This window comes from Saccopteryx bilineata, chromosome 1, assembly GCF_036850765.1.
Source record: "Saccopteryx bilineata isolate mSacBil1 chromosome 1, mSacBil1_pri_phased_curated, whole genome shotgun sequence".
Classification (NCBI taxonomy): domain Eukaryota; kingdom Metazoa; phylum Chordata; class Mammalia; order Chiroptera; family Emballonuridae; genus Saccopteryx; species Saccopteryx bilineata.
In genome coordinates, this window is record NC_089490.1 from 156915268 (window position 1) to 156982416 (window position 67149).

At 53.4% G+C, this 67149-nt stretch overlaps 6 protein-coding genes across 15 annotated transcripts in view; 3 read left to right on the forward strand and 3 right to left on the reverse strand.

The window, feature by feature from the left end:
- Positions 1-1802: 1802 nt before the first annotated feature.
- PLK5 (polo like kinase 5 (inactive)) lies at positions 1803-26955 on the reverse strand. 4 transcript variants are annotated; one of them, XM_066277286.1, is made up of 16 exons: positions 26918-26955; positions 26556-26687; positions 11025-11132; positions 10790-10906; positions 10248-10377; positions 10067-10154; positions 9868-9963; positions 9029-9227; positions 8739-8865; positions 8471-8547; positions 7330-7414; positions 6544-6621; positions 5274-5430; positions 4066-4195; positions 3857-3994; positions 1803-2189 (listed from the first exon to the last, which is right to left on the reverse strand). In XM_066277286.1, the coding sequence occupies exons 3-16, from the start codon at positions 11097-11099 to the stop codon at positions 2004-2006; spliced, it is 1683 nt and encodes a 560-aa protein (XP_066133383.1). In that variant the 5' UTR covers positions 11100-11132; positions 26556-26687; positions 26918-26955; the 3' UTR covers positions 1803-2003. The 4 variants fall into 4 exon arrangements, with proteins under 4 accessions (XP_066133383.1, XP_066133391.1, XP_066133374.1 ...); XM_066277294.1 differs by lacking the exons at positions 26556-26687; positions 26918-26955 and adding an exon at positions 20471-20565; XM_066277277.1 differs by lacking the exons at positions 26556-26687; positions 26918-26955 and adding an exon at positions 11804-12179 and having other exon boundaries at positions 3857-3967.
- ADAMTSL5 (ADAMTS like 5) lies at positions 26600-35729 on the forward strand. 2 transcript variants are annotated; one of them, XM_066277314.1, is made up of 12 exons: positions 28107-28177; positions 28563-28635; positions 28743-28834; positions 29091-29142; positions 29294-29402; positions 30445-30572; positions 31409-31520; positions 31851-31937; positions 32080-32243; positions 32516-32714; positions 32786-32857; positions 33199-35729. In XM_066277314.1, the coding sequence occupies exons 1-12, from the start codon at positions 28122-28124 to the stop codon at positions 33498-33500; spliced, it is 1446 nt and encodes a 481-aa protein (XP_066133411.1). In that variant the 5' UTR covers positions 28107-28121; the 3' UTR covers positions 33501-35729. The 2 variants fall into 2 exon arrangements, with proteins under 2 accessions (XP_066133402.1, XP_066133411.1); XM_066277305.1 differs by lacking the exon at positions 28107-28177 and adding an exon at positions 26600-26619 and having other exon boundaries at positions 28740-28834; positions 32516-32857.
- A 226-nt stretch (positions 35730-35955) lies between these two features.
- REEP6 (receptor accessory protein 6) lies at positions 35956-42468 on the reverse strand. Of its 2 annotated transcripts, XM_066277324.1 has the most exons (6): positions 42233-42468; positions 39298-39391; positions 39083-39221; positions 38609-38777; positions 38315-38397; positions 35956-38035 (listed from the first exon to the last, which is right to left on the reverse strand). In XM_066277324.1, exons 1-6 carry the CDS (start codon positions 42345-42347, stop codon positions 38027-38029), a joined length of 609 nt encoding a protein of 202 aa, XP_066133421.1. In that variant the 5' UTR covers positions 42348-42468; the 3' UTR covers positions 35956-38026. The 2 variants fall into 2 exon arrangements, with proteins under 2 accessions (XP_066133421.1, XP_066133430.1); XM_066277333.1 differs by lacking the exon at positions 38315-38397 and having other exon boundaries at positions 42233-42463.
- Positions 42469-43204: 736 nt separating this feature from the next.
- Positions 43205-49681, forward strand: PCSK4 (proprotein convertase subtilisin/kexin type 4). Its single transcript, XM_066253397.1, has 16 exons — positions 43205-43399; positions 43665-43769; positions 45389-45481; positions 45556-45684; positions 45770-45846; positions 45942-46030; positions 46315-46487; positions 46581-46793; positions 47340-47440; positions 47518-47621; positions 47690-47807; positions 48047-48226; positions 48449-48573; positions 48835-48993; positions 49077-49184; positions 49465-49681. Exons 1-16 carry the CDS (start codon positions 43205-43207, stop codon positions 49623-49625), a joined length of 2130 nt encoding a protein of 709 aa, XP_066109494.1. The 3' UTR covers positions 49626-49681.
- Positions 49682-52224: 2543 nt separating this feature from the next.
- Positions 52225-57220, forward strand: C1H19orf25 (chromosome 1 C19orf25 homolog). 2 transcript variants are annotated; one of them, XM_066277384.1, is made up of 3 exons: positions 52225-52314; positions 52458-52646; positions 55615-57220. In XM_066277384.1, exons 2-3 carry the CDS (start codon positions 52460-52462, stop codon positions 55839-55841), a joined length of 414 nt encoding a protein of 137 aa, XP_066133481.1. In that variant the 5' UTR covers positions 52225-52314; positions 52458-52459; the 3' UTR covers positions 55842-57220. The 2 variants fall into 2 exon arrangements, with proteins under 2 accessions (XP_066133481.1, XP_066133492.1); XM_066277395.1 differs by having other exon boundaries at positions 52458-52589.
- APC2 (APC regulator of WNT signaling pathway 2) overlaps positions 57181-67149 on the reverse strand; it is a 25891-nt gene continuing 15922 nt past the window's right edge. For all 4 annotated transcript variants that reach the window (XM_066277357.1, XM_066277347.1, XM_066277367.1 and 1 more), the window contains one exon: positions 57181-64854. In XM_066277357.1, the coding sequence (XP_066133454.1) occupies positions 59847-64854 (5008 nt within the window). In that variant the 3' untranslated portion in view covers positions 57181-59846. The remainder of the gene's footprint in view (positions 64855-67149) is intronic.

Below are 67149 nucleotides of genomic sequence, written 5' to 3' on the forward strand. Positions count from 1 at the left end.
TGTGTTGGATTTCTCTGCCTTCTCATTTTCTCTGAGTAAAGGAAGGTTTTGGCCACTGGAGTCCACTGGGTCTGGCCTCTGTTCCCTAGGTATGGTCTGTCTGCAGGTCCGCCACCCCCTCTACTGTTGCTGCCTAGGGCATTTGGGTATGGGCATTGCCGGTGCCTGCCCACTGGGGCTGTTGCTGTGGTTTCTGCCTCTCCTTCACAGGAGTGGCTGTGATCACGTGCTCGGGTGTACAAGCCTTGGTGGCCTTGGCCTTTGCCCCGCCCCCGTGGGTGGCGTTATGCTCAGCCCTGGGGGCAGTGGCGAGCACCTTTGCTCAGCTGTGGGTTTCCGCCTGTTTTTGGCCTTTCGCCCTGCCCTTGCAGGAGGAGCCCTCTTGTGGGACGGCTGCAAGTCTTGGCTCCACCTACCACCTCTTTTAAGAAGAACAATTTCTTCTCCCAAATCTGGCCACACCAAGGCATTTGACTTCCTCTGACTGATCCTACCAGCTACCTCCATTTCCTCCCCAGTCCTTACATTTCAGATTTTATTCATCCCCTCATTCCTTAAAAGAAACAATATGGGGCCCTGGCCAGTTGGCTCAGTGGTAGAGTGCCAGCCCAGTGTGTGGAAGTCCTGGGGTTTGATTCCCAGCCAGGGCACACAGGAGAAGCGCCCATCTACTTCTCCACCCTTCTCCCTCTCCTTTCTATTTCTCTCTTCTCCTGTAGCTCAGGTTCCATTGGAGTAAAGTTGGCCTGGGCACTGAGGACAGCTCCATGGCTTCTGCCTCAGGCGCTAGAATGGCTCCAGCCACAACGGAGCAATGCCCCAGATGGGCAGAGCATCACCCCCTGATGGGCATGCCAAGTGGATCCCAGTTGGTGCATGTGGGAGTCTGTCTGACTGCCTCCCCGATTCTAACTTTGGAAAAATACAAAAAAAAAAAAAAAAAAGAAAGAAATAAGATGGCTCTCTACACACAAATGTAGAAAAATACATCCAGACACATGGTTGAGGGGAAAAGATAGAATGTACTGATGGTTTAATTCTTTTTTTTTTTTTTTGTATTTTTCTGAAGTTGGAAACGGGGAGGCAGTCAGACAGACTCCCGCATGCGCCCAACTGGGATCCACCCGGAATGCCTACCAGGGAACGATGCTCTGCCCATCTGGGGCATTGCTCTGTTGCAACCAGAGCCATTCTAGCACCTGAGGCAGAGGCCACAGAGCCATCCTCAGTGCCCGAGCCAATTTTGCTCCAATGGAGCCTTGGCTGCGGAAGGGGAAGAGAGAGACAGAGAGAAAGGAGAGGGGGAGGGGTGGAGAAGCAGATGGGCACTTCTCCTGTGTGCCCTGGCTGGGAATCGAACCCAGGACTCCTGCACGCCAGGCCGATGCTCTACCACTGAGCCAACTGGCCAGGGCGGTTTAATTCTTTTCTACGGGAACATAAGTGTATGTCAATGGATAGAAAATAAGAGGACCCTCTCTAGGAAGCATATTCCCCCCAACCTCAAGTTATCACAGGTGACAGTTGTGCCGATCATTTTGCCCCTGCATAACACAGGTCACCATCTTTCCAGTCCCCAACATCCATTTCCTCACTGCCCATCTATTAAGCAAATTCCTATATTTTAGATTTTTGGTCATTCCAGAACACCACTGTGGTAACTTCTGTGTTGGTGAAAATCTGACCTGCCTGTCTCTGCCACAAGGAACAGTGGGCTCATATCATGCTACATTTGAGTACTGCCTTGCTGAAGCCCCTCAAACTCCCCCAAAGAGAGTCAGACAGCAAGCTACATGGTCAAGTTTTCTTTAATGCAAAAAGAACAAAGCTGAACAAAAGTCTGGATTAAATAGTCATCCCATGAAGCAAGGACCCCTACCTCCCATGCATCTGCAAGTCCCCCAGCTGCCCTCTAGGACATGCCCTCTGGAGGAACAGGTACAGAAGTGGAGCTTGGGTCCCTGGCATCAACATGCAGAGGCCCATTCTGACCCTTGGAGGCTCTAGATGCTCTGCAGCATGCAGAGAGCGTGATGCAGGTGTTGGCGAGCAGCTGGGGGACAGCCATGGCTCCGCAGGGTCTCCAGCGTGTAGGAGACACCAGCCTGGCCCCGTTCGCAGACTGTGAGCAGCAACTCTTCACCACCCCCACTCAGCACTAGTTGAACCTGGCCTCTACTACAGCTGACCTGCCAATGGTTAAGGAGCTGAGGTTAAGGAGAGAATACTTCCCCAGATTTGGCCCTCCAGAGAAAAGGACAAGGGGACAGGGCACTGAAAAGCCCCTGATCAGGGTCTCAGTGGCTGCTCCACTCCTAGGAACTCAGAGTCAGGAACCCAGAGTTCTACAGAATCAGAAACAGGTTCAGACAGGACTCACCTGCCCACAGTCATCTAGTAAGACCCCCATTCTTAATCCTGTGACTTGGGGAATTCCAGTCCCTTACCAAGTACCAGTTTCCCCTAGTGTCCTTCAGAGCTGTGAAGACAGTGTTCTCTGAGACCCAGTGCAACTCAGAGCCTAACCCACACGCTAGTCTGAATAGTTAGTTGTTTTTCCTACAGTAAAAATTTAAAAGCAATTAAAAGTGTTTAAAATAATAATGAGCCTGACCAGGCGGTGGCACAGTGGATAGAATGTTGGACTGGGATTCAGGGGTCCCAGGTTCGAGACCTCAAGGTCTCCAGCTTGAGCACGGGCTTATCTGGTTTGAGCAAAGCTCACCAGCTTGGACCCAAGGTCGCTGGCTCGAGCAAGGGGTTACTCGGTCTGCTGAAGGCCCACAGTCAAGGTACATGAGAAAGCAATCAATGAACAATTAAGGTGTTGCAACGTGCCACGAAAAACTAATGATTGATGCTTCTCATCTATCTGTCCCTGTCTATCCTTCTGACTCTCTCTCTGTCTCTGTAAAAAAATAAAATAAAATAAAATAAAACTTGTTTTTTTAAAAAAGTGTTTAAAATAATAATGAAGTATTATATGCTACTGCTTTTGAAATGTTTTAGGACTGGCTGTGATTTCTCAGAAATTGCCAGGACTGCTCAGGAAAACAACTTAAAAATGATTTTCCACCTGACCAGGTGGTGGCGCAGTGGATAAAGCATCAAACTGGAACACAGAGGATCCAGGTTTGAAATCTTGAGGTTGCCGGCTTGAGCGCAGGCTCATCCAGTTTGAGCACAGCCTCACCAGCTTGAGCACGGGGCCACTGGCTTGAGCATGGGATCATAGACATGACCCCATGGTCACTGTCTTGAAGCTCAAGGTCACTGGCTTGAGCCCAAGGTTGCTGGCTTGAGCAAGGGGTCACTCACTCTGCTATAGCCCCCCCTCAGGTCAAGGCACATATGAGAAGGCAATCAATGAACTACTAAGGTGACACAATGAATAATTGATGCTTCTCATCTCTCTCCCTGTCTGTCTGTCCCTATCTGTCCCTCTCTTTGTCTTTCTCTCTGTCGCACACACACAAATGATTTTCCAAGGAAATGACATTTTGGCAGCTGCTAAAAGTAACCATCCGTGAAGATGACCCCAACTTTGTTTTGCCATTACTTACACACATTTTCTTTTCAATTTTGCAGTTTTGGTACTTAGGAGTAAATACTTTGCCTCCCTCGGGGTAGGGGTGAGGGTGTTATATGAGTGGGACACTTGAATCTATGTTAACACAATAAATTAAAATTAATAAAAAATTAAAAAAAATACTTTGCCTTTCTTCTGGGAGCCAGCTATTTCCTGGAGCACCCCTCAGCAGTGCACTGGAACAGCTGACATGGTCTGGGGGACAGGTATGCCCCCAACCTGCTGACTCCCTGTCAGGGGCTCCTGAGAATGAGAGCCCATGCTTACTTGCATCATCCCATCACTGAAGAACAGCAGCAGGGCCTCCTGGGACACAAGGAAGCGCAGAAGGCAGAAGCTGGGGCTGGCAGACTGGATGGGCACAGGCAGGCCCCCCTCCTGTGGACAGACCCAGCCATGAGGGTCCTAGGGCAAGGGCTTCTCCACCTGCCAGTCTCACTGGCCCCACCAGCCCCACTGGCTCTGCCGGCCCTCACCTTCCGCAGCCGTTGCTGCATGTAGCCAGCAAAGAGTCGCAGGACAGCCAGCTTGGCGCTCAGCGGGCTGGGTATGTCCCTCAGAGCAAATGTTTCCAGTTTCCCTCGGTATGGCATATAGCTGACTTGCCTGAAGGCAAGGACACAGGGCAGTGCCACCTGTCATAGTCTCTGGCCCAGGCACCTCAGGCCAGGATACCTTCCCACCCAGCCGCACCCTGTTGGACAGTGGCTTTGAAGACCAGCTCCACACTGACCATCCCTCTTTGTGGGTCCAGCCCCAGCCCCTCTCTTGAACTCCAGACCCGTGGAACCATGGTCTCAGCCTATCCACTGAGATCCTGATTGGCCCCTATACCCAGCCTCCTGCCATTTCCCATCTGGCCCAGAGGCTGCTCCATCCTTCCCACCTGCAAACTCAGTTGAGATTATAGCTTCCTTGCATCTCTATTCTACCACCACCCCAGCCCAAGTCACTGCCATTGCCCAGATGACTAGTCCAACTACATCACTCCTGCAAGAGAGAGCTTGTTAAAAGTGTGAATCATTCCTGGCATAGTAGCTCAGTTGGTTAGAGCATCATCCTGATACACCATGGTTGTGGGTTCAATCCCTAGTCAGGGCATATATAAGAATCAACCAGTGATTGTATAAATAAGTGGAATTACAAATTGATGTTTTTCTTTCTTTCTCTCTTTCCCTTCCTTTCTCTCTAAAAATTAATAAATTATAAAAAAGTGAATCAGATCCCTCCTTCCTACCCCAACCGCAACAGTGGCCTTCAAGGCCACTGACTTCAAATCCTCCTTGTCTCCCCCTCACTCACTTTGGAGTCCCCACTGTTCCTCAAACCCACCATGCTCAGTCCTATCTTGGGGGCTTTGCACACGCTATCTCCTGTGCCTCAAATGCTGTTCCCAACAAACTCCATTTCACCATTCATGTCTTGCCTGAATGTCACTTCTTCAGAAAGCCCCTTTACAACCATGCTGTCATAAGCCACCTCTACCCCAATCTGTCACCTCACCAGGTCACTTCCTTCAGAAAAGTGCTACCTGAAATCAACTTATTTGTTTATCATTGTTCTTCCCCACCAGACAGTGAGTGCCTATAGGTGTGTACACTAGGTACTTAAATACTTAAGGAATGGATGAAGAAAGGCAGGGGGAGAGCCTGGCCCACAAGGGAACAGGAGCCCCATGACTTACCCCCCTGGAGGGCGCAGGGCCATGTGGGTACCATCTCGAAACAAGACACCACTGCCCCTATCTGACAGCTGGTAGCCAAAGCCATACTTGCTGGAATAATCCACCCACTTGGGGGCCCAGAGGATGGACCGCTGCTCTCTTGGGAGGTCCTGCATGGCTGGGCACAAAGACGAGTGAACTGAGTGGGGGCCCTGGGAGGGCCTGGTAGAGGGACAGCAGTTGCACTGGAGATGTTGAAAAAAGTCATAAAAGGAGGAAACTAACTCTTGCTTTGCACAGGGTGGACTGGGACGTGGAGATCACTCACTGCCTCTGGAAATGAGTGATTCTGAAACACCTATAATGTTCAAAATACCATTAAGGCTTTGTTTTATATGATTAAAAAAGTATTTGTGTTAAAAATAAAAATCGTTCAGTACCATGTGGGATCCTGTATCTGACCCTGGGAGAGAAAAAAAGGCATTCATGGAAAAATGGGATACCCAGTGGCCGGGGACAGATGGAACTTCATGCTGTCTTGAGAGCTTCTCTGAAAACTTGTCTCGTTCTCCTTTACTGTTTATTTAAAACATTGAAATAAAAGTTGGCTCCAGTTGATTAAAGACAAGCTTAGAGTTTGGAGTTCTTGTGCTACACAATCAGAGGAGGCTGAACAAAGAAGCAAAATGGATCCTGTGAAGGAAAGAAGGCTCGGGGCTCCCTCTCCACGCAAGGCAGGACCAGTGGGTTGGTGAATGTTAAGGAAAGGGAGAGAAAGAGGGCTTGGGGATCTGGGACTCTGGGACATGGGAGAGGATCCCGTCTCAGGGTATGTCTGGCACATGGGTTAGGGGGTTGTTGACGGTCTGATGTCTCATTTCCTCCCTCCGTTTTCCTCAGTCTCCTTTCTAATTCTCAAGCAGGACTGGATTACAAATTATAGAGATTTAGACCATGAAAAGATGAGGCTGCCCCCCAGAGCTCTCCCCAACATGTCGCTCGAAATAAAGTCATTGTAAAGTATACATACAGAGGTCTCAGAAAGTTCCAGACTTCTCACACAAGGATAGCCTGCATCATACTATCATCAGCCTTCTCGGACAGGTAAGGAAACGGAGGCACAAAGAGTTAAGTGACATGCCTGAAGTCACTGTGTCCTGAAGCCTCCCTTAAACCTGCCTTCCCATAGAGCCCCAGAAATATACCCTGTGGGAGCCTGAATGGAGACAGGGTATTTTTCCTCAGAGATTAAGAGGCAGGGCAGCTCCTGCAGCCTGGGCTGTGCTCCTACCTGGAGGTCCAGGATCCAGACAGAGCTGTAGCTTTCTAATGGCCTCCTCCACCTCCTGCCTTGGGCTCCCCTCAGGCCCTGGGGAGACAGATCTATGTGAGGTCAGGAAGAGAAGGAAAGAACAAACAGACAGGCCTGGGCCCCCACTAAAAGGGGCTTCTCTAACCAGCCCCACCCCAAGCTCCTGCATCTGAGAAAAATCTTTTTTCTTTCTTTTTTTTTTTTTTTTTTTGCATTTTTCTGAAGCTGGAAACAGGGAGAGACAGTCAGACAGACTCCCGCATGCACCCGACAGGGATCCACCCGGCACGCCCACCAGGGGCGACGCTCTGCCCACCAGGGGGCGATGCTCTGCCCATCCTGGGCGTCGCCATGTTGCGACCAGAGCCACTCTAGCGCCTGAGGCAGAGGCCACAGAGCCATCCCCAGCGCCCGGGCCATTTTTGTTCCAATGGAGCCTTGGCTGCGGGAGGGGAAGAGAGAGACAGAGAAGAAGGTGCGGCGGAGGGGTGGAGAAGCAAATGGGCGCTTCTCCTGTGTGCCTTGGCCGGGAATCAAACCCGGGTCCTCCGCACGCTAGGCCGACGCTCTACCGCTGAGCCAACCGGCCAGGGCTAAGAAAAATCTTATTTTAAACCCAGAAGGATTCCAGACATCACTCCCATTTTACAGGTGAGAAAGTTGAGGCCAAGAGAGCCACAACCCTGGCAAAACACTGTCTTTGTCCCCTGCCTCTAGACCCTCACACTCTATCCACAGTCCCCACCTAGAAGAGAGTCTACTCACCAGCCGGGTCACTCTGGAGGGTTCCTTGGCTGAGCAGATGGACAGGGACCTTGAGTCGGGGAGCCCCTCTATCCAACAGGGAAGCCTAGGAGGGAGTAGCAAGGATGAGGGAGGGGTGCCCCATCCCATAGGGGGAAGCCTGAGTTGAGTGAAGGGATCCAACCTCCTCACTCTGAAGACCCCCTACTTCTCCCCTTGCTCAGTGGTTGTTTTTTTGTTTGTTTGTTTTTGTTTTTGCTTTGTTTTTCTACAGAGACAGAGAGAGTCAGAGAGAGGGATAGACAGGGACAGACAGACAGGAACGGAGAGATGAGAAGCATCAATCATCAGTTTTTCGTTGTGAGACCTTAGTTGTTCATTGATTGCTTTCTCATATGTGCTTTGACCGTGGGCCTTCAGCAGACGGAGTAACCCCTTGCTTGAGCCAGCGACCTTGGGTCCAAGCTGGTGAGCTTTGCTCAAACCAGATGAGCCCGCACTCAAGCTGGTGACCTCGGGGTCTCAAACCTGGGTCCTCTGCATCCCAGTCCAACGCTCTATCTACTGCGCCACCGCCTGGTCAGGCAGTGGTGTTTTTTTTTGTTGTTGTTGTTTTGCTTTTTTTTTAATGCTAGCCTTTAATTATAAATGAACTCTCCAGCAACAAGGAGTATAGAGTCAAGCAAACATTTACTAAGAGATTCTGCTGCTATCAGTAGTTTCCTCCCCCTCTTCTTTTATTGATTGATTTTAGAGAGAGGAAGGAGGGGAAAGAGATCAATTTGTTGTTCCCTTTATTTATGGATTCGCTGGTTGATTCTTTTTTTTTTTTTTAATTCATTTTAGAGAGGAGAGAGACAGAGAGGAGAGAGAGACAGGGGGGAGGAGCTGGAAGCATCAACTCCCATATGTGCCTTGACCAGGCAAGTCCAGGGTTTCGAACCGGCGACCTCAGCATTTCCAGGTCGACGCTTTTATCCACTGCACCACCACAGGTCAGGCCACTGGTTGATTCTTGTATGTGCCCTGACCAAGGATCAAACCCGCAAACTTGGTGTATCAGGGCGATGCTCTAACCAACTGAGCTACCCGGCCAGGGCCTCCCTCTGCTCCATCTTGCTGTGAGGGTTCTCTCCTTGTGTCCCATACCCTGAGCCCTCACCTCACTGCCCCACTCCATGGCATCAGGATTGGGACCATCTTCTCCTGGACATGAGGCCACATCAAGAGTGCAGGGGCCTGAGGGAGGCACAGGATTTTGAGGGATGAAGAGCCTGGCCCCATGCAGGTGGAGGCACTTGCCATCCATATCCACCTCTGTCATGAATGTGAGTTACAGAGCAGGTGGAAAGCATGACAGGTACATGAGGTACAGCACAGGTATTGGGCAGGTAGGAGCAAGTGAGGAGTAGGCAAGGGGTGATACTCACAGGGTAGCTGGCACTGGCTCAGCAGCAGCTGGCCCACTTTCCGGAAAAGCCTGCCCAGAGGCTGGGAAATCGTGAAGATGGGTGGGCTGTAGCAGGCGTGGGGTGGCAGCCGGTCTGGAGTGAAACCCTTCAGAATAGGGCGTTGGTGATCAGCACCCCAATCAGGGTGGCTCCTGAGTACCTGGGCCACCTGGGGGTCCTGACCTTCCTGAGTCCTTGGCTGAGATGCCCCAGTGAAGCACCCAAACATCCAGCTCCACGTGTGGCACCACCTGATGATCACCACACACCTGTGTGAAGAAGTTGTCCTGCAGTAAGTGGTCCAGGCTGGGACGCTTGGCCGGGTTGGGTGCCAGCAGGCGGGCGATGAGGCGACAGGCATTGGGTGATAGGTGGGAAGGCTCTGGGTAACAGCCATCTCGAATATTTTGATACATCTCTGACAGAGGAGCCACCACAAAGGGAGGGGCGCCAGTCAGCACCATGTACCTGGGTAGGAGGGGAGGGAGCAGGAACCTGGGTGTCTACTTGCATCTGTCTTGGGCTGGTTCAGAGTCAACTCACACCTACCTGTGCCACCTGGCCACACTTACCCACACTTCCTTACTCTGTACATGCTTCCCAGACATCCACATTCCCATACCTGCCCTACATCCCCTCCCACTAGGCCATGCCTGTCTGCTCAGTAGACACCAGCATCTTTAGATGCCAGCTTGTACCTGTACATACCTGAATGCACCTGTCCAATTTTCTTTTATGCATGCTCACACCTGCTCCATTCCTGCATGTACTTCATACCTTTATATATTCCCTGATTTGCCTGTGCACCTAGTACCTGCACATACCTGTCCACATTCAAAGATGATCTTTTACATACATACATCCTCCCATATCCCTTATGCATACCTGCTTGCTTAAATGATGGTTGGTGTGTGCTCCTCCTACCTGTCCCATATCTGTTCACATCAATCATGTATATGCTCACACCTGTCTGTCCCCCACTCAACCTCCCCTGTACCTACTTATACCCATCCTTACCTCCTTACATGCTTTCTCCTGCCCATACCTGCCACCACCTGGGCATTCTGGCCCCTCTTCCCCAGGCCCAGGCTCCCAGGACCCCACTCACATGATGCAGCCCAAAGCCCAGATGTCTGACTTGCAGGAATGCCCATTCCTGGAGACAACCTCTGGGGCCAGGAAGTTTGGGGTCCCACAAAGCACTCTGGGAAGGGATAATTGGGGGGCTCAGGAAGGCTGGGACCCCCATGCCAGATCAGGTTCACTTGTGCCCACCCCCAGAGACTACTCTGAACCTCCACCCTCACCTATGGCATCGGCCCCCTGGCCCCACCCTGGCAGCCAGCCCCAGATCTCCAATCTTCACCTCCATGTTCTCATTCAGGAAAAAGTTACCTGGTGGGAGGGAAGGCGTGGGTATAAGAGGGGGAGCCAAGTCCCAGCTCCCATGGTCCCCACAGCCCCCACAGCTCCCCTCCCCAAACTCACTGAGCTTTAAGTCTCGGTGCACAATAAGCTGCTGGTGCAGGTAGTGCAGGCCGCTGACCAGGCCCCGCAGGTAGTAGCGCACTTCAGGCTCCGTCAGTGTCTTCCGTACCTCCAACACGTGGGCCAGTGACTGCAGGTGACCCACAGGCCACAGCACCAGCACAAGGGAGACACAGATGAGCTCAAGTGTACTTAAGTGGGAAAAATGATGGCAAGGGGTCTATGAAAGCACCACTAAGTTCAGCTGGGGGCATGGGCACGGCTAATTGCAGGAAGGACTCAGATGAGCGTGGGTATGCTCAGGTAGGCCCAGGTACCACAGATGAGTATGAGATGAGCCTGGTGACTACAGAATAAAGTGGGCACAAACATATACAGGTGAGCGTAGGTAAGTCAAGAGAGCCTAGGATGAGCATAGATGAGCATGGTGGGGGCACAGGTAGAAACAGGTTAAGTGCAGACAGAATACAGGGGTGGATGCAGATGAGCACAGCAGATGCGGGGGGTGTGCAGGCTCCCTCTCTGCTCCACCCCTGGGGCACCTGGCGGCTGCAGTACTCCAACACCATGTACACGTGGTCACAGTCAGCAAAGTGTCCGTGGAAGGCCACGATGTTGCGGTGTCGCAGGCGGCTGTGCAGGGCAATTTCTCTATCCACCTGCAAGCACAGCCCTATGTGTACACACCCTGCACGCAGTATTCATACCAATGGGCATCTTCAAGGGCAGGGACCTCTCTGGCAACGGGAACCCTGGGCACTTAGGTGGGGGCCATACCTTCCCACTGGAACGCAGACCTCCAGCCCCACCACGCGGCACCACCTTGAGAGCAAACACGGTGCTGGTGGACATGTCAGTCAGCTTATAGCAGCGGCTGAAGGCGCCCTTCAGGAGGGATTCACAAATTCAGTGGACAGTCGTGTACAGGTGTATGGGCAGGCGTCTAGGCATCTTCACACACACACACACACACACACACATACACACACTTGAGACACACAAACACACTGCTCCCACCCTCATACCTGGACACACAATGCAACATATAGGAAAAAACATAGGGACATATTCACTCAGACAGACAAATCTATACCAGGCACAGAAAGCAAAGATGGGTAACGCATTTAGACACACACACACACACACACACACACACACACACACACACACACCTGGAGACAACACGAGAGCGTTTAGAGAAAGATGCGGAGACCCTTTACAACACTCGGTGATAGCACACCCATACCCCTGGACACACAACTCACGGACACCGCATAGCCCGCCAAATACCCGTTCCCGTCACACAATGCACGCCCTACAGCGGGCCCACCACAGACCAGGCGCCCAGTTCAACGCCAGACCCCAAACTCATGCGGACACAACAAATATAGATACAAAGCCGGGGGCACAACTGGCAAACAAGCTGGATGTACACCGTTCCGCTGCACTCAGAACCGCGGGTGCACAGTCCGCCCCGTCCCGCCCTACCCCACCAGGACCCCCGCCCTGCCCAGCCTGGCCCCCTCGCCGCGAAGCGGGGGTGCCCGGGTTCCCACCTTGCCAATCAGCTTTCCGCGCTTGTAGACGCGCCCCGAACCCGGGTCGCGCAGGAAAACCGAGACCAGAGGGCGGCAACTGCGCCGCCGCCGCCGCCGCCGCCAGCGCGGCCCGGGCTCCATCCCGCGCGGGGCCCTGCCGGGAGCACGGTGCTGGCGCCGGCGCAGCCTCCCACCTGGACCACCACACCAAGCGGGCCTCGCTGTCGGGGGGCGCGTCTTACTGGCTTAACAGAGAAAGGAGAGGGCGGAGTCCCGACGCTCCCGGGCGGACCGCGGCGGGAGGGGGCGGTGCGTGGAAGGCGCGTGGACGTGCGGATACTGACCGGTGGCGGGAGTTATAGTGACAAGAGCAGCGCTCGCGCCCGAGCGCCAACCCGGTGCAATCAGACTGGCTCTTTTCAATCCTGCACCTCCCGCCAATCTGCGAATTGTCAGAGATTTCACTGAACCGGAAACTGAGTCCCAGAGGGATTGTCTCATTCTTTCAGAGGCCCCGCAAGGAAAGGTGGGTGGGATTGGGACTTGGTGGGCTCTCCCCAAAGTGCACTTGAGAAGTGAGTCTAGTCATTCATTCTGAATACCTGTGACTAGGTCTTTTCTGCTGGGTGAGTCCCTGGCACGCACATGACATTGTGGGGCTTGATTAGCTGGGCTCTGAGGGACGCAGCAGGATTCAGAGGCTGAGAAGGAAGCCCAATATCTCTGGAGCTAAGGCTGGTGGGGAGGAGAATGAGGCCTGGGCAGGGACCCAGAAGGGAGAGTGGGACCCAACCTCTGGGTTGGGAGGTGTCATATACAAAGGACACTTGACAGTGAAAAGGGACATGATTTAGGAACCCATGGGTGGACACTGAGGTTTATGATTCCTGGCAGGGGCTGCCAAAGAGAGGCAGTCAGATGGGAGAACAAGTGGGCAGACTGGACATCCTGAGGGCATCTCTGAGCTGTGACCTAACTTCATTTCTAGGGGCTTTCCTTGCCTCTTCCATTTCACTGTTACACCAATCCTGGAGCACTGGCCCATGCCCATTTTATAAGTGAGCACACTGAGGCCCAGGAAGGTTAGGTGCTTATCCAGCCAGGAAAGGATAGTGCTGCTGCCTCTGCTGCCTCAGTATTAATCCACAAATGTTACATAACACAATGAATGGGGAGGGATTAGTAGGGCTCTTTGTGGCTGGAATCAGACCTAGGAATTTTCCAGAGACCAGATTTCGGAATCTGGCCAGGCATGCCACCAGGGATAGGAAACACTTTCTGAGTTGAGTTGTCACATGGTCACCTGGCACATCATATAGAGGCCCCAGTGCCTTTGAAGACTCATAGTGGGGGCGGCTTCAGTGCCAGGGCCAAGAGTTTCAGGCCAGTGAAGGGGATCAGCTGGCTGTGGCCAGGGAACTGAATCCCCTGCTATTGAGAACCAGGTACAGCAGGACAGAAGGTGGTCAGCTGGTGGGGGGGCACCCATGGGTCTGAACAGTTATGTCACTGTCGCTCTGGAATCCATGAGGACAGACAGCTGATTCCTTCTCAATAGCACACCTCCATCCGTGTGCTAATTCACATATTTATGAAATATTGTGGGGGAATCTATGCTGGGCTCTGCATGCCCAAAACAGACTCACTTGGCCCTTGGAAAACACTGCCAGGAAATCATCCAGACTTAAATTAGCCCGGGGGCTGGGAGGTTTCCAGAGGTGAATGTAAGCCAGGCCCCTCTGGGCACTGGTTTGTCCTGGAGGTATGTGTTATTCTTAGCTTCATGTTAGAGAAGAGGAAACTGAGGCTCAGGAAGGCATTTGTGGACCTGACCTGTGGTGGCACAGTGGATAAAAGCTTCAACCTGGAACGCTGAGGTTGCTGGTTTGAAACCCTGGGCTTACCTGGTCAAGGCACATATAAGACTAGATGTTTATTGCTCCTCCCTCCCCTCTCTCTCTTTCTCCTCTCTAAAAAACTGAATAAAAATATTTTTAAAAAGAAAGAAAAAGGAAGGCACTTGCAAGCCCACTGGGCTGTGGCCAAGCCCTGCCAGATGTGTAGGTTAGTAGATCCAGAGCCTCTGTCCCCCTAAACTATTCCCCCAGGCTTCCTGGGAAGGAAGGCAAAGCCCACACAGTGGATTGGGTGACTAAGACCATTAACCCCCAGAAGTTCTCTAGGAAGGGAGAAGATTCTGAATTTCCTAGCTGGTGGCCACACAGCTGTCCTGTCAGCTGGCCCCTCTGCACAAATACTAGTCTTCCCTACCTCTTGGCTGCCCAATAGGTTTTTCTGGCTTGGCCTCCACCACAGGGTTGGCAAGACCTCCCCTTCCCAGCCTGCACCACACTGAGCAGGTACCTCCCTCCCCAGAACTCTAGAATGAAAAACCTAGACTAAAACAAAAAACATGGCTGGTCACAGCAGCACAATTCACAACAACCAAAAGGAGGAAACAACCTAAATGTCCAGTGATGGATAAATGGATAAAAGTGGTTCATCTGACACTGGAATTTTATTCAGCCTTAGAAAGGTAGAAAACTCTGCCCTGGCCCAGTAGCTCAGTTGTTTAAAGTGTCATACCAACATGTCAAGTTTGCAGGTTACATCCCTGGTCAGGGCACATACAAGTATCAACCAATGAATGCACAAATAAGTGGAACAACAAATTGATTTTCTTTCTATCTCTCTCTCTCCTTTCCTTTCTAGCTAAAAATTAATTTTTATAAAAAGGAAGGAAACTCTGCAATAAGCCATACACAGGAGGATGAATACTGTGTGATTCCACTCATGAGGTCCGTGGAGGAGTCAAATTCAAAGAGATAGAAGATAGATGGTGGGTGATGGGCTAGGGGAGGGGAAGGAGAGGAGGTTAGTGTTTAATAGGGACAGCATGTCAGTTTGGGAAGTTAAGAAAGTTCTGGAGATAGATGGTGGTCATGGTTGTACAACAATGTGAGTATACTTAATGCCCCTGAGCTGTGCACTTAAAAATGGTTAAGATAGGGCCCTGGCTGGTTGGCTCAGCGGTAGAGCGTCGGCCTGGTGTGCGGGGGACCCGGGTTCGATTCCTGGCCAAGGCACATAGGAGAAGCACCCATTTGCTTCTCCACCCCCCCTCCTTCCTCTCTGTCTCTCTCTTCCCCTCCTGCAGCCAAGGCTCCATTGGAGCAAAGATGGCCCAGGTGCTGGGGATGGCTCCTTGGCCTCTGCCCCAGGCGCTAGAGTGGCTCTGATCACGGCAGAGCGACCCCTCGGAGGGGCAAAGCATCGCCCCCTGGTGGGCAGAGCGTTGCCCCTGGTGGGTGTGCCCGGTGGATCCCGGTCGGGCACATGAGGGAGTATGTCTGACTGTCTCTCCCTGTTTCCAGCTTCAGGAAAATACAAAAAACAAACAAACAAAAAAAAAAACATGGTTAAGATAGGCCTGACTGGTGGTGGTGCAGTGGATAGAGCATCAACTGGGATGCTGAAGTCTCAGGTTTGAAACCCCAAGGTCACCGGCTTGAGCGTGGAATCATTGACATGATCCTATGGTTGGTAGCTTGAGCACAAAGGTCGCTGGCTTAAGCAAGAGGTCAATGGCTGAACTGGGGCCCCCGGTCAAGGCACATATGAGAAGCAATCAATGAACAACTAAAGTGTCGGAACTACGAGTTGATGATTCTCATCTCTCTCCCCTCCTCTCATTCTCTCTAAAAAAAATGGTTAAGATGGTAAAGTTTATGTTATACTGTATATATTTTGCCAAAAGAAAAAAACATATTGGATTCCCCACTCTACCCCCCAAAAAGCAGAACTTACTAAAACCCCCATTTTACTTTTATTTAAAAAAAAAATATATATATATATATATATATTAAATATATATATATTTTATGTGACAGGCAGGGAGATAGTGAGACAGACTCCTGTATATGCCCTGACCTGGATCCACCCAGCAACCCCGTCTCAGACAGATGCTTGCAACTGAGCTATTTTTAGCACCTGAGGCTGACACACTCAGACCAAAGGAGCTGTCTTCAGCGCTGGGGCCAAACCCAAACCAATCAAGCCACTGGCTGTGGGCAGGGAAGAGGGAGAGAAGGGGGAGAAGTAGGTGGAGCGAAGCAGATGGTTGCTTCTCCTGTATGCCCTGACCAGGAATTGAACACAGGATGTCTACATGCTGGGCCAACGTTCTATCCACTGAGCCACCAGCCAAGACCTATTTAAAAATATATATGTGTGTGTGTGTGTGTGTGTGTATATATATATATATATATATATACACATATATATTTTTTTTTCCTGAAGCTGGAAATGGGGAGAGACAGTCAGACAGACTCCCGCATACGCCCAACTGGGATCCACCCGGCACGCCCACCAGGGGGCGATACTCTGCCCACCAGAGGGGCGATGCTCTGCCCCTCCGGGGCATCACTCTGCCGCGACCAGAGCCACTCTAGCGCCTGGGGCAGAGGCCAAGGAGCCATCCCCAGCGCCTGGGCCATCTTTGCTCCAATGGAGCCTTGGCTGCGGGAGGGGAAGAGAGAGACAGAGAGGAAGGGGGGGGTGGAGAAGCAAATGGGCGCTTCTCCTATGTGCCCTGCCCGGGAATCGAACCCGGGTCCCCCGCACGCCAGGTCGACGCTCTACCGCTGAGCCAACCGGCCAGGGCCTAAAATATATTTTTAAAATGTTTTAATTCAGGGGTCAGGAACCTATGGCTCACTAGCCAGATGTGGCTCTTCTGATGGCTGCATCTGGCTCGCAGACAAATCTTTAATAAAAATAAAAATAATGTTAAAAATATAAAAATTCTCATGTATTACAGTCCATTCATTTTCTACCGTTCATGTTCATGGTTGCAGGTGGCTGGAACCAATCACAGCTGTCCTCCAGGAAAACACCAAATTTTTATTGGATAATGCCTAACGTACACGGGTCATTGTGAGGTCAGGAAGTAAACTTTCCTCCTTTTAATCAAGTAGTCAGCTAGCTAATTCCAGAAACCCTTTTGACAAAGAAGATGGCTAAAAGAAAAAAAGATGAGGAGTATTGTACTTTTCAGCAGGAATGGACAGAGGAATTCCGCCTTTGTGGAGAGAGCAGGTTCTACAGTGTGTCTAATATGCAATGATAAAATTGCATCGATGAAACGGTCAAATATAAAGCGGCACTTCAACACACGCCATACTACATTTGCATCGAAATATCCAGCAGGGGACAGCAGGAAGAAAGCATGTCAAGAGCTACTGTGCAGAGTGCAAGCTAGTCAGCAGCAACTCCATGTTTGGACCCAACAAGGTGACTGGAATTCAGCTAGCTTTGCTGGTGCTTTAGCAATTGTGAGAAACGGAAAGCCATTCACAGACGAGGAGTATGCCAAAACATTCATGCTTGATGTTGCCAATGAACTTTTTGACAACTTTTCAGATAAAGACAAGATAATCAAACAAATAAATGACATGCCTCTGTCAGCAAGAACTGTTCACAATCGTACCATCATGATGGCAAATCAAATTTAGGCAACACAAGTAAAGCACATAAATGTAGCACCATTCTTTTCTCTTGCTTTGGATGAGTCAACAGACATAAGCCATTTTATCCCAGTTCAGCGTGATTGCAAGGTGTGCTGTCGGTGACACACTACGTGAGGAAAGTCTTGCTGTTTTGCCTATGAAAGAGACAACAAGAGGGGAGGATTTATTCAAGTCTTTCACTGAGTTCACTAAAGAAAAAAATCTGCTTGACCAGGCGGTGGCGCAGTGGATAGAGCATCGGACTGAGATGCGGAGGACCCAAGTTCGAGACCCTGAGGCCGCCAGCTTGAGCAGGGGCTCATCTGGCTTGAGCAAAAGGCTCACCAGTTTGGACCCAAGGTCGCTGGCTTGAGCAAGGGGTTACTTGGTCTGCTGAAGGCCCACAGTCAAGGCATATATGAGAAAGCAATCAATGAACAACTAAGGTGTCACAACAAAAAACTGATGATTGATGCTTCTCACCTCTCTTCCTTCCTGTCTGTCTGTCCCTATCTATCCCTCTCTCTGACTCTCTCTCTGTCCCTGTAAAAAAAAAATCTACTGATGGATAAACTTATTTCGGTGTGTACTGATGCTGTTCCGTGCATGGTGGGGAAAATCAGAGGATTCGTAGCACTTCTTGGTGAACATGAAAAGAGACCCATCCTAAGTTTTCACTGCATTCTACATCAGGAGGCGCTTTGTGCTCAGATGTGTGGCGAGCAGCTTGGTGAGGTGATGTCACTGGTCATTCAGGTGGTCAACTTTATTGTTGCCCGAGCTTTAAATGATCGCCAGTTTAAAACACTGCTGGGCCCTGGCCGGTTGGCTCAGTGGTAGAGTGTTGGCCTGGCGTGCGGGGGACCCGGGTTCGATTCCCGGACAGGGCACATAGGAGAAGCACCCATGTGCTTCTCCACCCCCCCCCCTCCTTCATCTCTGTCTCTCTCTTCCCCTCCCGCAGCCAAGGCTCCATTGGAGCAAAGATGGCCCGGGCGCTGGGGATGGCTCCTTGGCCTCTGCCCCAGGTGCTAGAGTGGCTCTGGTCGCGGCAGAGCGACCCCCCAGAGGGGCAGAGCATCGCCCCCTGGTGGGCAGAGCTTCGTGCCGGGTGGATCCCGGTCGGGCGCATGCGGGAATCTGTCTGACTGTCTCTCCCTGTTTCCAGCTTCAGAAAAATACAAAAAAAAAGAAAAAATAAAGAAAATATAAAACACTGCTGGATGAAGTTGGGAATAATTATTCTGGTCTGCTTCTGCACAGCAATGTGCGTTGGTTGACAAGAGGGAAGGTGCTCAGCCATTTCGTGGCTTGTCTGAGCAAAATCCGGACTTTTTCTGAAATGAAAAATGTCAAGCATCCTGAGTTAGCTAACACTGAGTGGCTCCTGAAGTTCTACTATCTCGTAGACATGACTGAACATCTGAACCAGCTCAATGTGAAAATGCAAAGCGTTGGAAATAGTCTTATCCCGCCTGACCAGGTGGTGGCGCAGTGGATAGAGCGTCGGACTGGGATGCGGAGGACCCAGGTTCGAGACCCCGAGTCACCAGCTTGAGCGTGGGCTCATCTGGTTTGAGCAAAAGCTCACCAGCTTAGACCCAAGGTCGCTGGCTCAAGCAAGGGGTTACTCGGTCTGCTGAAGGCCCGCAGTCAAGGCACATATGAGAAGGCAATCAATGAACAACTAAGGTGTCGCAATGAGCAACGAAAAACTAATGATTGATGCTTCTCATCTCTCCGTTCCTGTCTGTCTGTCCCTGTCTATCCCTCACTCTGACTCTGTAAAAATAAAATAAAATAAAATAAGTAAGAAATCTTCTTTAAAAAAAAAAAAAAATAGTCTTATCCCTTCAACAAGCAGAGTTTGCATTTGAAAAAAAACTGAAACTCTTCATCGCCGACATTAAACAGGTCATTTACTACACTTTGAAAAACTGGGAGTTTTAAGATGCATGCACAGCAAGTGACCCTGCTCAACATCTTGATCTCCAGCAGCTAGCGGGCTTCACATCTAATCTCCTGCAGTCATTCAAAGTACTCTTTGGAGAATTTCATGAGAGCACTAGTCTTTTTAAGTTCATCACCCATCCACAGGCATGTGCAGTGAATAGCGCCGACCTGAGTTACATCCCCAGTGTCTCCGTAGAAGATTTTGAGCTACAAGCTGCTGACCTGAAGGCCTCAGACATGTGGGTGAATAAGTTCAAGTCACTGAATGAAGATTTGGAAAGACTTGCATGACAGCAAGCAGAGTTGGCGAACAAACACAAGTGGGGAGAAATGAAAAAACTTCAACTTGCGGACCAGCTGATTGTCAAAACTTGGAACACGCTTCCTATCACATACCATACCATGCAGCATGTGAGTATTGCTGTACTGACAATGTTTGGATCTACGTATGCATGTGAGCAGTCTTTCTCACATCTAAAGAACGTTAAGACCAACGTACGATCACGTTTAATGGATGGAAGTCTCAAAGCCTCCATGAAGCTTAACCTCACCATGTATCAACCAGACTACAAAGCCATCAACAAAACCATGCAGCACCAGAAGTCGCATTAATGGTAAGAAGTACATTATTCATTACTGGTTAGCAATAGCATAACAACGTCATTAAAAAGAATTCAGAGACTTATTGTACTTTAAAAGTGTTAGTCTTACATAAAATGCACACGATTACTTGTATTTAGTGTTAAACATATTATATGGCTCTCACGGAATTACATTTTAAAATATGTGGTGTTCATGGCTCTCTCAGCCAAAGGTTCCTGACCCCTGTTTTAATTGACTGATTTTAGAGAGAGAGGAAGGGGGACAATGACATTGATTTGTAGTTCCATTTCTTTATGCATTTATTGGTTGACTCTTGTATGCGCCCTGACCTGTGAATCAAAGCCACAACCCTGGCATATCAGGACCACACTCTAACCAACTGAGCCACCTGGCCAGGGCTAAAACCTCCACTTAAAGAGGAGCAAACTGAAGTACAGTTTGGGTGATGATCACAGGATCACAGCTTTGCAAACAGGGCTGCCTGGCCTCCCATGCTGACCCTGCACAGGTTCCCCAAAGCTAGGTAGTCATGGGCTGGAAACCCAGCATGGCCACCTGTCCCCTGAATCCCTACGCTCCAGGCCACAGCTTCACTTCCTCTCCATTCTGTCTTCGCACTGACCTGAGATAACTCCCCAGACTCAGCAGATTTCCCTGGAGCTTTGCTTAAAATACCTGCTGCAGGTGAGGGTGCAGCTGCAGCTGCTGAGACAGCATTGGGTAGCCAGATTCCCAGAGGTCTCCCTTGGGAGGCTCAAGGGGCTGGGCATGGGATCAGCCTGGACACAGCCCTCTTCTCACAGAAGGTGCCAGTATGGGAGCACGTGGGTGCATGTGACTCACCCTGGCTCTAGGTTCCTCTCTGGCCTCCTGGCCTTTGAACTACAGCGAACTTCCTCATGTCTGTACTCGTGAGCTTGGCCTCTGGGGACAGGGCCTCGTGAGCAGAGCCAGCAGGAGGGGACCCTGCCTCTGTGCTTCAGAAATCCCATGACTGCGGCAGAGTACTGCCTTGAGACTGGCCCAAAGTTGGGGGCAGGGAAATTTGGCTTCCACTGGTTCAGGATCAGACTTTGTCCTTGCCTCTCCCAGCTTCCAAGCATCCATTGTTGTCAGCTCCTTCCGGAAGCACCATCCTCTCTGGTCCTTTAGGGTCATCCCCATCTCAGGCTCTAACTTAATCCACCTGCAAAGTCCCCTGTGCCACATAAGGTAACATATCCACAGGTCTCTTTGGGGAAGGGATATTATATTATTGATGACAAAGGGTAGACAGAAACTTGGTAATGTCTTTGCAACTTTCTGTAGATCTAAAATTATACCAAAATTAAAACATTGTTTAAATAAAAACAAGAATTAGGAGATCATTATAAAAAAATTCAAGCAAAACATATAAAGTAGTAACTCAAAGTCAACCATAACCGCCGCCCCAAGATCACTGTGGCCAACACTAGGGGTTTATCCTTCAATTTCCTGTCTGAGTTTATAGGAACATGCATACTTCTTTGTGTGTGTGTGTGACAGAGACAGAGAGAGGGGCAGACAGGGATAGACAGGAAGGGAGAGAGATGAGAAGCATCAATTCTTTGTTGCAGCTCCTTAGTTGTTCATTGATTGCTTTTCATTTGTGTCTTTATAGGGGTGGGGGATGAGGGTGGAGCGCTACAGCAGTGAGTGACCCTTGCTCAAGCCAGTGACCTTGGGCTTCAAACTAGCGACCTAGGGGCTCAAGCAATCAAGCCAGCAACCACGAGCTCAAGCTGGTGAGCCCGCCACTCAAGCCAGATGAGCCTGCGCTCAAGCCAGCGACCTCGAGGTTTTGAACCTGGGTCCTCTGTGTCCCAGTCCAATGCTCTATCCACTGCACCATCACCTGGGCATGCTGCATACTTTATTTTATTTTATTTATTCATTTTTAGAGATGACAGAGAGAGGGAGAGAGAGAGACAGAGAGGGAGAGAAAGGAGAGAGAGACAGAGAGAGAAGGGGGGAGGAGCTGGAAGCATCAACTCCCATATGTGCCTTGACCAGGCAAGCCCAAGGTTTCAAACCGGCGACCTCAGCATTTCCAGGTCGAATGCTGCATACTTTAAAAAAAAATTTTTTTTTCATTGATGTGAAAGAGCGACAGAAAGGAGAGAGAAAGAAGCATCAACTTGTTGTTCCACTTAGCTGGTCCATTTAGTTGTACACTTCATTGATTGCTTCTCGTATGTGCCCTAACCCCTGACTAGGGGGGAATCAAACCTGCAACCTCCATGTGCCGGGATGGTGCTTAATCTACTGAGCCATGTGGCCAGGGCCTGCATTACTTCTTTTAAAAAATGTAATCACATTGTGCATGATTTTTCTAATTTTTTCACCTAATGGCATATGGTAGACCAGTGATTTTCAACTGCCAGCCCATGGATCAGTCTGTCAGAAATTTTGTGCCAATTTGTCCACCCTGATGTATAAAGATCATAGACCCAATTATCTTAGTCAAATTTTCTTATGCTCAAGGTGATTTCTGCCTTAGTGGTTCCCAAAATAATTCTCCTATTTTCACTGGTCCCCAAGTATAAAAGGTCACCACTACCCTAGGTGACTTGCCACGTCTGAGTCCCTGTTCCATGCTCCCCAGCTCCCAAGCCATGTGAGCTCTCTGCTTCCCTCTGGCCTCGAAGTCAACTCCCTTGCTCACTGTGCTCCAGCCACACATGCCTGCCCTGGGCCTGGGTTTCGCCCTGCTCCATGGCCACCTGGCCTTTGCACATGCTTTTCCTCGCTGAGAACACCCTCTCTCTTACATCCTCTTCCCTCCAGTTCCCCCTCATCTTCCTGGTCCTGACTGGAGCATTCCCACTTCAATCAAGTCCCTCCACACCCCCACCCCAAGAGGAACTGAGGGTACCCCACCTGTTCAGGTGTGGGTGTGAAGTCGTTGTTCCAGGACCTCTGAGTCTCACTGAATATGATTTTACATCTCTGTACCTCAGTATCCTGACCCATAAATTAGGGGTGAGTAGTGTCACATCAGATATAAGAGCCCCCAAAACAGTGGCGACTCACAGTAGGCAAAGTGCTCCGACACTGGGTGGGTCAGTGGCATAAGTAGTAAAGAGGATGATGGAATGGACACTCCTCCCCATTAGTGAAGACTTCTTGACTAGAAGTCACAGAAACACTAAATTGCAAAAGTGAGTAATACTGGGTTCATGGCTTCAGGTATGCCTTGATCCAGGGACACAACCATCTCAGAAACCTGTTTCTGTTTCTTGCCTCTTGTGTTCCTAGGGTGGCTCTTTTCCAGGCAGTAATCCCAACTGACATAGGTAACTCCAGCTGGGGTGGGTCCTGGTTCCTGCTCCACCCATGGTCATGCCCAAGGACATCTGGACAGCTCCAGAGACCTTAGGTTCTGTGGCAGAACCCCTTTCATCCAGTCATTTTAGGGGGCTGAAGTGTCCTGGAACCAGATAGCCAGGTCCCAAGAATCATGAGTGGCACAGTGGAGGAGGGGGCATAAAGAGACCATCAAATCTCTCATAGACATTTCCTAAGCACCAAGACCATAAGACCACAGACCAAGAGGGAGCTAGAGTCCAGCTGCCTCACCTCTGCTATGACCCGTACCCACTTGTCAGATCCCACCCAGGTCTTGCCTCTGGGAGAAAGTCTAGGCTGGGGCTTGGGATAGGAGTAATCCAGCTGGCCCTGGGCTAGGGTCCAGGCCTGAAACACACTAGACCTGGAGCCTCTGAATCTTACAACCATACCCTCTGCCTGCACCAGGTATTTTGTGCCAAGCTCCAGGCCTCATCCTCTGGGAATCTGCTGAATCCAGCTGAGTTATATTCAAAGAACAGAGGTGGAGGCCAGAGACACAGGGAAGACAAAGACTGGGGGGTGGGCCAGCACTCCACACCTTTATTCCACCCCCACCTGGTGATTCCACTAGACTAGGGCCACCATAAAAGGTGCAGTGCCTGCTGTATGCACTTTCTGCAGGCCTCAGTGCCTGCTGCATACACTCACTGTAGATAGAGTACAATGCCTGCTGTAAACGTTCCTGTAGAAAGTACCTTCTGTAAATCCTCCTTGCATGATGCAGTGATTTCTGTACATTCTGTACAGAATACAGTGACTGTTGTAGGTACTCCTTGGAAGGTTCAATGTCTACTCTATGAACTACTTGTAGGGTGCAGTACCTACTGTATATACTCTCTGCAGGGCAAAGTATCTGTTGTATAATTTCTATAGGATGCATTGCCTACTGCATACATTCCCTACAAAGCATAATGCCTGTTGTATATGCTCCATGCAGGATATAGTGCCTGCTGTATGCACTTTTTACGGGGCACAATGCCTATTGTATGCACACCCTGCATAGTAACAGTTGCTGGGGCTTCAGGAACAAGGCACTTCTGAGGAGAATGCAATTTTACACTTTGTGGAGTCCTTGGGCCAAGCCTGATTTACTTCTGATGACCCCCCCCCAAGTTCCAGTCCATGGCTTGGTACATAATCAGTACTCAGAAAAGAGTGCCTGCTTTTGCTGCCCGCCCACCACCACCACCACCACCATCCTCTTTCCAGCGATGTCCAACCTGGTTCAATCTTGTCAAGGCCATGACTGCCTCCATCGATGCTAATCCATTGTTCCACTGGTCCACATCTTCATCTTGCCCACAAAGGCTCTACCTACCTCCTCCCAGGAGCCTTGTGCAGCCTCTGGGACCCCACAACCACCTTTCTCCTCCCCCTGCCCCTTTCTGTCCACACTCACACCCTATGACCTCATCCATGACACTAAACACCCCCCGTGTGCCAAGGACACCCATGTGTCCACCTTCTCCCAGACATGACCCCTGGACTCCCAGCCTCTTCTTGGTGACCCACAGAGGTCTCACTCTAGAGCAGTTCAGAAATGACTGCTGGATTCACCCTCCCCCCCACTCACCAGCTGCCTCCCTCAGTAAATGGGGCACCTCCCTTTACCAGCCACTCAGGCCAAGCTCCTGCCTCATATCTTCCCAACACTTCCCCCATGGGATCCATCAGCAACTCCTGCAGACTTCACTCCCAAACAACTGGGAGCCACCCACTGCTCTCACCTCCATCCACATCACAGGCTCAGCCTCTACCGAGAACGCCCACTTCTGCCTCTCACCATTTTTCTGGCCCCCTCAGCAACCAGGAGTGGTTTTTCAAAGCTAGAGCACACTCTTCCACCTCCCATGGCTTCTTCCTGCGTCTGACCTCATCCCCTCCTCCACTCAGGCAACTTGCTTCAACCCACTCCACCTCTTGACTTCTTATTCTCTTAGTCCAGCCTCAGGGCCTTTGCACTTGTTGTGCCCTCTGTCTGGACTGTCCTTCTCCCCACTTCCTGTGGCGATTGCCTTCCTGCTGATGTCCCCTCAATCTGCAGTGGACCTGGGCTATTTCCTCTAAGCACCTGATCATAAAGTGAGATAATACCCACCCACGGGCTGCCTCCTTTACTAATATGACTGGCTAGGTAGTTCACCACTGTATTGGCACATAGTAGGTTTGCAATAAATGTTGAAGAAATAAATGGCATTGGGTGGCTCTGTTCCGAGCTTCTCCAGACTGGAGGGCAGACAGATCTGGACCCCAACCCTCTTTCTCCCTGTAATCAGGTCTGGGAGACCCATGGTGGGCTTCCAGAAGGAGACACTCAAGCTGAGCCTGGCCAAGGCTGGGGCAGAGGAGCAGCCCACCCATTGCCTCCTCAGTATCCCATCTCCTCAACCCACCTACAAGGAAGCATTGTGAGTGCCAGTGAGGAGCTAGGGGAGGAGCTAGCAGAATCCCTGTGTGGGCAGAGGGGGAGGGAGCATTGGGAAGGGTGCGATGGTCAGAGCCCTGGAGTAACCCTGATCTCGCTAGTCCAGGCAAAGAACTAAAGTTTAGCGGAAAGGGTCCCTGTGGTCCTCTTGCCCTAATGGGGAAATTGAGGTCGGAGAGTGTGGGGCCACCGCTACGCAGGACTGGGACCTCTGGACCCAGGTCTGGTTCCAAAGGCGCGGCTCATAGTCCGGGGGCCCGGCAGGGAGGGCAGGAGGCGGGGTGGGGCGCGTCTTGTGGTGACAGCAGCGCCCGGAAATGCGCCGGTCGGGATTGGGCTCTCCACCGCTCACACCCAACCCCTGGGGCTGATCTTCTCCCCAGTGCGGTTCGGGGCCCTGTGCTTGGGGTGGCCAGGACTTGGAGCGGAAATCACAGGAAAGAAACTCAGGCGCGCCAGCTCCTGAGTAGGCTGACCAGAGAAGGGGGCAGTGACCAGGAAAGGGGACCATCGCGGGGTAGAATCTGGACGCCGGCTGAGACAGAGCCCCAAACTCCCAGAACTGGGACAAGGCAACCTCGACCTCGGTTCGCTCACATTCCCTGGCCTTGAGCGTGGCGCCCGGAATAGCAGCCCCAGGGTAGGGGTAAGGACCGCCAGTACCCTCGCGGCTCTCCCGCCCTGGGCTTTCTAAGGTCACCGGGACATGGACTCTCAGACACCAGACCGCAGTTCTGGGGTGCCGAGGCCCGCGTGGATCAATCCCCTGCCACAGATTCGCGCAGAAGAGCCCCACAGCCGCGCGAGGGTGCAAGGGGCCATCACCCCTCCCGACCCCGGCCTGGGCACGCCCTGGGAGACCGGGTGGAAGGGGCCTTCTCAGGCTCCCCTTGTCCCTCCCCGCGGGCCCCACCTTTTCCGCTCATCCTGGGGCAGTCCGGAGAGCCAGGACGCACCGCCAGAGCTCTGTGTCGCCGGTAAGCCCCTCTTCTATCCCCGCAGTATCCGGGTTCGCTTCTCCTCCCCAAGTCTGGGTCCGGTAGTACTGTGGAGAGGGGAGGGCGGTGAGGCAGCAATCCCCAGGGTGCAAGAAAGCTCATCCTCACTTCTTCCTGGGGAAACTGAGGCCCAGAAGCGTGGCTTTCCCTGAGATCACACCCACAGTCAAGATTTCAGCCAAAACTGGGTGTAAGTGTCCTGCTCTTTGGGGAGAGAGCCCTGGGGAGTGGGAGGGTCTTCTTTCTGGCCCTTTATTTTTCATGCCTAGACCCCCACCTCAGCCAGTGCTGAGTCAAGAGTGTCAGAAGGCCAACCCTCCTCTGCTATCTTTGCCTTCCTCTCTAACTTCCTGTTTCCTGGGCCAGACAGGGCCCTGAGTTCAGAAAGGGGCTGAGATGCAATTAGAAGCACAACCTGGGGGTGGGGGGTGGGGGTGGGAGCGCTCACCTGGTGGTTTCCCCACTTCCAAATGTCAGAGCCAGGAGGGCCTGAGATATAGGGAAAGAGGCTCAAGAAGGGTCATGTAGCCTGACCAGGTGGTGGCCCAGTAGATAGAGCATTGACCTGGGGTGCTGAGGACCCACATTTGAAACCCCAAGGTTACCAGCTTGAGCACAGGCTCACCAGCTTGAGCATGAGGTCCTGGATTTGAGAATGGGATCATAAACATGACCCACTGGCTTGAGCCCAAAGGTTGCTGGCTTGAAGCCCAAGTTAACTGAGTCCCAAAGTCTCTGACTTGAGCAAGGGGTCACAGTAGGCTGTTTCCTGCCCCCCCCCATTGAGGCACGTATGAGAAGAAATCAGTAAACAACTGAAGTGCCGCAACTAGGAGTTGATACTTCTAATCTCTCTCCCTTCCTGTCTGCCTATCTGTCTGTCTGTCTGTCTGTGTCTCTCTCTTGCTAAAAAAAAAAAGAGGGGCCATGGATGCAGTGGGACCTAGCCTTCCCCCACCTGGTGTCCAGGAACTTGGGGGCTGGAGGACTCCAGCTTGTCCTGCATGTCCTTTGGGCACTGCTGACTGCTGGGCTCCCTGGCTCTGGCCCAAGCAAGGACTCACAAGGTGGCCACTTCCCTCCCCCTTTCTCCTGTCAATGTCATGGTCATGCAGAGGGTGTGGATGTCAAGTGGCTTTATTTTTCTCCTAAAAGACTGGAAAACAGTCCTGGGTAGACAAAGTTGCCAGCTCAGCCCCACCACCCCAGCTGTCTCCCTCTTTTCTGCATCATCCTCATCAGGGGCCCCTTTCTCGTCACAGACCACCCTGGTGTTCCATTCCATACCCTCTGTTATAAAGCCATGAGGTCTGGCTGGGCCAGGGTCAGGTCATCCCTCCCTGCTCTCCCCAATCTGGAGACTCACTGAAGGTCTGGGAGCAGAGGGAGCTCTGAAGGGACCTGGACCCTGAGCCAGTGCTCACCGGCTGCACCCTTTTCAGGGTCTGAGTCCTGGACTGACCACAGCTTCTTCTGCATAGATGGGGAAACTGAGGCCTGGGGAAGTGGAGTATCTGGCCCCTGACCACACAGGAAGGTCGAAGCAATGATGGTGGAGAGAACTGTGAAGGGCCCTGACCCTGGAGACACTTGTGCAATATCCTGGAATGATTTGTTCTGTCATTAGACACTGATTAAGCACCTACTGTATGCATCATAGAATAAACAACAACAAATAATAATAATAATTCTTTGAGCTCTTCATCTCCATCCCAGGCTCTGTGCCTCCCGTTTTTCTTACTTAACCCAAAAAACCTCTCAAAACTTTTCTGTGAATGTATTATCACTGCATGTTTCAGAGATGAGAAGGAAGGCTCAGAGAGGTTAAGTTACTGCCCCAAATTACACAGTCAGGGCAGAGCTGGGATTCAATCCCTGGCCTGCTGACGCCTCCACTGCAGTGACTTCCTCTGCTTCCTCAGACCCCACCCCCTCTGGAACCTGCTCTTCCTGCTATGGACCCTCCTGAACTGTGGTTTGGGAGGCAGTGCTCAGGTAAAAGGGGACAGTAGTCCAGGGAGCGTTGGGCATGGGGACTCAGCAGCCATGTGGGGGTGGCAGCCTCCCCTCTAGGCTAACAATACTTCTCTCTCACCAAGTAGGGTCCAGGAGAGTGGACACTATGGGGTTCCTGGAGCCGTTGTTCTAGCACCTGTGGGCAGGGGATCTCCGTACGCAGCCGGCGTTGCATCCGGTAAGCAGAGTGGGACTGTGGGGCTTGTCTGTGAAGGGATTCCTGCCGCTCTTCTCCTGCCAGTTAGGCCCACCCCCTGACCAAACCCTTGGCCTGCCCACACATGCTGTTCCTTTTAATACCACTGATCTACCTGGAATGTTGGGCAGGGCTGGTGGGGGTAGGGGAAATTGGTATATGTGAAGGGTGTGCAGGTGGGCTCTGGGAAATGGGTTACTAGGAGGCCTGACCACACTTAGGCCACCCTGTTTCCCAGGAAAGAGATATGCTGGGGGGACACCCATGAGTACCGCCTCTGCCAGTTGCCAGTAAGTTCTGTCCACCTCCCAGACCTTCTAATCTGTTCTAAAGTCCTCCTGCTTCCCCACTCATGCCCCCAAATATGTTTTCCACCCTGTCAGCTTTTCTGGGCCCCCCTGAGGCTATCCCAGCCTCTGACCAACCCATCCCTGTCCCCAGGACTGTCCCCCAGGGGCCATGCCCTTCCGAGACCTCCAATGTGCCCTTTACAATGGCCACCCTGTCCTAGGCCCCCAGAAGACTTACCAGTGGGTGCCCTTCTATGGTGGTGAGTAGCCTGCACTCCTGATGGTCCAGAGAGAATAACTCAGAGTTGCAGGAAGAAGAAGATGCTAAGAAGGAAGGGGAACTTGGAGGGTTATAAGGAGAAGTAGGCATGAACACTTGGGCTTTGAAGGATATGTAGGAGTTGGTGAAGTGATGGTGAAATGAAGGGTAAAAGTATGTGTGAGGTATAAAGCAAGCCAGAGGGAGGCAGGGTCTATTCTGCACAGGGCAAACCACCAGACTGGGGATTTTCTCAGAGCTGTATCTAGAAGCCAACAGTTCTCAAACTTATTCCCGTTGCAGGAACTGTTCCCCATATTGAGCTGAAAATAGCAAGTTATATAACTGTGTGCCCAGGGCAGCATGACTTCAGACTTAAAGAAGACAAGTAGTTTTAGACACCACAGTGGAGGTAGACACAGATAAGTGTAGAATGGAGAAAGTTCCATCCATAAATCTCATGGGTTGTTTTTTTTTTTCTTTGCCCTAAGAATTGGCCCACCAGGACCAGTTAGAGCTCCGTTCTAGGCAGTGTTAGCCAGCCAAGCTCAGGGAAATGGGAGCTTGAGTGGGAGGAGCAGGAATTAGGGCTACAGGCTCCTGTGCATAAGCGGACTACTGTCCATCATGCCCTGCTGCCAGGCAGAAGGGAAAACTGAGTCCCAGGGAGGGCCAAAAACACACCCAGCCTATGTGGGACCCAGTCAGCCCTGAACAAAACACTTTTTACTGGGCACCTGCTGGGTGCAGTTCTGCTCAAAGCTGAGCCTAGATAGAACCATGTCTGGAAAATAGTAGGTGTTCAATGAGTACTTGTGGAATGAATGAATGAATGAATGAAGGCAAGCCCAGGATACTTGCCTGGGAGAATCCCAGGAAGCTGGAGGCAGAATGCCTAGATCCAGTCTTGGCTCTGCTTCAACTTTGATGTGCAGTTTTTGGCAGAATCTCTGGGGCTCATCTGGGGAGCCTCGTGGGAAGGTGGCTGTAAATAAATACAGAAATAAAGACCCCCTGGTCCACTCTTTTCTTTCCGCCTTTAGCGCCCAACCAGTGCGATCTCAACTGCCTGGCCGTGGGGAATGCCTTCTACCACAGCTTTGGCCGTGTCCTGGACGGCACTCCCTGCAGCCAGGGTAGCCAGGGACTCTGCGTGGCTGGCCGCTGCCTGGTAAGACCTCTCCAGGCCCCGCCCTCAGACCGCATTCATTAAGTTCTAGGACCCGCCCTCTCTCCGAGCCCCGCCCTCCCACTGGGCCACACACCTCAATAGGCTTCACCTCTCTACCTTAAGCTTTTCTCCAGAGCCCACCCTCAGGTCCCGCCTAAGCCCCCCCCCCTTTTTTTAAATGAGAAGCGGTAGTGTGTGTGTGTGTGTGTGTGTGTGTGTGTGTGTGTGTGTGTGTGTATGTTAGGCAGAGAGACAGACTCCCCCATGGTCCCCGACCGGGATCCACCCGGCCAGCCCCCTACTGGAGTAATGCTCTGACCTTATGAGGCCGTTGCTCTGTTCCTCGGCAACTGAACTATTTTAGCAACTGAGGCGAGGCCATGGAGCCATCCTCAGCCCCTGGGGCCAATTTGCTCCTAGTGAGCCATGGCTGCGGAGGAAGAGAGTTAGAGAGAGAAGGGAGAGGGGAAAAGGTAGAGAAGCAGATAATCGCTTCTCCTGTGTGCCTTACTGGGAATCGAACCCACGACATCCACACGCTTGGCCTGGGCGACGCTCTACCGCTGAACCAACCGAGACAGGTCTGGCCCCCATTCCTTTCTTTTTGTTCCATAGTCTTTCCCTTTTCAATTGGCGGTACCCCTCCTTAGGCCCCACCCCAGATTCCTCCCTCTGGGCCCACCCTTTTACTTCCAGGTCCCATCTCTTTTATTTCAGGCCTCACCCTCATCTCTAGGCCAAGCCTCCTAATTCTCAGAGCCCCGCCCCCTATCCCAGGTCTAGGCCTGGGGTGGGGCAAGGGATCTCTGTAATGTGTGTCCTCCCCACCCCTTTAGAGCGCCGGCTGTGATGGTTTGATGGGTTCGGACGCCCGCGAGGACCACTGCGGCCGGTGCGGCGGCTCCAATGACTCGTGCCTCTTCGTGCAGCGCGTGTTCCGTGACGCGGGTGACCACTAGCCCCACCCTTTCTAATCTCCTAGAGCCTGCCCTTTAAGAGGCCGGGAGCATGGAAATTGAGTTCCCGTGCTGATTGGGTAGTCTGTGGCACAGCCCCCTGCCGTTCGCCTTTTTGATTGGTCAAAGCTAGATTGTCCCGCCCTTCCCAGAACCCATGGGTTCTAAGTCTTGCTGCCTCATTTAGGTGATAATAATCGTAATTCCAAACGTTTACGGAGCTTTTTGGTGTACCAGGCTAACTTTAGCTGCTTTAATCCTCAAAGCATCCCTTAAATACACCCCCACACGCACCCCAACACCCTCCTTCCCTCCCGCCCAGGAGCGTTCGCTGGGTACTGGAATGTGACCCTGATTCCCGAGGGCGCCAGACACTTCTACGCCTCCCATCGGAGCCGCAACCACCTGGGTAACGCTGAATCAGAGTGGGGAGGGTGCCCTGCTGGTCGCCCAAATGGAGTCGGGAGATTGAGGCTGGAGGAGGGAGACGCTAATGTCGGAAGGTGGGAGGGGCGGGTTTCAGAGAGCCCGAGCTGACGTTTTCTTTGCAGCGCTGATTGGGAGCGACGGGCGCTACGTGCTCAACGGCAACTGGGAGGTTAGCCCACCCGGGACCTACGAGGCAGTAGGCACCCGCGTGGTCTACACCCGCGCCGCAGGGCCAGAGGAGACACTGCGCGCGGCTGGACCCACCTCCCAAGACCTACTCCTGCAGGTGCGTGCTGGGCCTTCAGGGCACGGCTGAGCAAGAGGTGGTAGTGGGAATTAAAGGATCTAGGAGAGGCTGGGAGCAGAGGGAGTACGGCAGGAAAGAGAGTAAGAGTGAGGAGGCTATAAACAGAGAATCAGACTGGCCAGGCAGGGGTAGAGGGTCAGAGGAGGGAGGCTAGGGTAGAGAATCAGAGGGCAAAGCAGGAGTAGAGAGTCGGGGGAGGCAGGGCCATCAGTTCCAATTTCGGGTGCTAAATGTGTAACCTTCCCCCCCAGGTTTTCCTGCAGGAGCCCAATCCTGGCATCGAATTCGAGTTCTGGCTCCCTCGGGAGCGATATGGCCCCTTCCAGGAGCAGGCACAGGCCCTGGGCTTGTCCTTGAGGCAGCCACAGCCTCTGGAGGTGGAATCTCAGTCCCCTGAGCCCCATGAAGCCCTGGTTGCTTTCCCCACACGGACCCCAAACCCCACCCCAGGTGAGGGGGGTACAGCCAGGGTGGGGACAAACAAGGAGGTAGGCCTGTGCTCTAACTGTACCACCTCACAGATCCCTGCCCACCCTGTCCTGAAATCCGTGGTCGTGCCCACCGGCTGCTCCACTATTGCCGCAGTGACTTTGGTGAGAGAACCTTTTCCTCAACCCTCACCTGGCCCCTAAAAGACCTGAATTTGTCTCCTTTCCTGCTGGCATCTGACCCCGATTTGACTTTATTCTTGACTGCTTGACCTGACTGAAACTTGAACCATTCTTGTCCTAATTTGATCTGACCCTTTGTTCTAATTTGACCTCTAAGTTCTCATTGGTCCTGATCTGATTCTGACCCCAGTACCCTCTCCACAGTCTCCAGAGCCCCTCCCCATGTCCCACCTAATTCCCATTTCCCTCATATGGCAATGACGTGCATGGATGAGTGTCCAGTCTGGACCATCCAACTGGCCTCAGCACCACCCTACCCACAGTGTTCCGAGCTCGAGTGCTGGGCCTCCTCCGCCAGGCCCAGGAGACCCGCTATGAGGTGCATGTGCAGCTTGTCTACAAGAACCGCTCACCACTGCAAGCCCTCGAGTATGTGTGGGCACCTGGCCGCTGCCCCTGCCCACCAATGGCCCTCCATCGAGAGTACCTGCTGGCTGCCCAGCGCCTTGTCAGCCCCGATGGCACTCAAGACCGGCTGCTGCTGCCCCACACTGGCTATGCCCGGCCCTGGAGCCCTGCTGAAGACAGCCGTGCACACCTAGCTGCTGCACACTGCCCTATCTGAGCCCCCAGATGCGGCCCCACCACACAGAGCAGGAAAGACATGCCTGATCAGGCTCAAACTCAACGTATTTCACCTCTTGCCCTGACTACCAGGGAGCTCAGAAATATATCCCACCACAGCTGTGTGACTTTCCCTTACACACACTTATGCACCTTTGTACGCAGTCAGATCCACTGTCACATGTAGGCAGGCACTGATGAGAACACACTGAATTGCTTCTTCAGCTCTTATTTCCTCTCTCACCCTGGCTGCTAGGAAACTCATAACTATCTAATACTCGAAAACTTTGTGTCTGCTTTTATTCCCCTTGCCTTACACTCACTTGTTTAGCAACACTGTCGCAAGCAAGCAGAGCCCAGAGGAAGACATGCCTAAGGAGATATTGTGATATATCAGTTTCTCCTCTTGTCCTGGCCACAAGGAAGCTCATCACTGTTTAATTCCATGACACTCTGTGGTCTCTTCTCATTGTCACTTACCCATATACCCTAATGTATTCAGAGATAATATCACAAACAGACATGCCTAAATAGGCAGTGTAACATACTTATTTCCCTTTTTGCTCTGACTACCAGGAAGTTCAGAGATCATCTCTTTTTCTTTCAATTTATTTTGTATTGATTTCAGTGTACAGCTTAGTGGTTAGGCAATCATATACTTTACATAGTACTCCCCTCGATATTTCCAGTACCTAACTAGCACCATACATAGCTATCACAATATTATTGACTATATTCCCTGTGCTTACTTTATATCCTCATGATTATATATTCAGAGATAATCTTGACAGTCTCGCAATTCTGGCTGGGTTTTCTCCAGGCCACACTGCTGTTCTCCCCTTTTATATTCCTGTTTAATTTTTATAAGCACTTTAACAAGGGTACCCTACTTAAACACACTTGACCACAGAGATGTGGGGATGCACTGATGGTCAGATCCGTAATTGTGCTCTCAGAGCATGTACACATGTTTTCACAAACTCCATTCCTTTCTCCTCCTGGGCCACCCCCTTCCTCCCATCAGTCTGACCCTTTTTTGGAGGTGAAGATAGGGAATATATGAGGATGGAGGGAGCAAGCAGGGGGGTAAATGTGTCTTATAGGTCCCAAGCCCCTTCATGCTTTCCTGGGTGCCACACAATCATCTCAGGCCTCCCCAGCAGAGGAGGCAGTTGGAGCCCCTACCCATCTTCATGTTATCCTGCATAGATTTTCATTTATTGTGGAGCAAGAGGGCAGACCTCAGTTGTGTAAGAATTGAGAGTGTCTGTGGGGTGGCACAGCAAACCTTCCCCTATGAGGGGCTGCCTTGTGCCTCCCCACTCTGAATGGGGTGGTTTACACTGTCATTTTGCTCTTCTGTACCATAGTGGTCATGTTTTTTCCTGAAATGCAGATGCTGACAATGGACAAGGGACACACTATGTGCAGGTCTCGGAGCTGGATCGGCTCAGCCCCTGACCTTATGGGTAACTAGGCCAGGCCATTTCCCTCTCTTGGCCTCAGTTTTCCTATCTGCAAGTACCCTTTCGTCTCTTCCTGGCTCTGACCATGGGAATTGCACTCTTCTGGATTCCTTCCCTATCCCCTCAGTTCATTCATGCATTCATCCAACAAATATTTATACTTATAGAGCACCTACTGTATGCCAAGGGCACAGCAGTGCGTGGGTTGTCCCAGGCCTGGCTCTCTCCTCTGTAATTAGTGCTTAAGCTGGAGAATCCTCTCAGAGCCCCAATTCCTGCGGGCAAAGTGCAGTTCTAAAGGGAGGTGTGGGGTCTGGGCGCCCCCTGATGGCAATATGGTAAAATGGTAGTCAAGGCATCTGGTTACTTGTAACCCCGGAGGTCCCCTATGCTTACATACCTCCTCGACATCCACTTCTCTCATCTCCACTTGCCTTCCTCAGGAACGCTTCTCCCCACCCACCGGTTTCCTCACATCAGCATTCATTTACGGCTCCATTTCTCCCACCATTAGCCTGAGATTGCCCTCCCCTATGCCTCCCTGCAGTGGGGGGAATATGTCTGGGAATGAGGGTCTCCAGCCTTCTCAGCCCAGCCAGGCTAGCTCCAGGCGCTTGCTCTGGGGAGGAGCCAGCACAGAGTCCCCTGGAAAGCAGAATGGCCTGTGACACCTGAGCATGACTTTCCTCAGTCCTTTTACAGCCCCTCCACTGTGTGGCAACATTCATTGTCTCCAATAATGATCTTCTAACACTCCCAGTAAACATCACATTGTTTTGATTTGCTCTTTATCTTTGAAACAATCTAAAGAGAAGAAAACATTACAATTCTAAAGATGCTCAAATTCTGCAATGTGGTGGTTCAGGGTGGAACTACCACTTGCACTTGCCAAGCAAAAGTATTAACACTGTTTCTGTTTTACATTGAAACACTAATAATTCCAGGGGCTTACATAGAATGACAGAGACAAAGTGAATTGTTCTGTTCCTCTTTACAGTCCCAGACTTTTTTTTTTATTAGTTACTGTGTTCCCAAAGGGATATGCAGTGCCCATCTGGATTAGAGACCCACACATTGCCTGGAAAGACTGCAAATGGGTACAGACAGAGACTTCCTTTTGGGAAGACTGTCTTAGACGGAGCTACCAAGCAGCTGGGGACAAACAAGGCCTGCAAAGGAGCAGGGGGCATGACATGTTAAAGACTGCAAGACTTGGCTGATGTGTTTTGGGCAGAACCTGAAAGTGTTTCTAAACATTGCCTAGCACCTCTGTGACAAAACTGTCCCCTATTGAGAACAGAATTGCAGCCTTGGGAGCACCTGTAGTGTCAGGGTTTATAGTTCATCTTGCTAAACCTTCTGTGTTTGCACCAGAAGCTGTGGCCCACTAGTCATGGAGAAGCAGAGCTTGGGCAGCAAGAGCTGAGTGGTGAGAGGGGTGGACTCTGTGGGCTCCAGGTCCTCCCCAGCTATGACTACAGAAGCCTTGGGGTTAGAGCCCTCTCCCGAAAGTACAAAACCTGGCCCCCAGGCTAAAGGTAGAGCTCACCGCAGGTGCAGTTCAGGCTCCAGGAATCTCTGCCCCTGCTGAGACCACCTCTAGGCTCAGTTCCACTCCCACCCCTACGTCATCCCCCAGCTTCCAGCTCAGGACCTGCCTTCAGAGACCTGTACTTGCACAGGGAGCATTCTATAATTTATATACTGTTGGATTAAACTTGCTCTTCTCTGGATTATTTTGCATCTATATTCATGTACCAGGCTTGTCACCTTCCTTACCTATCCTGTCTCTGCCTGGTTTTATGATCAGTGTCATGTTGGCTTCACAAAGGAAGCCCAAGTGCAGGTTGTAGAAGGCTCCATTAGTGTCCACCTAACTCCCCTCTCCCAATTTCCATGAATGCCAGTCTGACACTAACTACCAGCCACCAGGCCTCTTTGCTGCTTGCAGAGATGTTGGCTGAGATAAATGGTCACTGTTCCCCCAGTAATTAACAGGTGGTGGATAGTCCTTGGCTTCCTTGGCTCCAGGTACCTGCCCACAGTTGTTCTGGGCTTGGCCACACCCACTTCTTTGGCTCCTTCCCTTAGTCACTCCCCGCTGGAGCTTCCTAGGATCCACTTCCAGAAAAAGGACTTGTACTTGAATTCTCGCTTCCGATTTATCTCAGCCACTTGGTGAGACTATGATTCTAGGTGTTTCTTATGTGTAAAGTGAGGCTGCACAGCATCCTCTCCTGTTAGATTGTAAGGTCCCCACAAAGGCTTCCTGGTCCCCCAACCCCAGCACAGATGGTGAAAAGAGGCTCGGCCAGATGTGCTTTATTGAGCTCTCTCCTAGCGGGTGAGGTGTTTCAGCCGCCAGCAGTGCTGCAGATATCGGAGCCAGGGGTGATAGTGAGGCCAGCTGCAGGTGACTTCAGTGGTGGATTCGGAGGTGGATTCCACAGGGGACTCGGATTGACAGGAGACAGGCAGCTCAGGCACTGAGGAGCTGGTTGGGGGCTGTGCTGGGAACTGCTTCTGATGATGTTTGCTGGACTTGGAGGCTTTGGGGGCTAACTGCTCTGGTCCATTGGAGATCTTGTTGGGAGGCTGCATGGGTATGGTGGTACCACTGGGGGATAGCACAGTGGGAGGGCTGTGACTAGACGAGGTGCTGAGATGCCGCACAGAGCCCAGGGAGCGGTGGGCCTGTTGGGAGGGGCCCAAGGAAGTGGAAGTGATAGATGGCCGGAGGTGCTGCTGGCCAGGGTCCTGGGGCTGGCTTGAGGAATTGGCTTTTGACCGAGGTTGAACCTGGGACTTGCCAGGCAGCTTGGAGCCATTGGCAGAGTCTGTGGCCTGGAAGTGAGGCTGGGACTGGCCCAAGGTGGTACGTGAGGAGCTCCTAGGAGCTGGTTTGCTTGGGGTTGAGGGAACAGTGGCGGTCTGCCCTGGGGAGTCAGTCAAGGGGTCTGCGGAAGACTTGGAATACAATGTGTCCTTTAGCTGGCCAGCTGGCAGGTCTGAACCGGGACTGGGTAGGGACTTCACTTGTCCTTTTGAAGCTGGGTCGCGCTTACTTTGGCTGCAGAGAGAGGGCCATGCGGATGAGGTACATCTAGCCAATCTCTTGGGCCCTAGGGCTGTTTTTGGGTGCTGAAGAGTGGGATAGAAGCTGCTGGGAGCCACAGTGGGGTTAGTGGCCATCCTTGGCAGGGACAGAGTCATCTGCATGCACTCACCCATAGAGATATACAGGCACACACACACATAAATGAACTCACACAATGCACACACAAACCCCTTCTCATAAATAAACGCACACACATATAGGCCCTACTTTCTAGGGATGGGGGTTACCTACAGTTGGCTCCGAGGGCAGCAGGGGGCCCACCACCACAGCCGCTGGGGAGACAAGAGCCCGGCTGCGGGCCAGGGTCCGCAAGACTGGTTCCCGAGAGCATAGGAGAGAGAGGTGGATAGTGAGGGGGGAAGGCAGAGCACCTGATGCCAATGGCCAAGATGCCAGCTGGAGGCCAGTCAGAGTCAGGCAGAGGGGAGGCAGGAGTGAAGGTGAGTGGGGCAGGTAGGCTAAAGATGGACACAGAAAGACCAACACTGGGACAGATGGACACCCCCATGCCCTACGAGCACACACCGTTCTGGGTTACTCCTGCTGCCATGTCCAGTGCTCGCCCGCTGAGGTCTCTCATGATGCTGTCCACGGCCTCGTGATGCTTTAGAAACAGCGGACGTATGACGTGATGATACAACATGTGAGCCCCATTCCATGGCCCGGGAACCATGCAGAACAACAGGAAGGCGCACTGCGGGCATGGGCAGCAGTTATACTCAGCCCCAAATCTGTGCCCCATGAGAAGCGATTAGACCTCACCTATTAGACACTGGACTTCATGGACCTAGGCCATCCCCATCAGACACCCTTTTGGATGGGCATGGGCTGCTCCATCAGACACCCCCCTGGCTGGGTCTGTTTCCGCAGTGAAGGGACTGCATCTCCCCAACACTCCAGGAGGCAGCAAGGTGGGCCCCTCAAACCCCCACCCCCAGTTGCTGGTTGCCTGCCTGCTCTCAGAAGACCCCGACCTGTATGTACTCTAGCAGCGCACACCTTGCCCACGTAGTAGAAAGGGAACCAGGACAGGAGTAGGTCGCTGAAGAACTCGGCAAGCCCGAATAGGCTGTACACCACCCAGTAGGTGAGCCACACAGTGTCGTCCTCCTTGTTTGGGCTCTCGATTGCTTTGATTCTGGGAGGAGGTATAGCAGAATCAGAGGCTGTTGGGAGCCCCTGGACGCCCCACCCAACAGCCTGTGGGCACTCACGAAGCATATGCAGGGTACACAAAGCCGATGAGATTGCACAGTAGTGATGCCCCGTAACCAAACAGAAGATAGAGGCTTAGCAGAGTGGTGGCTCCTGCAGAAAAGATGTGTGTGAGTGGGGGTCTGGCTCACTCCACACCCAGCCCACAGGCCCTCCAGCCTCCTCTTGGCCTGGCAGATGCACCCCACAGAGTTCTCACTTGTTCCACAAGTTTCAGTGACCCTTCCAGGATGTGCTATTTGCTCCACAGCACCTTGGTGACTCCTACTTTGGCCCTGAACCCTGAGTTTTATGTCTAATCAGTTAACATGGCCCCTACAATGATGGGAGCTCCTCAAAGGTAGGCAGGGTCCTCAGCCCTGGTGGGTACAGAGTAGCTGCCCAATAAACATTTGTTGAACGAATAAGTAATCATCTGCAATTATAATTACCTCATTCTGGGCCCTAAGGAGGGGTTGTACACATAAGGCCAGCATTTGAATATAAGTAATGGGAGAAAGATACATGATTAAGACATGACTGCTGGTGAGTGAACAAATAGCAAATAGTTTAAAATTTCATCTTAGTATGGGGTTTCTCAGTCTCAGCTAACATCTAGGCCATGTAATCCTCTTTAGGGAGCTATCCTGGGCACTGTGGAGGTGTTGAGCAGCTTCCCTGGTACTCACCCACTCAGTGCCAGGAGCATCCCCAGTCATGATACCACAGATGTCCGCAGACACTGCCTAGTGTCCTAACAGGCAGCATGGCCCTGTTTGAACCCCTTGTCTTAGTGGGAGGGAGCAAAAGGCAGTACAGCATCTCCCAGATCTTGGGAAGCCCTCTGCTTTTTTTTCCACTCACTTACCATGAGACACTGAGCAAGTTTCTCTCTGCTTGGAGACTTAGTTTCCTCATCTGTCAATGGGGTAGTAGTGGCCCTGCCTCCTAGGGTTGTTTTGGAATTAGCTAAATACACTCAAAAGAGAGGACTTGTCCTTTCCACATATTACTAAGGAACTTCTAGTCACAAAAACATTTCCAGCAAAGGAGGCTCAAAGGAGAATGGTTTGGGGGTATGGGGAGCCAGGAGCATTAGCCACTCTGAAAACGATTAACTGTCACATTTATTAAGTGCTTCTTGTGTTCTTCTCTGTTCTATCTCATGCAATAGTCAAAACTAAATGGAAGCTATCAAGGAGAGGGGCTTTCCCAGGATCACTCAGGAGTATTTACAGCTTTCTACCTCCTCCCCTATCTTCAGGAGAGATAAAGGGCTCTCATAGACCAAAGGGCAGAGTTACCCACACCCTTCCCTCCACCCGCATTAGCTTTTATCCCAGAGTCTGAGGTCAGGAATGGAGGAGGGCCTCCTCAGCTGACTCCTCTGGGTTTCCTCCTGTTACTTAGGGTGGGGGATTTGACCACTGAGGCAGGTGAAGCTCATGAGTTTCCACATCTGGGTGAGGGGTAGGGGAATGTCATCTCTTCCTCAAAAATAGCTAGCAGAGAGCAGTGGCTATCCCACAGCACCCCTCCCCTCAATCCCTAGTCTTGCAGCCTCAGCAACAGGAGGATGACCTTGGACATGGGTTGGGGAGGTAAGGCCTGAGAACAACAGATGGAGCCCAGGGGGTGGAGAGGGGTAGATACTCTAGACAGGGCAGGTGACAAGAGCATCCTCCCACATAGCCCCTGCCTCTCTGGGCTTTAGTTTCCTCCCTATAACTACCAGCCTCTCTAGCAGTCTCCTTGCAATGGGCCCTCCCCAGTGCTCTATGACCTAAATTCCCCAGCCACTGGTACCAGGGATAGGGAAAGCCAGGCAGGAGGTCAATGGCTTGCTCCCAGGGGCAGGTCTCTGGCTGAGCAGACATGAGCTGAGCACTGGGATCCTGGGGAAACAGATTTCGGACCCTCCTTGGGCTGTCTGTCATGGGGATCTCCCAGACAGTGGGAAAATGGGAGGAAAGTGGACTCCTAGTGTCACATATAAGGTGCTCAAAACACAAAATACCTGACACTGTCCTCACCCAGGGCCCCCCCACACACACACCAGTATCCTTGTGATTCATTCCAGGGGGTCTTCCTAGAAGAGGGGACAGATTGGGTGGGCCTGGGACACTGCAAGAGGAAAGGAAGATGTTTAACAGCTTACTAGACAGTTTCTGAGAATGGCAGGAGCCACCCCAGGTCGTTGAGGAGAAAAGAAGAGGAAAGACTAGAATGGAAGTTACAGTCAGGGGTGGCGGGAGCCCCTTCTCCCTGAGCTTCCAGCCAACCTTTCTCCAACCCCATCACAGCTGTCAAACAACCAAACTCCAATTCAACTATTTCTACACAGTAGGCCAAAGCCATTGATTGATATGATAGGGCAGGTCAAAGGTCGGGTACAAGCAGGAAAACAATGGGAGAGGAGGTGTTAGCGACCCTCCCTTCTGGCAGGGAGCATCCTCTCTGAAAAAAGATTTCTATCTACACTTGCTTTTAGACTGGGGGGTCATCTGGGAAAGGGTTGAAGAGACACTCAGGGCACTGGCTACCTATCTGCCCCCTCCTCCCCTTCCCTATCCCTGGGGCCGACAGGGCAACTGGAAGAACCGGACTTCGGCCTGGCGGGCACCCAGCGCCCCAAGGGAGGAGGCAGAGAACGGCCTCCAGACCCGAGGGCCAGAGTAGGGGCGCTGCACCGGCCGAGAGAGGGGGTGGCTCTCATCGAGGTGGCAAGGCTGGGGCAGGGGAGGAGCTGCGGGCTCACCCGAGGTCGCAGTCCACGACCCCTCCCCAGCAAGGATCTCGGTCTCCACGCTGGGCAGTGGGGCGCACCTCTTAATACGGCCCAGACCCAGCACCTGAGAGGCAGGCCGGAGTGGGGCAGGACAGAGGTACCCCAGGGCCTCAGTGTGCGAGTCGGTGAAATGGGGCGACGGCCCCGAGCGTCCCCGTACGGCTCACCCGCAGCCAAGTACCGCTTGTCCACACCGGTCTTGGCTTCGAGCGCCCCTAGTGCTTCGGTGGCCAAGTTCCTTTGTTCCAGAAGGCGCTCGAAGCGCTGGCGCAGGCCGTCCATGGCACCGGCGGGTCCGGGGCTGGTAGCCCAAGCTTGACCTCGGCGCCGCACACCGGCCCCTCGGTTCGCGCGCTGCTTTACCCTGGAGCGAGCGGCACTGCTCGGCTCCTGGGCTGGTCTCTGCCCCCAGGCTGGTTTCCGCCCCCTTCCCCGCGCACTGGCCAATGGGAGGGCTGGGCGGACAAAGGAGGTGGGGCCTGCCCCTTCTCCCTCGCCGCATTGCCCTCTGGCGGGCCGCGGCCGCCGCAGCCACGACTTGGCAGAAACGGGGCGGGGCGCGGCGGCTGAGGACACCTATTGGCCGAGCGGAGTAGGACGTAGCTGATTGGAGAGGCAGGGTCACGGCATGGGATTATTGGCTGAACAGTTGTATAAATAGGCTGGGGGGAGGGGAGAAGCTTGGGGAGCAGTTAGTGGGAGGGGCCGGAGAAAGGGCAAAGCTGATTGGAGATACGAACGAGGATTCATTGACAAGAACAGAGAAGAGGCGGGGCATATTATCAAAGAGGCGGGACAGACTCTTAAGGGTGGCTATGGGGCGGAGCTAAATTGAAGAGGAATCAAGGGGCGGGACTAAGTCAATCATAACAGTGAACTCGCTCCTCCAGTTCAGAAGAATTGAATCATTGTACAAATGGGGAAATTGAGATTTCAGAGGGTTTGTGTCTGCGTGTGTTCAACCTTCTATTTCTGTCGAAGCTTTGTGCCCCTCAAGGGACGCCGCAAGGACCCCTGGGAGTTGAAGCCTTTCAAGGTTGCTATGGCGCCGGGGGCGGGGCGGGCGCTTGGGTCTACTCGGCGGTTTGGCCAGGGGGAGGGGATTTTGGTGGCCCCGCCCCGGCCCCGCCTTAATCACCATGCGGCTCATCCGGACCGTGGTCTGGCTGCGCCTGGCCTTGCCCCTAAACCTTGACCTCTTTTGCGCCCTGTCTTTAGGGTTGGCCTCGGCCCGTGCCCCCATCTATGTCAGCAGCTGGGCGGTACGGGTGTCCCAGGGTTACCAGGAGGCCGAGCGCCTGGCTGACAAATTCGGCTTCGTCAACCTCGGGCAGGTGGGTGGGATCCGGATGGACAGGACCGGTCGGGAACAGGACCACCCAAGATCCTAGACCCCGACAGAGGGGAGCGGGTCCCTCAGGTCTTATTGATATCAAGAACCCCCAACCAACCCCTGCCTCGACCAACTTCAGATTCTAGGACACCTCCCCCGCAGGGTACCCGAAGCCCTCATCTGGTTGGGGGAGGATGGATGCAAGCACGGGTACTCTATCAGGGGACCCAAGTCCCAGCGATGCGGCTACTCCCCCATATCCCCAGATCTTCCCTGATGGGCAATACTTCCACCTGCGGCACCGGGGCATGGTCCAGCATTCCCTGACCCCGCACTGGGGCCACCACCTGCGCCTGAAGAAAGACCCTAAGGTGAGCCTGCCCTTGAGGCTGCCTTCCTGGGCTCTCAGCCAAGCCCTGTTTTCTTGTGATTGTTATGAACGGCTGTGGCCTTTTCAACTCACCTGTTCTCTCTGAATTTTTGTTTCCACCTGGCCCTCCAGTGAGAACCCAGATGGGATAGATCTGTGGAGAGCAATAGATCATGCATGTGCCTGGTGCACACTAGGGCCTGGCACACTATCAGCATTCTTGTCAAACTCCCCTTCCCTTCTCTATCTTATCCTGAAAGATTAAGGTTCCCAGGTAGCCCATAAAAAGGGGCAGTTAACATTCTAACTCATAAGATGGAGGGAGGGGAATTGGCCCATTTTAACAGAGGAAACAGTTTCAAAAAGAAGGAATTCTACCTGAAGTCACCTAGTACACCATGGCTGAATTGGGACCGGAACCCTGACTCCAGATTTTCAAAGTGGTGATGGAGAAAATGCTTTAGATGCCAAGCTGAGGATTTGAGACTGAGTCTGGCAAGCCCTTGGAAGCCACAAAGGGGTATAAACTGGGCTGGGGTATGAACAGGCAAGGAGCAAGAAGCCTGATTGTTCGAAACCCACCTAGAGCATTGGCAACAGAGAGAACTGGCTGGTTGGAGAATGATTTGCAGGACAGAGTGAGGGCTTGCAGGTGGATAAGATGTATAAAGCAGAGGGAGAAAAATCAGGGCCATCTTCCAAGGCAAGCAGAGCAAATGGGAAGACAATGGCCCTGACTGCTGAGATGGGGTTGGGGGACATGAGCTGGTTTTGGAGGAGAGATGTGAGATATCAACAAAGCAGAAGGAAGAGCAAAGGTCTGAGGAAGAGCAGCTTGGGCAGGCAAAACAACATGTGCAAAGGATTTGGCCTCAGCCCCAGGCCCCCATCTAAGAAGGCCAGGAGTGAAGTAGCCACTGTGGCAGCAGCAGAGGGAGGCTGGTGAAAGTCACATAGGCAAGGCCTTGTGGGCCCTGAAGAGGGCGATGGGGAGCCATGGGAAGGTTTTAACAGAGAGTGCTGCTGCTGTGTGCTGAGAGTGGGTCATGGGAAGGGGAGCAGCTAAAGGACCAGGGGGTGGTAAAGAGAATGGCCACTATTGGGGGAGATGGGAAGGTCTTGGGCAAAGGGATCTAGAACAGGGATGGGGGAAGGGGCAGAGTTTGGACCCCAGGATCCCTAGCCACACCAGGCAGTGGCCAATTATCTGTGGGTCCAGGGGACAGATGCTTCAAGTGCCTCGGCCCCTTCTAACAGCAGAGTCCAAAGTATGTAAGGACCCTGAAGAGCATCCCCAGGAAACACAGAGCTCCAGGTTCTGTCCTACTCCACAAGGGCCCCAGGACAAGCAGTGGGCAACCCAGATACACATGCCACTTCAACTGCAGCCTCATGGACAGTTGCCCTTTCGTGAACCCTGAGAAAAGACCTGGGCAGACCCTAGACACAAGCTTGGGCCCTTTGACCAGGAATTGGTGGGAAGGGCTCAGAGGATAAGATCTTCTTGTTCTGTGGGACAGGGCCCTCTAAAGTGCATAGATATGAGGGAAGGATAGCTGTGAGGAGGCTGAGCTAGCACCATTAGTCTGGCCCACTCCCTTGGTGGGTGTCTCCCTCCAGGTGCAGTGGTTTGAGCAGCAGACTCTACGGTGGCGGGTGAAGCGCTCCTTGGTGGTGCCGACAGATCCCTTTTTCTCCAAGCAGTGGTACATGGTGAGCAGGCGGGGCCAGGTGGCTGGGCTGGGCCATGCCAGAGCCCCAGTGACTCTAGGCTCCACCTGGCACAGAACAACGAGGTGCAGCCAGACCTAAACATCCTGCAAGTCTGGAGCCAGGGGCTGTCAGGCCAGGGCATCGTGGTCTCTGTTCTGGATGATGGCATTGAGAAGGACCACCCAGACCTCTGGGCCAACTATGTGAGTCCACAGTGGGCTGGGGCAGGGGCTGTTCCCTGGTCCCACAGTCTGCTCCAACCCCTTCATGTCCCCATCCCACCCCCAGGACCCCCTGGCCAGCTACGATTTCAATGACTATGACCCAGACCCCCAGCCACGATATACTCCCAGTGATGAGAACCGGTGAGCCTGGTGTCCCACAGTGCCTGGGGATGGCCCTTGTGCCCTGTAGGGTGCTGGGTGAGCTGTGACAGCACCCTTCTCTGCTCTGGCACCAGGCATGGAACCCGCTGTGCTGGAGAAGTGGCAGCCATAGCTAATAACAAGTTCTGCGGTACAGGCGTCGCCTACAATGCCCGAATAGGAGGTATCTGGCCCGCCATAGACAGAGGCTGGACCAGGTGGCACTGGGTGGCTGGTAACACCAGGGAGAGTTAGCAGATCAACCAGGGGAGGAAGCTTCTTGGTGCCCATGCCCGTTGCTCAACGGTGCAGAGTCTCCAGACTTAGAGTAGGGAGAGCTAAGCCCTGCACAGATATCCCCACTCCCTGGGAGCAGAGAGAGGGGCTAGCCAGAGCATCTGGAGTTGGCCTGGATGGGCGGGGGCATCAGCAGTGCTGTCTGCAGAGGACCAACAGCTGCCTGTGCAGGCGTGCGCATGCTGGATGGCACCATCACTGATGTCATTGAGGCCCAGTCACTGAGCTTGCAGCCGCAGCACATCCACATCTACAGTGCCAGCTGGGGCCCTGAGGATGACGGCCGAACAGTGGATGGTCCAGGCATCCTCACCCGAGAGGCTTTCAGGCGTGGCGTGACCAAGGTGAACAGTGGGGCCTAGGGCTTTGAAGGGCCTGTGCCTACATGAAAGGCTGACACCTCCACCCCATGTCCCTTGCCCTGTCCCCATCTACAGGGCCGAGGTGGGCTAGGCACACTCTTCATCTGGGCATCTGGCAATGGTGGCCTACACTATGACAACTGCAACTGCGATGGCTATACCAATAGCATTCACACACTCTCTGTGGGCAGCACCACCCAGCAGGGTCATGTGCCCTGGTACAGTGAGGCGTGTGCCTCCACCCTCACCACCACTTACAGCAGTGGCATTGTCACCGACCCCCAAATTGTGAGTGGACCCTGCCACCATGCTCACCCTGCCTGGCCTAGCCTGGTCCCCACACCTTCCCTCCAGTCCCACCTGCCTTCCATCTATTCCCCTGCCTTCCTTCCAGTCCCCTCAACTTCCCTCCTGTTCCACCGACCTCCCCTCCAGATCCTCCCGTCTCCCCTCCAGTCTCCCCTCCAGTCTCCTTACCTTCCCTCCTGTGCCCCAACCTCCCCTACTGCGTCCTCACTTTCCTTCTTGCTCCCACTGTCCCTCCGGTCCCTGCACATTGTTTCCTTTCCTCTTATCTTCCCTCCTGTTTCCCCATCTTCCCTCCTTTCAGGGATTGCTCCTGCAAAGCTGGAATACAGACATGGTCCCAGGCCCCTTGCCACTGTTGCCCCTTTACATTCCCAGGACTGTGTTTCTGGGGTATGGACCTGGGCAACACTCAGGCCCCTCATCTACTGTAATGTTCTGCAGTCCTTCTTGAGCCCCTGGTTCCATGTGAACAAAGGCTGGGTTTTCATGTGCACCAAGCTCCCAAGTCCCTGTCTCTATCCCCAGGTCACCACGGACCTGCACCACCAGTGCACCGATAAACACACGGGCACCTCAGCCTCTGCCCCACTAGCTGCAGGCATAATCGCTCTGGCTCTGGAAGCCAAGTAGGTGACAGTGGAAACCCTACCTACCATCCTGGCCCCCCAGCGTGGCCCCAGCTTACTCCCTCACCTACCCCCAGCCCATTCTTGACATGGAGGGACATGCAGCACTTGGTGGTTCGTGCATCCAGGCAGGCACATCTCCAGGCCAAGGACTGGAGGACCAATGGCGTGGGGCGCCAAGGTGCGGCAGGGCTGGGTGGGGTGGGGACGCCATGCCCACAGGGCAAGTGACTGTGCCCTTCCGCACAGTGAGCCACCACTATGGCTATGGGCTGCTGGATGCTGGGCTGCTTGTGAACTTGGCTCGCACATGGCTGCCCACACAGCCCCAGAAGAAATGCATAATTCGGGTCCTGCACACCCCCACGTGAGCACCCTCTTTGGTCCTAGCCACTGTACACACTTGCCACCTCCCCAGTCTTCCCCCACCCCTGTCACTTCTCTAGCTCTCACCCATACCTGCCATCAACATGTGGGAGGCAGGTCCTGAGGCCTTAGTAAAGACAGAGGGTGGACCCCATGGTCTGAACCCAGACCCTGCCTGCTGGCTTCCCATCCCCCCAGCAGGCTGACAAGAGGGGCCCTGACCCCCCATGCCACCCTTAGCCCCATCCTGCCACTGATGCATACAAGGAAGAAAGTGTCAGCCTGTGCTGGTCGTGCCAACTACATCCGCTCACTGGAGCATGTGCAGGTGCAGCTGTCACTGTCTTACAGCCGCCGGGGGGACCTGGAGATCTCACTCACCAGCCCCATGGGCACCCGCTCTACACTTGTGGCCATCAGGTACAGGGGTGGGGTAATAGGCCCTATGGGTCTGCACAGGGGGGAAGGGGCAAGTACACTGTGCAGTCAGGTGTGGCCTGCACAGGGGGACCAGTCCCATGGGGTCCTGTCCTGTGGCCAGCACTTGGCATTGCAGTCAGATACTTGCTATGGCTCAATGGCCCCTTCATGACTGTGGTTCTAAGGTACCCCTGTTGTCCAACCCCCATATGTCTGTCTCAGACCCTTTGACATCAGCGGCCAAGGCTACAACAACTGGATCTTTATGTCCACCCACTTCTGGGATGAGGACCCACAGGGCTTGTGGACCCTGGGCCTGGAAAACAAGGGCTACTATTTCAACACAGGTGAAAAGCAGGCATAGGATGGGGACTCTGAGGCCAGACTCAGTTACTCCATTGCAGTGGGGCTCCCAGTGATCTCCTAGCATAGTAGGTGTCCTGTAACCAAGAGAAATAGGCACCCAGTTACTAGCCCGCAATGGTTGCTAGGGATCTGGGACTCCAGGGTGGGATGGGGGTGACTGGGAAATGGGGTCCATAATGGCAGGATCAGGCTGCCAATAGCCTCTTTCCCTCATGGCCCTACTCACCATTACCCCTGCCCAGGGACGCTGTATCGCTACACGCTGCTGCTCTACGGGACGGCCGAGGACATGACAGCACGGTCCCCAGGCCCCCAGGTGACCAGCAGCGCGTGTGTGCAGCGGGACACAGAGGGGCTGTGCCAGGGTGAGTGCCTGGCGTGGCAAGGCCCACCTGCTGGCAGTGTGTGTGTGTGGCCCAGGGTGGGTAGATGGGCCAGGGCTGCAGGCCTCAACCTCACCTCCATGTCCATGTGCTCCTTGCAGAATACTACATCCTGGACCACCTCTGCCTCTCCCACTGCCCATCGCAGTACTTCAATCAGACCCAGCAGGCAGTGACCACTGGGTCTGGGTGCCCAGCCACACCCCCCCGTAAGTGTGCTCCAGCTGACACTTTCGCTACACCTGTGCAGAAGCTCCCTGCTTGACTGTACCACCTGCTGCCTGCCATATATACAGGATAAGCATAGGGGCTCTTCTTGCTCAGGGCTCACTCCCCCCAAAAGGCCACCCCCAGCCCACTGAAATTACCCTCCCCTGCTGCAGAAGCTGCAGCCTGATCAGGCCTTGGTGCTGGCTCTGCTGGCCATGGCCTTCAGGAGCCCTCTCCTCTGTAACGTCTTCTCCATGAGCTTCCTGCTTCCCTGTGTAGGCTCCCCACTAGTTGCAGAGGCCACCCTTCTCACGACCCAGTCCCAACTGCTGGCTGGACCCCAGAGACATCCAACTAGGAGAGCCACCATGTGTTATGGCTTAGGCCTCTGGCAGGCACTGCTGTCTCACTCCCTCATTCCAGATGAGTGCCCAGGGTGAGAACCTGCCCCTGGAAGGCCCTGGCGGACCATCAGACCTACAGGCCTGGGGTGGCTTGTGTGAAATCCTGCTACCTGGACTTGGCAGGTTCAGGTGAAAGAGAGAGACACAGGCATCTAGTTACACAGTTGGGATGGGGGTGGGGTGGGATGGGGTAGAGGCCAGGCCATTACTGTGATCACTATCCCTTCTCTGCCGCAGAATCTGTGGGGAGGTGAAGGGAGAGCCAGTGATACTATCCAGAGTCTTGGGGACCATGTCTGACCTCAGAGTTTGAAAATAAAGGTTGAATAGGAGGTGTATAGTCTTCGGTCTCCTTTGGGGCACAGGCAGCCCCACACCCCCTAGCATGGTTGGGTTTTCCCTGTGCCCCACTTGAAAATCGCCTTCCCTGGCTATCAGCCCCTGGAAGACCTGGCAATCCACAAAGGAAAGGTGCTCAGTCTGGGGTCCAGAGACCCCAACTGTGGGGGCGGGAATGGGTGGGAGTTCCTAGTGATGTCCACATGCTTTGAGCATCAAGCTTCTAGGACCTAGCCCACATTCCCCCTTCCATCCTGTTGACACTAACAAGTAGCTGAAGAGTTTCTAAGAGCTTCCAATAATTATACTCCATTCCCTGAAGGTCATCAGGAGATGGTGAATTATGGGCCAGAGGTATGTTGCTCTCATGCCCATAGCATTGACTTCCCCATTTGTAAAAATGGGTCTCTTACCTCTCTGGAACATAGAGGATCCTGAGGTGGGGTTGTGGGAAAAGGGGGTACAGAGTGAGCTATTAAGTGCCCCTCCTCTGTCCTCACTCACACCAATTGGATGGGTCTTGTTGGTCCCAATTTTCAGAGTGGAGAGGGGAGTTCCATGAGGAAGTGAAGGCTGGCCTGTGGCTTTGACTACAGGCCTTCATTGAGGGACAGGGACAGGCCCCAGAAACCTTTTGTGGCCCTGGAAACTTAGGAATTTGCTCTCCCACTGGGCTCAGGTTGGCCAACTTGAAGCCTTGAAGGGAGGAAGGCTCTATTGAGGGCTTTGCAGCTGGGCATCAAGAGGCTGATGCCTCAGCACTTGGAACCAGACACTGTCATGGACCCCTGGCCTAGATCTGCCTGGAGAAGGAGACATGGATGCCCTACTGGGCCCAATGGAAGGAAGTGAACAGAAAGGGAGGAGAGAGCCTCATCTCCCTCCCTCATTCTCCCAATCCTGCCCATACACCCAGAGTCTCACCCTATTCTGCTCCTAGCTCTGAATTAGGTCTGAGTGTGAGCCCAGCCCTGGAAGGGCTAAGCTGTGTGTCCAGAGGCACCTGGCCTCCCTCTTGGAGCTTTTGTGGCCTCACCTGTGCTACAACACCAATAGCACATGTCTCACCAAATGCTTACAAGGACCACAACAGTCAGTTTTATTCCTAGCACATAGTAAGCACCCAAAATGCACCAGCTTGGAGCAGCCCCTTGGGAAATATTTGGGCAATTATACACCTATCAAGTGACCCAGCAATTACCCTTGCAGGTATGTAGCTAGGAAAACCAAAAGCAGGAGTTCACACAGAAACCTCTTTAAGTGGGTGCACAACAGCCAAAAGATGGAAGCAACCTAAGTGTCCATCAGCAGACGAACAGATAAGTACATGGTCTCTCCATGCACTGGAATATTACTCAGCCATGAAAAAGAGTGAAGCACTGACACTCACTATAGCATGGATGGACTTTGAAATCATAATGCTTAGTGAGAGAAGCCAGACACCCAAGGTCACATTGTGTGTGATTCCATTTATGTGAAGTCTTCAGAACAGGAAAATCCACAGAAACAGTAAGTGGATTGGGGGGAGGGGGTGACTACTAATAGGCTTCTACTTGGGCCTATGTAAATGTTCTAGAATTAGACTGAGATGGTTGCACAACTCTAAATAAATATATAGATAATATATATTAATTTAGATATGTTCCCCAAACCATATAATTGTACACTTTAAACAGGTGAACTTTACAGTAATTTACATTCAATAAAGCTGTTAAACACACACACACACACACACACACACACACACACACACACACACCTCTACTCTGAGCCTGTCTGTCCATTCTAGCCAAGAAAACCATCCAGCACCACCCACAGGTTGGAGAGGGAGTTTTAGAGGTCAGAGGGGTGATCTTGACCCAAATCCAGCAAGTGAGATGTTGGTGAGATGCTGGGGAGCTCCTCTGGCCACCTCGCTGGCAATTAGTGCAGCTAGCATTTGCTGAATGCTCACTGCGCTTTGGGCCACCTTGCGTGGACAGGAGCTCTGTTCCCACGACAGCCACGTGGGTTGGGGGTTGTGTCCCATTTTTGCACAAAACAGGCTTCTGACGCTTTGTTAAGCAAAGAGGAAAGCAGGTACTGGGACTCCATGCCCACCCTTTGAGTTCTAGGCTGGGCGCGCGGGAAAGGTACAAATTGCATCCTTCCCGATTCTGGTTCAGCCACAGTTCCTTCCTCGCGGGTTCTGCCTCTTTAAGAGGGAGCGTGACCTCGCGATAAGCTGCGGGCCCTAGAAGGAAGAGGCTGGACATTCGGTCAGGGCCTAGAGAGCGGAGCCGTGCCCCGACCGGAAGCGGAAGTAGCCCCTCTGAGGCTCCAGTAGTTCGCGACGTGCACCCAGTTGAAGCGAGTTTGCTGTTTCAGCGGAGAAACTGAGGCAAAGGTGGAGCTGGTCGTCGAAGGGGCGGGGCAAGCCAATAGGGGCGGGGCAGAGCGGGTATGTGGGAGTTTGCTGAGTGATTGGAACAGCTTCGGTAATGGTCGAGAGGGGGACTCCCGCGTGACGCTCCGTTCTCTCGCCTCCAGGGATGGGCTCCAAGGGAAAGAAGCGCATGGTGCTGCCCACTCGTCCGGCGCCCCCCACGATGGAGCAAATCCTGGAGGACGTACGCGGAGCCCCCGCCGAGGATCCAGTCTTCACCTCTCTGGCCCGGGAAGGTAGGAGGAGCCCAGAACGGGCCCGGGGAGAGGCCACTCCGAGACACCTGCAGCGAGGTGCGCGGAAGGGGGTAAAGGACACCCCACCTCTAGTTAATAGGATCAGGACGGTTGAAACCATGGAATTTAGAACAGAGACTAACACGAACCTTACCTTCTTTGAACCCCATTTCTTCACCTAAAGTGGGGCGCTTCTTCAGAGGAGCATCTAGGACCAGCCTCTGGCCCTAGGTCCAGAGGCTCCACCTCTGCCTCAGTTTCTCCGCTGAAACAGCAGCTAACTCGCTTCAACAGGGTCCGCAGCCAAATCTTGCCCACCGCCTGTTCTTTTAAGGTCAGAAAGCTAAGAATGGAGTTTATGTGTTTTTTTAGTTATTGGGAGGAAGTAGAGACTATTTCTTGACAGGTGGAAATGGTATGAAATTCAGTTTTATGTGTTCGTAAAGTTGTATTGCTGCACAGCCATGCCTGTTCGTGGATATGTGGACCTGAGTGCTTTCAGGACATAATGAGAGCTGAGTAATCGGGACAGACTGACTGACTCTGCAAAACCAAAACTATGCATTGTCTGGCCTTTTGTTTAAAAAGTTGGTCAGTCTCTCATGAAGAAGATAGTAATAAGTTAGTGACTAATGGATTTGACCTACAGTTGTTGGGTGAATTTTATGTTTTGGTTGATGAAGTTTGCTTAGTCATTCAACAAACCATTAAAAACCTGTTATGTGTCAAGTTCTGTTCTAAGCACTGGGGTAAAGAGGTGAACAAAAGAGATGACAGTACCCTCCCTCGGCCACTGGAACCAAGATAGTAAACATGAGTCTAATGGGTAATATGAAGTGAAAAACGCTATGGGAAACTTTTTTTTTCTCTATTTTTCTGAAGTGAGAAGTGGGGAGAAAGAGAGACAAACTCCTGCATGTGGCTGACCAGAATCCACTGGCAAGCCCACTAGGGGGCGATGCTCTGCCTGGAGCGCTCCTCGCTTGCAACCGAAGCCCTTTTAGAGCCTGAGGCGGAGTCTGTGGAGCCATCCTCAGCACCTGGATGGGAAAAGAGACACAGAGAGGAAGGAGAGGAAGAAGGATGGAGAAGCAAATGGGAGCTTTTCCTGGGTGCCCTGGCCGGGAATCAAACCCGGGATATCCACACACTGGGCCAACGCTCTACCACTGAGCCAACTGGACAGGGCTGGGAAACATTTTTTAAAAATTAAGTAATAGTGCCTGACAGTGGTGGTGCAGTGGATAGAGCATTGACCTAGGACACTGAGGTCCCAGGTTCAAACCCTGAGGTCACTGGCTTGAGTGCAGGCTCCCAGATAGAGTGTGGGGTCATTGGCTTGAGCATAGGGTCATCGACATAATCCCATGGTTACTGGCTTGAGCCCAAAGGTCATTGGCTCAAAGCCCAAGGTCACTGGCTTCAGCAAAGCATTGCTGGCTTGGCTGGAGCCTCCCATTCTAGGCACATATGAGAAGCAATGAATGAACAACTAAAGTGCTGCAACTAAGAGTTGGTGCTTTTCATCCTTCTCCCTTCCTGTCTGTCTGTCTCTGTCTCTCTGTCTATCTGTTTCTCGCTTGCTGCTGAAAAGAAAAAGAGAAAGCAATAGTAAAAAATCAGTTTTTTGCTCCTTGTGGCCACATTTCAAAGTTCAAGAGGCACTTGTGGCTGCTGTTGTTTTGGACAGCTCAGATGGAGGACTTTAACATCTTCAGGAATGTTCTGTTGGATGAACAGTCCTAGGAACATAAGCCATATTTATCCTCAGCTTGGGTCATCCAAGGCTTCTTGAGACCCACCTTAACAATCAGGAGTGCGCCTGACCGGGCAGTGGCGCAGTGGATAGAGCGTCGGACTGGGATGCGGAAGACCCAGGTTCGAGACCCCAAGGTCTCCAGCCTGAGCGAGTCCTCATCTGGTTTGAGCAAAAGCTCACCAGCTTGAGCCCAAGGTCGCTGGCTCGAGCAAGGGGTTACTCGGTCTGCTGAAGGCCCACGGTCAAGGCACATATGAGAACACAATCAATGAACAATTGAGGTGTTGCAATGCGCAAAGAAAAACTAATGATTGATGCTTCTCATCTCTCCGTTCCTGTCTGTCTGTCCCTGTCTATCCCTCTCTCTGACTCCCTCTCTGTCTCTGTAAAAAAAAAAACAACAAAACAAAACAAAAAAAACAAAACAATCAGGAGTACCCAGGGGAGGGGGGAGGGGAAAGGGGAGTAAAGAGCGACAACTATACGGTGAAGGAAAATGATTGACTTTGGGTGATGGGCACACAACAAGATCGACAGTTCAAAAAGAAGAAAAAAAATCACGGGCAGGTCTGTCAGCATTTGGGGGGAGTGGGAAAATGGAGGCACAGGTAGAGCTAGAGCCACACAAGGGAGAAGTTCTTTCCCTGTTGGGCCATGTTCTTATCTAGGACTGCACTTAGTCTTCAAGTGTGCTGCCTGGCATTATCCACCTTATTACTAAAGCAGGTGGAAAAATGGTGTTTAATAAAGTTTCCAGAGCCTGTACCAGATGTTTGGCCTGCAGCGGTATGACAGCAGACAGCTGCCATGCAGGGCAGGCCATATTGTCCCATTCACATGGGACTGGACAGAGCAGAGAGGACCTGGCCATGTCTCTGGGTGAACCTGAAGCTGTACTTTTTCTGCCTTGCTTCTCCCACTCTGCCCCACCCTACCTCCTTTGGCTGAGCACAATGTTAGGAAGTGGGGTCACATGGAGATGTGTCCACACCTCCTGTTGGATTTTGCGAGATTACACAACCATGGGATAGTTTTTTGGGGAGTGGGAAGTTGTATCTTAGCCTTTGAGAACAGGAATGAAGGTCAACCTGCTTGGTGGTTCCATTGTGGGGTTAGTGCCTTTTATATGGGCGGTGCCCACCTCCCTGGCAGGGCCCCTTCTGTGACGTATCTCCTCTGGTTACATGCTTTTCTGGTGGAGGGCGTAGGTAAATTGAGCCTTCTCTCTGCACCCTTCCTGACCAGCAGTCTGTTTTCTGTCCCCAGATTCCCCAGGCCCCTCCGGGAGGGCTGAAAATCCTGAGGCCCAGCGGGAGCAGCTCTACCAGCAGAGCCAGGCTTACGTGGCCACCAACCAGCGGCTGAGGCAAGCAGGCAATGAGCTAAGACAGAGGTGTGAGGACCTTTGGCAGGCCGGCCAGGAGCTGGAGCAGAATATTGTTCAGGTGAAGCAGGTGGCACTGTCAGGGGCCTCAGCTGCCTTCTCAGGTTGACCTGGTACTCAAGCTTGCCTGAGCATGCAGATCCCAGACAATGTACCCCACAACCTCCTGGAACTTTTGGTCCTGGCCTGGCATACTGCAGACATGGGTGCTGGGTCCCAGAAGCAGATTCTGGGTTCTCTGTTTCATAGTTAAGCCCCACCCTAGTACCTGGAGACCCCAGGGGACAGAGCCTGCTCAGTGTGTGGTTGCAGCAGGGACAATACAGAGTGAAGGGATATACTTGCCTCAGCCAGGCACTGGCCCCTTAGTGAGGGTCAGGACAAGCTTTGTGGATGCCACTTACCCCCAGTCTTCTCTTCTCGGGCTTGATTGCCATTAGCCTGGACTTGGTGTGGGTCCTCAAAATCCATCCTCCCTCCCTTTGGTGACCCTGCTCCACTATTCACCCATTAGACTGAGCCTGTCTCTGTGTACCCTCTGGGGCCCCCAGAGGTTCCAGAAGAGGATGGATGTTCTTTTCCCTCCTTCACTCCTGGCGGCTATGGCCATGTAAGAAGTGATTGCCCAGCAGGGCCGATTCAAGATGGGCCTCCAGTGTCCCCAAGCACCCTGCTTTAAGGCATGGGCTTTCCTGCAAGGTAGCACTTACTCATCTGGTTCACCATCAGGGTGCAGGACCAACCTCTTGGCTGTGGGCTCCATCAGAGAAGGGGTGCTGGCCTAGGCTCCCAAAATAGGACACAGGACAGACTGGTCAGTTACTTGCCTGGAGCCCTTATCCAGCCACCTCCATCCTGGCAGGCCAGGCCCATCATGGGTGTCCCTCAGATGAAATGCCCACTGCCACCAGCCATCTGGATGATGCCTCTGTGAACTGCTCCTTTTCAGGTTTCCCTAGGAGCTTAGGGAACCTGGACCCCCGGGCAAGTCCTTGAAATGGGTGACCCAGCATCCCAAGAGGTGTTTCTCTTTCCTCTGAAGAAGTAGTGCCTGTTTAAGCCTGAGACCCTTGAAACCTGTGGGGGCAAAGGGATTCAGAAAATGCCAGCGTGGCTCCAGTTAGAGCAGTGGACACCAAGGCTGTACTATTTAGGGCCCCATGGCCTATCTGCTAATGTCTTGAAGTTGCCCCTCACTGTACATCCCTGGCCTTCAGCTGGGGCCACCTGAGTCAGTCAGGGTTTCTGAAGTCCCTCCCCCAGGATCAGGGTGAAACACTCTTGATTCCCTTCTCCTGCACATCCACCTGTCCTCAGTGCTCCCCCTACACAAATCCTGCAGCCCAATCTGCCTCTAACACATAGACCCAGGGAAAGCATCTGGAGGGAAAACCCACAGAGTACTCCATACTTACCCTGTTCTCACCCATATGGAAAGTCACGTAAAGCAAGAGTCAACAGCGTCATTTATTAAAGGTGCACATAAGATGCCTGGTTCTGTGCCTTCTTCCACCAGACAATGGCTTTAGGTTGATAGGGGTGGGAGGGGAAAATGTGGCTGTATGTATTTACATGTGTTCTATAACACTGCAGGGACTCAGGGCGTAGACTTGAAGGGCACAGAGATGGATGGACCAAAATAACTAGGCTTGAGCTGGGGTGCTATGGCCACCAGCTAGGTGACAGACAGGGACAGAGGGGTTGAGGTAATGCTGCACCTGCAGGCTCATTGCCCCAGTTCAGCACCCAGCTGGTGGTAGTTTCCCAAGGTCACAGGCTGAGGGTGCTCTGGAGGCAAACGGTCTCCTCAGCATGGCCAGGTGGCTGAGCAGCCCTGCAGGGATCAAGGCTTCACAGGAGATGTCCTTTGGGTCCTAAGACTTTAGTCCTCCAGCTCAGGCCTAGAATCAATTGTTCAGTGACTGCTACTCTTCTCAGGGCCCAGGGCCCCCAACTTCCTGCCCTGCATGGTTATGAGGTGTGGCTATGTCCCCATCATGGCAACGGAGAAGACAAACATGGCTGCTGGACATGGACAGGGTATGAGGTCCCAGCATGCTGGCCAATGTGGGAGTTGCCCCCTTCTGAGGACACAGGGTAGGGCAGGTGGAGGGGGCAGCAAGGGAGGTTCTGGGCCTCTCACCTAGAGTAGCCACTCTGGCTCTAGAGGTAGCTCTGGGAGTCCTCCTCATGGCCCATGTGGGGAAACTGAGACACAGAACATTGAGCACCACCCAAGGTCTCACAGTGCATGGGTCCTCTCACCCTCAGGCCCTACCACTTCAGATCCCCTACAGCTCGGCAAGCTGGGTGTGTGGGTTTGCATGGTTTCCCCTCCCACCAGGCCATTTGGGGGAGCAGCTAGCCCATGGCAAGTGTGAGAGCAGACATCTGACAGCCACTGCACTTAAAAAGGAGTTGAGATCACCCAGTCCCACCCCTTCAGGTTAAGGATGGGGACAAGAACTGGTGGTTTCTGAGATGCATTTGGGCCACCCACCCCAAGTATGTCTTGAGTGGTCAGTTGTGGGCATGTGCAGTGCGTTGCCCAGCCCCTATTGCCATGGTCCACAGTGTGCCAGCTCATCCAGGAAGTTTGGTCATACGAGGAACACTTGGTACACCTAGCCATTCCTGCATCCTGCCTGTGGCTATCTGGGGCAGATTTCTGGCAACTGTCCTTTAGGACAGGGCTCATGATACATGACACAGATGTGTTAGCAGCAGCACAGTGTCTATGGGGATTAAGGTCAATGTGGCTCCCAAGAGCCCCACTGAGAATGTTCCAGCAGAGAAACCACTTCTGCTCCTGAGTCAGCTCCTTTCCTGGACAGGGGACAGACAGGGACAGGGGCTCCTTGTACATTTCCACTGAACTCTCAACCAAGCTTTCCCACCACCCAGAGAAGTGACCTAAAGTCTAATTATCATTGTGTTGCCAGTCTCCCCAAGTGGCATCTGCTGTTCGGCCCCTCCAGGGTGGCTCTCTGCACTGTGGTTGTGACAGCAGAGTGAAAAGCCTGAGAGCAGCTCCTTCCCAGAGCCAGGCTTCCCTGGGAAAGAGGTCATTGGCTCTGTCTGCAGGAAGCTACCGCAGCTGGCCTCCGCCCCTGGCCCCCGCACACACTGGCAGAGGCTGGGGGAGACCCACTAGGCTCCATATGCCCCTCTATCTCTGCCTTCTCTGCTACTGACACTCTAGCAGCCTGGCAGCCCTGGCCTCCCCACATCCAGCTGGCATGGCCACAGTGTTAGGGCTTCAGGCCTGGCACCTTCTTCTAGACCAGGTACCAGCTTCAACCCAGTCCCCACAGTTCTGTCCTATAGATCCAGGGCTTTGTGTGTCGCCAAGGTGAACTGGATTTAACTGACTCTCATTCTCCTTCCTGTCGCACCTGCCCACTATGGCTGGTCCTGACACCACCTACCTCCCTGGCCTCCCTTTCCTCCCTCTGCTTGAAACTAGCGCTCAGGCCAGCCAGGAGTGGGAAAATGGGGTGGCCCCCGCATCTCCTAGCCCTGTCTTCCTTTGCCCTTCTCTCTTTGTTCCTTCCAGGCTGTTCTGAGAACACCCCCTCTATCCATCAGCCCCTGGCTTAGCACCTAAAGGGCGAGGCTGCCTCACTGTCAGGCTCAGCCACACCCCTCCCAACTGCCAAGAAGACAAATAAACCAGTCATCGTTAACAAATGACTCAGCTGCCCCCCCCCCCCCATAATTACAGGCTTTGTCTTCTGTTGGATACTATGTGCCCAGCTGGTAGGTGCTGGTTAGCACCACCCTCTGCAGTCCCATCCCCCACCTTGGTAGATGCTGTAACCTCCCTTGGCTCCCCAGAAATGTGAGTCCTGTGGAGGTTTAGGCCCAATGGGGTTGGGGGTAAGGAGGGTGGTCTCTGCAGTTGGCCAAGCCAAGACTCAAGGTCCAGCCTATGGCCCATTTCCTTTTTGAGCCCCCATAGCACAGAAGCAAATGTGAGATGTGAGGCTGACATGGGCTGGGGTGGGGCTCTCAGGACAGGGGCGCTGGTGGGCAGGCAGTTCCCAGGACCACCCTCAGGGCAACCAGATGGCTCTTGGCCAGAAAGGATGTTTCAGAAGACTGGTTCAGGCAACTATTCTAGGAGGTCAGCGGGAGCAGGGGCTTTCTCTACAGCTGAGTCAGTGGTGGCCACCACCATGGGGCTGGGCACATAGTTGAAGGGGGGAACTCGGGCTGAGCGGCTGGGGGAACCATGCCGGCTTGCAGCAAAGCCCGCCACAGCCACCCCCAGGCCCTCATGGACAAAGGGGACTGAGGTGGCCACCTTGGTAGGGCCAGGCTTATCAATGTCACTGCTGAAGAGGGTTGTGGTTCCACCAGCCAGGGCCAGTGGGGGCCCCCTACTCTCCAGGCTTGGCGATGTGCTGGAGTTGGTCTTGTTGGCAGCAAAATCCTCCGTCTGGACCACAGCATCACTGGTCTTGCGCTGTAGGGGACTGCCTGGGCACTTCTCAGGTGAGGTGCCCATGAGCGGCAGGGCAGTAGCGGGCAGTGTGCTCCGCAGGATATGTGGCACATCCTCGTCCCGGATGCGACGCCATGTGGTGCCTAGAGAGGCCACCCTGGGCAGGGGCCGAGCCTCCCCATCGCTGCTACGGCGGGCAGCATCGGCTGTGGGACCAGAAGCAGCACCCTCTGGCCTTCGGGCCATGCTGATATGGGGCAGAGAGGCATAGCGTTTGACTGCCTCTGGCTGGGTGACCTGCTTGCGGATGGGCAAACGGGAAGGGCTCTCTGAGTTAGTGCGCTTGGGTGGTTGCTCACCAGGGCCTGGCCGAGCTGCAGTGTGCTGCTGGGGAACCAGGGCCTGTGAGGAGGGTGCCCGCAGCTCCTTGCAGCGGGAGGAGCAGAGGAAGACAGTAGGCAGCGCGGGCTGGTTGCGGCAGGCTGAGCTGCCCTGGTAGGCAGAGGCAGAGGCAGAGGCAGAAGCAGAGGCAGAGGCAGAGGCAGAGGCAGAGGCAGAGGCAGAGGCAGTGGCTTCAGCAGGGGACAGTTCCAAACGGCGTCGGTGCAGGAGGCCCGGCGATTCCTTTATGAAGGTCAGCTGCCTCCGGAAACCTGAACGGTTGGAGGACTTGCTGCCACTGGATTGTGCCGAAGCCACATGCACTAGGCCCAAGTGGCCCCCTCGGGTACCTGGACAACCCTTAGGCCCCATCCGACCCCTGGGGCCTGGCTCTGGAACTGCCCTGGCCAGGGGTGGTGGTCCCCGCCTAGCAGGTTTCTGCATGAAGGGGATCCGCACAGGTGACTTCTGTGTCTTGTGCTGCTTGGCTAGCAGGGCTCTTGTGGGTGTCTTCGGCACCAGTGAGGCACTGGGGCTGGGTATGGGCCTCGAAGCATGAGTATCTGGGAGCAACTTCCTGGTCAGGGGCTGGGAGGCTGGGGAGGTCTGGGAAGAGCTAGATGAGGGGGTCTTGGTGAGGCGGGCCGGTGGTGTGGCACTCCTCTGCGGGGGGCTCAAGGCTGCAAGCTCTGAGATCTTGCCAGGCCTGTGCAGGCTTCGAGACCGCTGATGCCCAGGGCCCAGAGCTTTGGTGGGAACTGCTGGCTGCAGAGGGCTCAGGGGTCCCATCTTCCTTGGTGTGGTGTGGGGCCCAGGGGTGCCTTTGGGCTGGGATCGGGTGGCCAGGTTGGGCATGTAGATCACTGTCCGTCCTCGGAGCATGGCTGGCACCCCAGATGCAGTCTTCTGAGTACCACGCAACTTCTCTGGGCTGTAGGGCAAGCCAGAGCTGCGACTGCGCGGGGCCAGGGCCACATTCCGTTTCTCTGGCCCAGTGGCACTGCTTGCCTGCCCCTCTGCTTGTGGCTTCTGCCCTTTCCTGTATGGGGAGGGCTGCAGGGTGGAGCCCACTGACAGCCCTGACACAAAGGACAGAATAGAGTCAGACTCAGATGAGGCCTCATGGGTGGCTGCCACTGCTGCCTGGTGCAGCCAGGTGACGATGGAGTTGGCACCCTCCTGGATGGCGCGCCACTCGACGCTATCCAGGTCTGAGGTGTGGTCCGACCCTGCTGCCTCCTCTCTGTGCTCCTGGGGGCCTTCTGCTGGCAGCTCATCCAGCTGAGAATCTTGGGGCTTGTGACACCTGGAGTCTGACACCTGCGGCCAGCGCCTGGGCTTGGCTGAGCCACGGCGGCGCCACAGCAGCTCTACCTTGGCTGGAGGGCTTGGATAGTCATCATTTCTGCCTCCAGGGCCCAGGTTTTTGGTCACCCCTGGCTCATGGGCTTGGAGCCTGCCAGGCTTGAGCTCAGGCTCCGGCTCACTGAGGGAGCTGGTAGAAGAGCTTAGGGAGTAGCATGGTGGCGTCTCATCGGCAATAAAGCTGGGCTGGGCCCTGGCAGGCATGGTGGCCTTAGGCATAGCCTGTACCTTCTTCCTGCCAGCCAGGCGCTCCCTCTTCACTGCCCGAGGAATAGCAGATGTGCACCGGGAGGGTGTCACCACCGCCTCTGTAGACGGCTCCTCATCTGAGCCATTGCTGTAGAAGCAGTACACAGCCTCGTCAGTGGGTGTTGTGAGACACAGGGACTGCAGTGCCCCCTCCTCATGTGTTCGTCCCACTTGTGGGCTGTCTCTGTCCATACAGGCTCTTGAGGGCCTTCCAAGGGGCAGCTCCAGCCCTGTCCGGCTCCTTTCCACCCCCCGGGCTGGCTCCACGCTACGGCCCATACCCCCAGCCCTGTGTTGGTGCCCAGTGGCCTGCCTGGCAGGAGCCTCTTGGCCTGCTGGCTTCTGCCCATCCCCATGCCCATTGGGCAAGTCTCTGGGAGGTCCCCGCAGTGTCTCATCGCTGAGTGAGGCTACACTACAGTTTACCGGCATGCCTTCGGCCAAGTCAACACATGAGTTGTCCTCCGGGGCCGGGGTGGGCACCAGCATGTAGACAGGCATGGGCAATGCACAGCGGCCAGGCACCAGGGCGGAGGCCACTTTGCAGAGCCGGGTGGGCACAGCTGTACCCAGGCAATCCCGCAGCAGCTCCAGCTCCTGGTTATTGGCAGGTGGCCCCTCAAGGTGACCACTGGCCTCATCTCGCCGGCGCTGCCCAGCAAAGTGCTGGCTGGGGCCACTGCCCCTGCCAAGTTCAGGACAGGCAGCAGGCAGCAGCCGCAGCTCAACATCCTTCTGCACATAGTGTTCATGAAGGGCCAGTGCACTGAGGCTGGAGGCACACGAGAAGTTTTCGTCTGGCTTCTCCACAGTGAAGCGCACACTGCCAGCATCTAGCTCTGAGGGTAGCCAGCAGCGCTCCCGGCAGTCCGCAATGTCCAGGAAGCGCTTTACATAGCTTTCCCACTGTAGGCTAAACTGAGTGGTCTCACGCTCACCTGGAGGCAGTGGGGCCAGTGGTGGTGTCTTGCTGCGGCTTGGTGGCATGGTCTGCCCGGGGCTGTCAGGCAGCTCGCTGGGGCTGACTGTGCCACTGCCCAGTCCGCTGCAGGGGTCACTAGGGATGGAGCTGGCAATGGATGGGCTCTCAAAGCTTCCCAGAGAGCTTACTGAGCTACAGCGGCTCAGCACCAATGGTGTCTCCTGCACACAGTTCTCTGAGGAGCTAGATGGTGTGGTGTCTTCCAACCCCAGGCTCCGGACCTGAGGGGGTGCAGGGATGGCCATGGGGAGGGAGGCAGCCCCTGGCCCATGCCAGGCCCCATCCAGCTCCACCTCACTGGGGCCAGTCTCCTCCAGCCCCTCCAGGGATGAGTCACTGTCATCTAGGTCCCCCACCTCACTGGGGCCCGGGCGGCCAGCTGAGGACAGCGAAGAAAGAGAGCTACAGCGAGACAGGCAAAGTGGTGCTGCCTCTGCCAGCAGCTTCTTGGGCACCTTGCTTAGGCCTTCTGCAGGCAGCCAGGCCTGCTTCCGGGTTCCAGGGACCAGGAGCCCCATGCTGGCTGTAGCTGTGTCCTCAAGCAGTGGCACACGCTGGTAGGTGGGCGACAGCTTGATGGTGCGCACACAGGCATCAGGAGCTGCAGCCTCCTGGCCTACTGGCTTAACCTGACCACCCAGCAGGTTGAGGTCAAGCTGGCTGGGCCGTGCCTGACTACATGGGGACCCCTCTCGGTGCTCAGCCAGTGATGCCAGTGGGCAGGGCCGCTTCTGGTCACGGAGACAATGCCCATCGCTGGTGCTGCCACTGTTAAGGCTGTCATTGGAGAGGCTGGCATGGGCAGCCTTGAGCCGCAGTAGTGGGTGAGCTCGGCTGCCAGCCTCCCGCTGCCCGCCCTCGGGCCCCCGGCAAGGAGAGCAGGACTGGGCCCGGCCTTCCCGTGGTGCCTCCTGCCCAGGGTCCCCAGAGCTGAGGCTGAAGCTGTCGTCAGATGATGTATGCAGGGCTGAGATGTCCTCCACTAGCCGGTCGATCCGTGCCACTGCCAGTGCCAGCTTGGCCTTGGCCCTGGCTGCCAAGGCTGCCTCTCCACCAGCCTCCTTCTCCACCTCTGACCCACCACGGTGGGCAGGCAAGGTGCGGGCCAGAGCCTGTCCTTGCAGGAAGGAGCTTCCCAGAAAGAGGGACAGCACAGTGGGACTGGCAGGCTCGGCAGTGGCAGCAACAGCAGCCAGGGAGGGCACATCATCATCGTCGAAGCAGCCTGAGTCTGAGGCATAGTCCTGGGCCAGCCCATCCAAGTGCCGCAGGGGTGGCATTGGCTTCTTGGAGGTAGCCTCAGCCTCAGGCAGGCCCTGCTTCTCCAGGTGATTGAGTGCCTGGGTTAGGTGCCGTGCGTCCAGCTCGGCCTCCAGGGCCCGCTGCTTGCGCACATACAGGCTGGGTGCACAGGCACTGGGGGAGACAGCAGTGGCTGCTGCCTGGTACTTGGCTGGCCGGTGGGCCAGCAGGTTGCGCAGGGCAGCAGCACTGCCCATAGCAATCATCTTGTGTTTGGAGTGCACCAGGTTGCGCAGCATGGCCACAGCACCGAGGTCCCAGAGCAGCTCCTGGTCACGTTGGCTGCGGGCAGACAGGTTCCAGAGTGTGCCACAGGCATTGCTCACAATGGTCAGGCTGTGTGACGTCAGGTGCTGCAGCAGTGTCTGCAAGCAGTTGTGGTCCCGCAACACCTGCCTGCAGCACATAGGGGCATGTCAGGCAGGGCCATCCCTAGTCTTACCAAGAGCAGGGTGGCCAGATTTAGCAAATAAAAATATAAGGTGCCCAACTAAGTTCAAATCTCAGGAAGGGAACAAATATGTATTATAAGGCTATTCCAAATATCGAATGGGATATACTTGTGCAAAATACTTTTTTTACTTAAGAAAAAAATTTTTAAGACTTTATTCATTTTTAGAGAGGAGAGAGAGAAGGGGGAGGAGCATAAAGCATCAACTTCCATATATGCCTTGACCAGGTAAGCCCAGGGTTTCAAACCCACAACCTCATCATTCCAGGTTGATGCTTTATCTACTGCACCACCACAGTTCAGGCTACTTAGAAGAAATTTAAAAAACTTTTTTTTTTAAGCGAGGAGGGGAGATAGTGAGACAGACTCCTGCATGTGCCCCGACCTGGGATCCACCTGGCACTCCTGTCTGGGTCCAATTCTCCAATCAACTCAGCTATTTATAGCGCCTGAGGCTGACACTTGGACCATCCAAGCTATCCTCAGTGCCCAGGGCCTATGCTTGAACTAATCCAGCCACTGGCTATGGGAGGGGAAGGGGGAGATACTCTTGTCCATTCAAACAATCGGCCAGGGCCAAAAAAATTTTTTTTAAGAAATAATATATTGGCCTGACCAGGCAGTGGCGCAGTGGATAGAACATTGAACTGGGACACGGAGGACCCAGGTTCTAAACCCTGAGGTTGCCAGCTTGAGCGCAGGCTCACCATCTTGAGCACAGGCTCATCAGCTTGAGCGTGGGGTTGCTGGCTTGAGCATGGGATCATAGACATGACCCCATGGTCACTGGCTTGAGCCCAAAGGTCACTGGCTTGAGCCCAATGTCGCTGGCTTGAGCAAGGGATCACTCACTCTGTTGCAGGCCCCCTCCCCCATCAAGGCATATGAGAAAACAATCAATGAACAACTAAGGCAGGCGTCCCCAAACTACGGCCTGCGGGCCGCATGTGGCCCTCTGCCGCACTTCCAGAAGGGGCACCTCTTTCGATGGTAGTCAGTGAGAGGAGCACTGTATGTGGCAGCCCTCCAACAGTCTGAGGGACAATGAACTGGCCCCCTATGTAAAAAGTTTGGGGATCCCTGAACTAAGGAGACTAAGGAGCCACAACGAAGAATTGATGCTTCTGATCTCCCTTCCTGTCTGTCTGTCCCTATCTGTCCCTCTCTCTGTCACAAAAAAAAAAAAAAAAAAAGGAAAGAATATATTGGCACTGGCTGGTTGGCGCAGTGGTAGAGTGTCAGCCCAGTGTGTGTATGTCCCAGATTCAATTTCTGGGCAGGGCACACAGGAGAAACAACCATGTACTTCTCCACCCCTCTTCTTCCCCCCCCCCTCTTGTCCTCCTGCAGCCATGGCTTGATTGGCTTGAGCAAGTTGGCCTCAGGCACTGAGGATGGCTCCATGGCTTCTGCTTCAGGCAGTAAGAAATGGCTCTGGTTTCAATGGATCAAGGGCCCCAGATGGGCAGAGCATTACCCCCTTCTGGGCTTGTGGAATAGATACTGGTAGATCCTGGTTGGGGCATATGCAGGGGTCTGTCTCTCTGCCTCCCCTCCTTTCACTAAAATACATAATAATAATAATAATAATAATAATAATATATTTAGCCTGATCAAGTGGTGGTGCAGTGGATAAAATGTCGATCTGGGTCTCTGAGGATGCTGAGGACCCAGGTTCAAAACCCCAAGGTCGCTGGCTTGAGCGCCAGCTCATCCAGCTTGAGTGTGGGATCATAGACACGACCCCATGGTCACTGCCTTGAGCCCAGAGGTCACTGGCTTGAAGCCCAAGGTTGTATGCTTAAGCCCAAAAGTTGCTGGCTTGAGCACGGGGCAACTGGTTTGGCTGGAGCCCCCCCTCCCAGGGTCCAGGCACATATGAGAAGCAATCAATGAATAACTAAAGTGCTGAAACTAGGGGTTGATGCTTCTCATCTCCCTGTCTGTATCTCACTGAAAATATATATGTATATATAAGGTCTACCGGAAAGTTCTGTCTGTTTTTGGAATAAAACAAAATACAAATTTTTCTTACCGTCAATAAACTTTATTAAATAATATAATTGCCATTATTATTAATGATTTCTTGCCAGCGTGAGGGCAATTTGTATATTCCATTTTTGAAAAATGTTTTATCTTTTGATGCGAAAAATTGAACCAGTGCTTGTTTGATATCTTCTTCATTTTTGAATTTTTTGCCCTTCAAAAAATTTTGTAAGGACAAAAACAAGTGATAGTCG

What these genes read in the sequence shown, in the direction of transcription:
- C1H19orf25 (XM_066277384.1), top strand. Translation starts at nt 52,460, where the DNA reads ATGGGCTCCAAGGGAAAGAAGCGCATGGTGCTGCCCACTCGTCCGGCG. An exon ending in TCCGAGACACCTGCAGCGAG is followed by an intron (nt 52,647 to 55,614) that starts GTGCGCGGAAGG and finishes TTCTGTCCCCAG; the next exon opens with ATTCCCCAGGCCCCTCCGGG.
- ADAMTSL5 (XM_066277314.1), top strand. Translation starts at nt 28,122, where the DNA reads ATGGGGAAACTGAGGCCTGGGGAAGTGGAGTATCTGGCCCCTGACCAC. An exon ending in GCCCCTGACCACACAGGAAG is followed by an intron (nt 28,178 to 28,562) that starts GTCGAAGCAATG and finishes CTGCTTCCTCAG; the next exon opens with ACCCCACCCCCTCTGGAACC. An exon ending in CCCAAGACCTACTCCTGCAG is followed by an intron (nt 32,244 to 32,515) that starts GTGCGTGCTGGG and finishes CTTCCCCCCCAG; the next exon opens with GTTTTCCTGCAGGAGCCCAA.
- PLK5 (XM_066277269.1), bottom strand. Translation starts at nt 11,926, where the DNA reads ATGGAGCCCGGGCCGCGCTGGCGGCGGCGGCGGCGGCGGCGCAGTTGC. An exon ending in GCGGAAAGCTGATTGGCAAG is followed by an intron (nt 11,133 to 11,803) that starts GTGGGAACCCGG and finishes TCCCTCCTGAAG; the next exon opens with GGCGCCTTCAGCCGCTGCTA. An exon ending in GAGCCAGTGCCAGCTACCCT is followed by an intron (nt 8,548 to 8,738) that starts GTGAGTATCACC and finishes TGCCTCCCTCAG; the next exon opens with GCCCCTGCACTCTTGATGTG.
- REEP6 (XM_066277324.1), bottom strand. Translation starts at nt 42,347, where the DNA reads ATGGACGGCCTGCGCCAGCGCTTCGAGCGCCTTCTGGAACAAAGGAAC. An exon ending in CAAGCGGTACTTGGCTGCGG is followed by an intron (nt 39,392 to 42,232) that starts GTGAGCCGTACG and finishes TCTTTTCTGCAG; the next exon opens with GAGCCACCACTCTGCTAAGC. An exon ending in AGCAGGAGTAACCCAGAACG is followed by an intron (nt 38,398 to 38,608) that starts GTGTGTGCTCGT and finishes CTCGGGAACCAG; the next exon opens with TCTTGCGGACCCTGGCCCGC.
- PCSK4 (XM_066253397.1), top strand. Translation starts at nt 43,205, where the DNA reads ATGCGGCTCATCCGGACCGTGGTCTGGCTGCGCCTGGCCTTGCCCCTA. An exon ending in CAGACCTCTGGGCCAACTAT is followed by an intron (nt 45,685 to 45,769) that starts GTGAGTCCACAG and finishes TCCCACCCCCAG; the next exon opens with GACCCCCTGGCCAGCTACGA. An exon ending in GTGCCCAGCCACACCCCCCC is followed by an intron (nt 49,185 to 49,464) that starts GTAAGTGTGCTC and finishes TTCCCTGTGTAG; the next exon opens with GCTCCCCACTAGTTGCAGAG.